Below are 72,089 nucleotides of genomic sequence, written 5' to 3'. Positions count from 1 at the left end.
CACCCTCTCTCCTGGTTGTATACCAAAAAAAAACCAAGAACAAATTAAACTAAAACAACCTGCCTTAAATCTTCCAGCAAATGTCAAACTAACATAATTCCAAACATTCTGCAATCTTGGACATTCCATGAACATATGGAAATCATCTGCAATTAGACCGCTACACCTTATGCATCTCGGGACACATGTACTAAAAATCCTTTTTGTATCTTCCTAATTACAAATCTTTGCAATTTGTGATTAGGAAGTTGCAAACAGCGCTGTACGAGGGACCACTGCTCTTAAAAATGTTTGCACCCACATTCACAAAGGGGAAGGGCATTTGCGAATGGGTTACACCCAACTTAGAGTTGGTGGCAAAATGCGAACATTTTGCTACAGCATTCTGGTCACAAAACATTCATACATCCCCCTGTGAGTCGCTATTAGGAAGGGATGCCCTTAGCACATCCCTTACTATTACTGAATCGCAAACCTATTTTGTGATTCAGTAATTGGTTGTTGAATGGCAAAATAGGGTTTGTACACCCCTAAATGGTTTTCAGCAGTCGCAAACGGCCCAATTCTGCAAATCAGACTGTTTGTGACTGCTAAAAACTTTTGTACATGTGACCTCGAGTCTTGTCTCCCCAAAAGCTTAGCCAGTTCATATGGAGTCTAATAAACCTAATAAACCCTGTGTAATGAAAACAAATGATTCCTTTTGAATTCACCTGGCTTCAAAGTTCCTTATAGCAAACCAAAGGGTGCCGGCCAAATTTCCTGCAGGTCTACAGCCTTCCTTTCCAAACTGAATAGGGTAGTGGGGTTTTCTCACCCTCTACTTGGCAAATTAGGTCATACTATTTAGCAATCTCTCTAGTTATCTTTTGTGGTTACAAAATAAACTCAATTTCTCGTGACTCTTCCAAGACTTATCTGTTTGCTGATACCCATTAACTTAATTGGAGGTACTTAAATTCAGATAGCTTGCAAGCTGTGGTCCTCCTTAACTCCAGGCAGGGTTTCAAAACTTTACCATCTAAAAAATTGCCCCATCTTTCAATCCCTGCAACCCACAGGGGAGAGGAAAGCCCATTCTTCAAACAGGTTGGACAGCCCAGGGAATCCCATATTGGGGAAAGTGTGGCATAGTAAGGTATTGCCCATCTTTTTAGCAAACTGCGCCATAAGCAAGATGAAAAAAGTTAGCACCTTTAGCCGTACTTTCTTTAAGTACATTGGATCCCCAAACTTGTGAACAAATCCATTTACAACCCCATGGGCATGTAACCGCTTTAAAGATTTGTATTTAGTCTGATTCTGTCCCTCCTAAGGGAAATTTATCAGAAACGTCAATGACTTAAACTGAAAAGCCATACAGTACATTTGGATGTCAGTGAGTTGCGAACCTCCCTTTGTTAACTTGCCTATCAGTTTCTTCCAGGATATTCTGGCCCCATTGGAAGCCCTTATAAAGTTATTAATGTCACCCTGAATTTTGTAAATAAGATTTGTGTTAAACCAAATACAATTAAAAAAGAAGGAGATTCTTGGTAAAATATTCATTGGTACTAAGTTGGCTCTACCATACGTAGTCAGGCATAGATTCTGCCACCTTTTATAGCTGATTTTGATCTCACTGTACACTTCTTTTTAAATATTATCTGGGCTTACCTCCAAATCTGTTTAAATTCTAATCCCCAAATACTTTATTTCTTTTTTAACCAATTCCCTTTGCACGACCTGGGTCCAAAGCATACTTCAGTTTTATCCTGATTATTAGTGTACCCAGAAAAGCTTCAGACTCCTTTGCTAATCTATCAAAGCTGCAAAGAGATTCCTTTGCGTTATCAATATACAGAATCACATAGTCAGCGTATAACATGAAAAAACCCTCCACACTAAAAGGTTTAATGTCTGATTCTTCACTTACCCTGTGTGCAAAAGGTTTAACATACAGGTAAAAAAGAACCAGGGATAACAGACACCTCTGCCTGGGACTCCTACTAATCTTAAAGCTTCCTGATAAGGCCCAACTGATTAGCACCCAAGCTGACGTATTTACTTGTAGATTTCTAATAAAGTGGTATTTCAGATAATCAGGGCATGTAAATTAAGCCCTACTAGTGGGCCTGCAGCATTGATTGTGCCACCTATTTAAGTGGTGTGTCAAACATGTCTCAGGCCTGTCATAGCAGGCTGTGTGAGCAGTTTAAAGGGCCATTTCAACCTAGCAAAATAAACATTTGCCAGGCCTAACCCTTTCTTTCTAAGATATGTAAATTACCCCTAAATAAGCTAAAGGGTAGGGTGAAATGTATTTAAAGGGTTGGAAATTTATTTTTTACATTTATATGTACTGGTACTAAAAAGCACTGAAATGTGTTTTTCACTATTGCAAGACTTATCTCTCCCATAGGATAACATTGGGTTAACTTATTACATTTATTAGGTGATAACCCTCAATTGGGAGCAGATAGGAATTAAATTGCACTTTAAACCCTCTTTAATGGCAAAGTCAGCTTTTTAGTCACAATTAAAATGCCTCTTTTAGAAAGTTGGAATTTTCTTGTCCTGACCACTTGGTTTCTGCAGCCTGTATTCTGGGTCGCATGACTAGGTGTAACTGGCAGTGGTCTTTGTGTATTGTTCCACGACAGTGAGCGAAAGGGAATAGGTGCTGGCAGGAAGGGCCATCTCTCACTTGATAAGACAGAGGAACTGTCACCTACCACACTTGCATATCACAAAGATACTATAGCTATAACTCTTGCCCTAAGATAACTATAATTTACCCCCCCCACCATGCACTGTGATATTATTAATGATGTCATAGAAGATTTCATGAGTGTAGTAATATGTGGGGTAATTATCAGTGCATGGGGAGGGTACAAGTTATAGTTACCTTAAGGCACCAGTTATAATTACTAGAAAAACTGGTACATTTCTTTGTTTTTTAGAGTTTAAAACATTACGGTGCAGGCACAGGGGGCACAACATGTGACCCCAGGCACATCGCCCAATGGGCAAAATTACCCTGGGGCCCTCTTTGGGGCCTGTTCCCTGCCTTTACCCTGAACTTTTCATAGTGTGGTCCCTATCATGAAAAGCCCTGCAGAAAGGCAGGTCATGATCAGCATGGCAGTACCAGCATTACCACTGCTGCAATTGATTATGGTTTTGCCAGCACTGCTGGATCCAGGATCCTGGTGGTTACGGCAGTCTTTTGACGGTTTATTGTTATTGTTACGGTCTTTCCTTTTGGGAAAACCGGAAAGCACATCAGGGCAACGATGTGCATTAGTGTATGAGCACAACTCAATAGCATATATACTTGGGAAAACTAGGGAATGTGCATTGATACTGTTGTTTAGTGTTGCCAAGTTTGTTTTTTCTTATAACTAATTGATCATTTACACTTCCCACCCCTTTTTTCATATTGGTTGTTACTGTAATTTCATCACACAAATATAGAAATTACGACTTTTGAAGATGATAGGGATAAGATTTTTCATGAAATGTTTTCACATAGTTCATGTGATAGGAGTAAATCCCATATAGGGGTTAATCAAGCTAATCGTCCAGAGGGTATGAGATTGAAATATGTACGTTTGGAAAAATTAAGAAAACAAGAATTATCTCGGTGGTGGGACGCAACCGTTTTGAAAAAATACATTGCAGACAAAAAAGTACCACGAGGTTTGAGAGTAGTTATATTTCCCTCCTTTGATGATCTCTCACCAAAAATATGTTAGATTGGGAGCAACTACTCTTTGAAGCATCCAAAGGAATGATGACCATTCTAATACAACATGCAGAGGAGAAGAGGGAAAGTTTTTTGAAGGAAATCAAAGTGCTTGAAACTGAGATCTTAGCCCTCAACCTACCAGAGGTGAAAGAAAAAAATGATAAAATCCTAAAAGACATGTTGGACAAACATCAACTTTACATAAAAAACAAAAAGTTGTCCAAAATAGAGAGGGACGACAGTGATTATGAAAATGATAGAGTCTATACTTTTGCTAAACGTTTTGACGATTTTGCTAATAAAGTACATGCTACTAATATACAGGGGCAGGCAGTACCAACAACCAATGGCTCAGATTGTTCTATTACATCGGAGGAATTTGATACAACGAGTATATCAAGTGATAATTCAAGTAGAGTATATAATGAAGAACGGGTGGCTTCCACTAGTTTTTTACGGGAAGCAAAAAGATACAGATTAGGCAACAAAAGGAACTTTCACAATCAGCCACGTACCAATCAAAGAAAAGAACCCGTAGAGGAAAAAGGAGAGGGAGACAACAAGGGACAAACAGGTTTGGGTGTGCAAACCAGAGCAGCCAGGAGCAAAATCAAAAACAATTGACTTTGACAAGTTTGTCGACAGCAACTGACATTCATGATTGCAATGACATCTTTATTGTGAATCTATCTGACTGTATATTGACTGATGAACAAATAAAAGTATTACGTAAAGGATTAGGTTTCTGTGTGTCTAGTTTTTGTAATATGACACAAATACATATAGATTTGTTTAAATTTTTACGACAACTTAAACTTAAACAATACTTTGCGGACAAGACTGACATACAGACCATGGACACATCTAAAACTGCTGTCAGTTCTTATTCCATAAGAGACATTACGGATATTGAACTTCTATTAACTTTGGACACCATAAATCAGGATAATTTCAATAGAAAGAAATTATTAGAAGAGCTTAAAATTGCACAAGATCTGACACTAAATAGTGGCCTTAAGCCAAATTCTTTGTTCATTCCCAGTCTACCAAGTAATAACGTGATAGACACCTTTGGCAAAATGGTCAAAGAGGATCTATATAGATTGGAAAATCAAATTAAGAAAGGACAATGTCACAAATCATATAATCTGACTCTCAAACAAAAATCAGCTCTAAAAGAACTTAGTGACAATCAAAACATAGTCATCAAAGAGGCTGATAAAGGAGGCAGTATCGTCATCCTAAATAGAACAGATTATGTTAAAGAAATAGACAGACAGCTTATGGATAGTGTTGCATATATTAAACTGCAGACCAATCCCTTACAGAAGATTGTAATGAATTTGGAAAGATTGTTACGAATGTGGCAGGAAGAGGGTCTGATCTCTGATTCAGAATTCAAATATATATTTAACCCATACCCTACATCACCATGTATATATATTTTACCCAAACTACATAAAAGTAACATATCACCACCTGGTAGACCCATTATATCAGGGATAGGGGCACCTACCGAAAGACTATCGGAATTCATTGATAGTTATCTACAACCTGTTGTTAAAAATATACCCTCATATCTACAAGACACGAAAGATGTCCTTGCGAAATAAGAGGATATAGTGTGGACATCAGGAATGATCTGGGTTACTCTAGACGTGTCCTCACTATATACCTGTATACCTAAGGATAAAGGATTGCAAGCAGTACGTCATTTTCTATCCGGAAAACCAGCATCATATTATGAACACACAGAAATGCTAATACATATGATAGAATTTACTCTAGATAATAATGTATTTATACATGAAGGTCGGGGTTCAAACAAGCGCAAGGAGTTGCTATAGGATCAAGATTCTCCCCATCTTATGCAAACTTATATATGGGTTGGTTTGAAGAAATCCATATTTGGAAGAACGGTCCCCCACATTTGACAGAAAACATCTTTTTTTGGGGGAGGTATATTGATGTTATCATGAATTGGACTGGATCGGAACAACGACTAGTGGAATTTTGTAATCATATAAATTTAAATATATACAATATACAAATGGCCTATGTATATAGTGAGGAAAACATCTGTTTCCTGGATTTGAATATATTCATTAAAGATAACATGATTCACACTAAAATTTATCGTAAACCAACAGCCTGCAATGCAATACTGCATGCGGAGAGTGCTCATCCTAAAAATCAGATCTCAGCAATTCCTCTTGGGGAAATGACTAGACTCAAGAGAAATTGTAGTGAACCAAATACATGCAACATGGAATTTGACATCTTGGAAAAAAGATTTCTACAAAGGGGGTATTCCAAGCAAACTATTGATGTAGCAAGAAATAAGATCAATCGGACATGTAGGACAAACCTGTTGAATAGGCATAGTACATCTTCAAAAAGGTCTCAGGGCACAATGGTGAGTTTCTGTACAGAGCACAGTCAGAATAGCCAAAATATACATCGTATTTTACAAAAACATTGGAACATATTGCAAACTGACAACACACTAGTAAAAATACTACCTAAAAGACCGAGAATGATTCATAAAAGGGGCAAAACAATTAGAAATTTAATATGCAAAAGTTATTTGCCCCCCTTAAGGAAAGGAACATCGACATAGTTACCAGGCAAAATCAATGTTTTTCACAAATGTGGTCATTGCAATATGTGTGATTTTGCAATACATAAAACTTTTGAATTTAAGTATAATGGAAGTGGAACATACAAAAGTACCACTTTCATAAACTGTAATACCAAATTCATTGTGTACATTTTGGAATGCGAATGTGATGAGCTATATGTGGGCAGTACAATCAGGCCCCTGAAGGAACGCATTTAGGAACACATTCGTGCCCTGAGAAATAATGATACAATGTCACCAGTAGTCCGACACATGAATATCAAACATCCAGGTAGAGAAATTCCATCTATCAAATAAATTGGAATCAGTCACACCACTGTTAATCCTAGAGAAGGAAATAGAACATTGGAGTTAAGAAAAAATGAGGCGAAATGGATAATCAGGTTAAGGACTATAGAAATGGGGATGAACATTGATGATGAACTATATCATTTTTTGCAATAATGTATATATGATTTGGTTTTACTAAATAATGCATATATGATTGTAGTTGATTTCTATTACTAACCCATCTTCTTACGGGCTGGCAATACATTGGGATCAGTGGCTTGCTGTACCTGTATGTTTATATGTTTCATACTCTCATATCATGGTGATGGTTGCCTTTTTTTGGGCTGTATTGACTATCCCTCTTTTTCTTATCTCCATTCATTATATATGTTTTTCTTGATGATTTCCATGTATTGGATAAGTATGGTAAGGTTCTCCTTTCTTATTTCCTTTTTCCTCTTATTTAGGTTGTCATTGGTTACATCATTTTGCCCACATCTTTAGGACGGTGCTACTACTCACATGGAGGAGTCACAGATTTAATTTTCATATATTAAGTTTAAATATTTCATCATTCGGTAATCGATTTACTCTTTGGCCCAATATATGTATACAGCACTTGTTAGATGACTGATAGGTACTAACTATGTCTTTGACAATAGGACAATAGACCTCGTCATTAAGAGGACGGGTGACTTTGAGATGGCCGCCATGCTCGCGATGTTGTAGTGGGCCTTTTCTTTTTTATTTATCTAGAGCATTTCGAATGTTGGCTTGAAATTGAGGGTCAGCATTGGTTGACATGCCGATGCCAATTAGCCCTAAGAAGGCGTCTTTGCTTTCGCAATACACAACCAGTTGTTATTACAACGGAAGAATACGCGATGCAAATTGATCACTCGGTAATAGATTTACTCTTTGGCCCAATATATGTATACAGCACTCGTTAGATGACTGATAGGTACTAGATATGTCTTTGCAATAGAACAATAGTCCTCGTTATTAAGAGGACGGGTGACTTTAAGATGGCCGCCACGTTCGCGATGTTGTAGTGGGCCTTTTTTCTCTTTCTTTGATTTAGAGTATTTTGAATGTTGGCTTAAAATCGAGGGTCGGCATTGGTTGACATGCCGACGTCAATTAGCCTTAAGAAGGCGTCTTTGCTTCCACAATACACAACCAGTTGTCAACACAACGGGAGAATACGCGATGCAGATTGTTAGCTTGCAGATGCCACGACGGTGCAGGTTAGTCTTAAAGGTAGAACGACTGATTTTTGATAACGCGTATACCTTAAGTATTTCTGGGTGTGCTTTTCTGTTCTTGAAATATTTACTTGACATAGAGCTAATGTTGAACATTCTTTTTTATATCGCCTTGTATAATGTTTATATTTTAAAGAATATTTGGATGTGTTTCTTTGATTTTGAAACATCCCCTTGATATTGGGTGAATATTGAACATTTTCTTTTATGTCGCTGATTCCATTCAATATCGGCGATAATCTTCATTACATGATAATTATTTATGGCTTTATTTTTTCATGGCCAATTACTTTGGATAACATACATGTGTAGTTTTTCGCGTAATGTGACTTATCTATAGGGATTCAAATGCATTTTGTGGGGAATTAGGTCCCATGTTGTTATAATGGTGTAAAAATTCTGCTCAGATTGGGTTACGCGTTATAGACGAGTAGGGCATGGAATATAGAGGCCTCTATCAGTTGCTAATATGTGTGCACATGTTCTCTTTATCTATTCGTAGGATCAATTGAAAGCTGGTGAACTAAAATGATATTATCAATACAAATGGAAATCGTTTGCGGTTTTCTTGTACAATGAATAAGCTTTGTGCGGACAATACCAAGGTCAGTGTGGGACCAGATCTATAATATAGGTAACATATACACATATGTCTTATATTTTGGTAGTTTATGATTTGGCTCTTCTCCTGTTTTTTGGTACTTAGAGATTTGGATATCATTTGGTGATTCAAGTGGCAAATGGAAAGATTAAGGTATTCTCCCTCTAACTAATTTTGGGGGATATGAAGGTTTCTTTATTATACTTAAAAATTGTATTTCACCATCACACTTACATTGAATATTATCCCTATCATCTATACTCACTATATTACTTCTGTATCAATCTCAAATACTGATATGGGATGTAGGTTCTCTTTGGCACGCTTTCTGTGTAGTTTTCAACACAATTCTGGTGAAAGTTGACTAACTTTGGGTTTTTGTCTTAGCTTTTTCTTTAGTTTTTGGAAATATTATTACATTTTAGATTTTGTAATTTGTAATTATTAATTCAATGTTTTAAATTGTGATTTATCAGCCTTGAAGAAGTCCAATGTGTGGACGAAACACGTGTCGGCTGATGTTACATGTGGATTCAACAAATACCATCCGGTCTTATTGACTCAAAGTTAACTTCTGTGTTAGCTGTTTGACAATGGACTTTCATTGTATTAATTTACATTATGGGCCTGATTCTAACTTTGGAGGACGGTGTTAAACCGTCCCAAAAGTGGCGGATATACCACCTACCGTATTACGAGTCCATTATATCCTATGGAACTCGTAATACGGTAGGTGGTATATCCGCCACTTTTGGGACGGTTTAACACCGTCCTCCAAAGTTAGAATCAGGCCCTATGTCTTTTACTATTTTTGGATTTCTATTGTAGTGGTTTAGTATTGTATGTTATTTATCATTGTCAATAATTTTGAATTAAACATTTTCGTTATATATAATTAGGAGAACCTACATTGTTTGAGGTTAATAACAATACATGAGTTTTTATGAATTGTGGATAGCTTATTACAGCTTAGTAATTACAGAGTTACTTTTGACCTTTGACTATCAACATTTTAGATAAAAACTGTTGTGCTCCGCTAGTAATTCTTTGTTTGGCTCTTTTGACGGTTTAACTGCCCTTTTTGTAATCAGGTGGTCAGACCGCCGAGGGGGCAGCGGTCAGACTGCCACCGCAGGTTCGGCGGTCCCAGGTCCGATGTACTTGTAATCAGGTCCTAAGTCAATATCAAACATGAATGATGGCTGGAACTTTCAAAATATGCCCTAAACCATTCACTCAGAAATACACGATACATGGTGAATATCAAAACACAAATATGTCAGCCATAGATGCTCTACTTACTAATAATAATCATAGTAGCACTTACTGAGAACTTCTAAACCACATTAAAATTCAAACTACTGCCCACATTAACCAATAACAGATTTTGAACAAGTCATGATTCAAACCATTTTAAAACTTTACCAAAACACAGCCATACAAGCCTGTTACTACCATTTAAATCAAAGCATATGGAGACACCTCCAATGTGCACTGAGTGTAGAATATGCAACAGTCAATATGCCTTTCAAATAACAAACAATGATTGCACTGGCCTATGTCCCTGTCACTGAGAGCCAGATTTTGATCTTGGCGGTGTTACGGTCAAGCCGCGTCGACGGCGGACCCGAGAACACCAACTGTGTTCCACCTGCCATACTTAAATGTTACAGCTCTACAAGCGGAGGACTGGCAAAGGATTGCTGACGGAGTGAGACGGCGGCAGGACCCAATGGACATTGTACAATGGCAGGGGCAATGGAATAGAGGTAAGTCACACACACACACAGTCCCTTAGCCATAGGCATCCCCCTGCACTACATAACAGACTGCATATGCACCATCATCCATTACAATTCCAACACAACACAACCTGTGCATGCCGAAAACACACCCCGACATGCATCTATGACACAACGTACACACACATTTGACACTTCACCCACACACAACACAATCACCAACACAACTACACACTCAGCTACAAGAATACACTCACACACAAGCACAACTACATACAACATGACGTCTGCCACACAACACTCACCTGAATGTGTCACATAGCATTACAACATACACAGTTTTGATCTCACATGCAAGTGACACACATACAGATACAACCACATCACCTACTCCCCCTCACCCCACCTCAACTAACCAATCCACAAATACATATGCTGACTCACATACACAACAGATAGTACAAACCTACTAGTACAGATCCCCGTGCAATGCGCACACATGGACACAGCTGTGTACCACCTTTGTGGTGCCAGCATTCATCTAGTAATGAATGACACCACAATGAGATTTGATCATATATGGGATATGCATGTTGTGCCAGTGTGTCCCTAGCCATGTGTGACCACTGTGTACTCCACATATGCATGTCACAGTGATTTTAAAATATGCTTGCAGTGGTCCCGGTCACCGGTGCAGTGCCAATCCAACAGACCCTGGCAATGCAGCATCCCTACCTTTGAGTCCAGAGAAAGGGGGGTCATATTTTCTCCGTGGGTCGGCGGCAGCAGTGACAGCAAGTGTTGTCCAGTCAAAGACGGGGAGAAAGGGGGAAGGAAAGGTGAGTTTTCACCCCACTTTTTTCTTGGTGGTAAGGCACATCCAAATCTGCATGGTGGGTAGTGTGGATGGGGTCCAGTTGGCATCCACTTTTCCCTCTCCCACCATCGACAAGGTGGTGCTTCTTGGAGATGCAGCGGTTCCAACGAGGGCTTTCGTCTATGGGACCGCCAAAACATAAATATGGTGGTTGAACCGTCACGACGGCAGATGGGTTTTCAGACAAAAAGTCCACAGCGGGACCGTTACCACCAACATCTAAATCAGGCCCTGAGTTATCTAACCACTACAATTTATTTATAGAAAGTTTTTTCTACCACGAAAACAATCACAAGCTTAGCCCTCTAATGGATTATTTTGAAGACACCTGGGTTGAAGGACTGCTGTGCTATGGACACAGGCACCAACCCAAATTTGAAATACCACGGTGCTATGCCTATGACAGCATTATGGCTCAAGAAGACAAAACCAACAATGTAGTTGAAGGATGACACAATGCCTTCCAATCCACACTAGGCAGAACCCAACCTACACTCTATAAATTTATAGAAGCCCTACAAAAATAACTAAGGTACCGACAACTACAAATGGAACAATCAGTAAACCAAATTAAACCTAAAGTTACTAAACATACCAATAGAATGAACAACATGGTACAATGTAAAGTTCAACTGTTTATTAACAACAAAGGATTACACTATTTAGCTTCAATAGACAAAACCCTACTCAAAATAAATAATAATCTACATAAGATCCAATAAATCAAAAGCATAATCCAAAAATATTTTTTCAAATGAACATATTTGTATACATCAGCCAAAAAATATATAAGACTAAAATTTCAGATAAGACTGATGTATATAAATATTACGTATATTAATTATATAAAAAGTTAGAGCACAATTATAAGTATGGCGGTCCTAGGACCGTCAGAGTCATTGTGGAGGTCGGACCGCCACAGCTGTGGCAGTCCAACTGCCACATTACGAGGCTGGCGGGCACACTCGCCAACCTACCACCATCCCCGCCAGGATTCTAGATCCCGATGAGCTGACGGCGGTGCAGGTTCTAATCAGCCAGGGCGGTGCCAAATTCAGCTCTGCCCTGCAGATTACAACCTTGTTCTCCGCCAGCCTTTACATGGCGCTTCCACCACCATTAAAAGGCTGGCAAAGAACAAGTGCAGGGGGACACAGAGGGGCCCCTGTACTGCCCATGCCCTTGGCATGGGCTGTGCAGGAGTCCCCCTGATCAGCACCCTTGAAATGCGCACTGTCTGCTGTGCGAATTTCGTGGGTGCTGGTGCCCCCTGCGTGCAGCAGCCTTGCCACAGGCTCTATTATGAGTCAGTGGCAATGCTGCAGTACCATTCCCACTGGGCGGACTGTCGGAAATCTTGGTTTCCGTCGGTCAACCCAGTGTGAAAGTTCTAATGGGGCTGGCGGGGAGGTCACCAGTACCGCTGTGACCTCCTCATCTGGACTTTGGCCAACAGATGTTTCCGTTGGCCAAATTCAGAATCAGCCCCTTAATCTCTCAGCCACAAATCTGAAATCACATTTAATATTATTTTAAAAAAATAATTTCAACACATAAATTATAATTTAATAAATAATAATCACATAAAGTTCATATAAATCATAAAATATATTATTTCACACCTAGAACAAAAAACTTGAATGTAATTACTGTTCTGTAGCTGCAGATCCTTCTCCTTATTTATGTACTAGAAAATACACCAAAAATGGAAAAACAAATTCCAAAAAGCCCAAATAATGCAGAAATAAAACAAGTCCAATAGAGATCCATCAAAGCAATTCAAAGTCTTCAAGAACCATAAAAAACCTGAAAAAGTGTTCCAAATAAGGGACACTCCCGAACCCCCCCCCCCCCCTCAAAAAAGAAAGGAAATCAAAATAAAAAATATAGGCTTACTAAAATTAAAAACTGATTCCCTGGTGGGATTCGTGGTCAGCCACATCGATGCCCATGGCAGCACCGCTGTGCTGATTACGAATACTCTTTCTTCCAGCCTTTTCATGGCGGGGTCCCTGCCATGAAAAGGCTGGCGGAAAGCAAGTGCTGGGTGGGACACCAGCACTGCCATTGCCCATGGCAGTATGTTTTAACTTTTCTGTAATGTTTTCCCTCTGGTACATTTATTTCTAAACATTAGCACAGTACATTTTTGAAAATAATTTTCACATAACCTTTTCAGTATATTTTTTATAGTATTATTTCATTCATACGTTACAGTATTTAGCATTTTTACAACACTTTTGTACATGCTTTAAATTATTAATACACTTTTACCTTTTTTTTATAAATTAAAAAATATATTTTTACATGAAATTCCTATTGTTTTCTATGCGGAAATAGTATTTATTTGTAGTTTCATTTTGCAGCCATTGTTTTACTGCTAACTTCAATGTATGCATAGCAGACAGTGTACATTTCGAAGGTGTTGGTCCGGGAGACTCCTGCAGTGCCCATGCCAAGGGCATGAGCAGAGAAGGGGCTCCCCTAGAGCCCCCTGCACCTGTTCTCTTGCAGAGAACAAGGTTGTAATTAGCAGGGCAGTAGTGTTCAGCGCAGCCCTGGCTGATTACAATTTGCACCCGCCGTCAGCCCTTTGGGATCGAAGATCCTGGTGGGGATGGCAGTAGGTTGGCGGGTCTGCCTGCCAACCTCATAATGTGGCTTTCGGACCAGGCAACCACAGTGGTCCAAACACCACCACGGCATTGGCGGTCCTTGGATCGCCAATGTCGTAATCGGGCCCTAAGATTGCCTGCATTCACCTGAGAAAAGTGAATTTAAGAGAAAATGAAGCTGTAAAAAAATCGACCTCACTGTGGTTTGGTAAAGCAATCTGCCCCTTTTAGAAAATGCTTTTCATTCCCTTCCTCGTCAGTGGATATCTCGTACCTTGGTCCAGTGCAGTTCCTGATCTCTCAGGGAGAGTAATGTGAAATCTTTGCTAATTCTGTCGGTGCCATGACATTCCTATAACCTGTTTTACCTGCTTCTTCCAACTTTTTTTTTAAAAGTTTGGTCTTAAAGGGATGTCTTTTAAAGTTCCTTCTAAATTGGAGAGGCGGCAAACTGACGTGCACGGAGACACCCCCCCAATACCAAATATCAATCTGCGCAAGGACGACAGCTCCCAGGATTATTAATTTGTAATCAGTTCTTTCAGTACTGAAAAGTGAAAATATCCAGTTTTCAGGCCGTCATTCCGCCCACAAGGAAGACTAGTTAAGAAATGAACTAATTCTAAGTGTAAGCAAGATTATAAATATATATTCACTGGTCGCCTTCAGATTATTACACGTGTATCCTCCTTGTAGCCTTGTGTCTGATAACTTTATCCTTATTTGTAGGTTCATTTTGGTAGATTCTATATACAACTGCTTCAGGGTGAAATTCCCAAATGAAGGGCTTGTCCTATTTTCTTCTAATTAAGGGCTTCATTACAAGGCTGGCGGTCTTAAGACTGCCACCCTCACGGTGCCGGTCAGGACGGTCCGACCACCAAATTATGACCCTGGCGGTCAGACCACCAGGTACCGCCGTCTCTGCCAGGATCGGTGATCCCGATGGGTTGACATCAGGTGGAGGTCACAATCCACCAAGGCAGGCCAGCATGCAGCACCGCCCTGCTGATTACGACCTCATTCTATGCCAGCCTTTTCATGGCAATTTTACCACTATGAAAAGGCTGGCGGAGAACAGGTGAAGGGAACCCCAGGGAGACCCCTGCACTGCCCATGCTCTTGGCATGGGCAGTGCAGGGGTCCTCCTGCCCAGCACGCTCGCAATGTTCACTGTCTGCTGTGCAGTCAACATTACGAGGGTGCTGGTGCACCCTGCAGGCAACAGCATTGCCGGCGGCTCAATTATGAGCTGGAGACAATGCTGCTGCTTGTTTCGTGCTAGGCTGACTGGCATAAACCTTGATTTCCACCTGTCAGCCTAGCTGGAAACTCCTAATAGGTCCGGCGGGATGGTCGCCACTGCGGCAGCAGTCACCCTTTTGGGAGTTTGCCAGAAGGGTTATCCAGTCATTCAAACTCATAATTAGGCCCTAAGCTTTGTATGCACACACTGCCCATTGTGATACTGTAATAAAAATGTATTTATTGCTGGTGTTTTCTTTTTTTCTTATAAATGTTCTTACCCATCTAGTCCAGTAATAATCTACCACTGTGTTTTGGGAATATTCCTTGTATATTTCTGTTGAAATGAAAATCCTATCTTCTGCTTACTTTGTTTTGCCTTTGCTTTTCATTTTTATCTTGAATACTTATTCTTTTATTGTTTAAACGTTCCAAATAGTTATTCACAGTTCTGACCTAACAGCAGTGTGTAGCAAGGCTTTTTTTTCCACTGCAGTGAATGTACTTGTTTTTCCCCAGCCAACATATTACTCTTGTCTCCCCTCCCTCATAACCTATTTCCCATTTTCTTCTTCTCCAGCGCCGCAAGGTCATATGAATGGCAGTAGCGCTATGCAAATATCACTCCACTGCATACAAAAAAACACAAGTAAAAAGAAATGCTATTTGCAACGCTAAGAGCTCTAACTTTCACAAATGCAGGGGCGATTCCATTGTAAATGCTTGTTTTTGGATGCATTCAACAAGAAGAAGAGCTAAATGGCTTTGCTCTTCAATTGCTGAGAATATATTGGGATTATAAGGCACATATTCCAAACAAATAAATAGTTGAAAGATTTTTTTGTATAGATGTGAGGTAGTTTTTATGACCAGTTTAACGTCTATACACACTTATTACGTTACTCTGTAGGATGATTATTGCTTTGGGCAACTGATTAAAGTCTGTGCTGTATGAAAAACATTCTTCCCTTCAATGATTAAGGCTTAGAACGCAGAGGAAACAAGGATTTGCAAGGTCTCGCGTTGGCTTCAGTTAGAACTATTGGCACTGTAAATTCTATATCAGGACCGGAGGCTCGGATTATGCTTTCTCTTTCTTTACTGGAAAATTCACAGCAGCCAATTAAAACACGTTTAAACAAAAAACAACATTTCCCAAGGTGCTCTAGTGTATAAGTCACATGCACCAATCAACCATAGTGACCTTAGTCCATAAAGTCCATAACCTCGAACGTCATATCCTCTTTCTTTGCTGCTTCGCAGCAGATAAGTAACTTTTCACTTTATCTTAAATCTATTATCACTTGTACAAATGTATTGAAGCTTAATATTGTTAAATATTACAGGCGCCGCGAGTCCGCGCGCCTCAGTGATCACTTTAATCCCTAGGTTTCGGCTTCTCGCTGAGTTCATTGTGTTTATTGATTTTTACTTTATGAGCGGCTCGCGTTTATCTCTGCATTAGGCTTCCCGCCGAGTTAAGTGCTATTATTGATTTTCCCTCGTGGAGGGAATTTCTCTTGGTTATTGATTTTTTCTTTTAAAAATGCCGAGCGCGCTGCGCTTTTCTGTTTAGCTTCCCGCCGAGTGAGTTGTTTAATTGAATTTCCCTCGTGAAGGGAACCCGGGAGAGGGCTGCGCGTTAGACGTGCAGTCTTTTTTCTCTGGCAACCGGTGTTGCCAAACGCGCGCGTCATTTGCGAACCGATCTCATTCCCCTTTGACTTTACATGAGATCGGTTCATTTATTGACAGCACGTGAGGCATCGGAGCTTGCCTGAAGCAACTGCTCACATCCTCCCGATGCCCAGTTAAGGAGAACTCTTACTGGGTTGTAAAATATTTATACAAAGGCTGGGCCTAGAGTGAAATAATTATTTGCTGCAGGCATCCTTCTCAGTGAATTTTCATTGATGTATATGTATATACTTATCTCTCATTAGGTGTGGTTTTAAGTATATATATATTTAATTTTGACCTGCTAGTGCACCTGCGGGTTTTTTTTCACTCCCCCTGTTATTATTATTGTCTTCTGGTCATATATTTTTTACTCACTATGCCTCAATGGAGCGACCAGGATGCAGGGTTCTACCCTGATGATACTGACAACCAACTAGAGATAAATTTGGTTGAAGCACTAGATTCAAGAGTGCAACAGTCGGTTAATGATGCTCTGGATAGAGCTCTTGGCCCCTTTTCAGGCCAATTATTAGAATATGCCCAAACGCAGGGCTGGATGACCGGGGACACCACCCCCTCCTCCGAAGACACTGCTACACCTGTTCCTACAAAATCAAAATCAAAATCTAAGAATATCTCACAGGAGGACTCTGTTGGAGAGTTACACGCCGACATGTTTGATAAATTGCGCAAGAAAAGAAGCGCAGAGCACAATTATAGCTCCCAACGTAATTCCTCTTCATCGGGAGACTCCGATGATCCAGATTCCGACGACATTACCACCCTAAACCTTAGTAAAAAATCGAAAACTACCTCCACTACACCTCAAATTTTAGATTTTAACCCATCAGAGATTATACACCCTAGATCTTCGAGTTGGCTCCCAACTCCTGAGGTAGCACTTTACGTTCACGCAAACTTAAGGAAAGGTTTCGATAAAGAGGTGCGTTCCAGGCTCAAGGCGGAATGCCCCAGACCGGAGTTAGATAATAATGTAGCGGAAACTCCCGAAATTGACCCCACATTGATTACCTTCATGAAGAAATACGCGAAAGATCCCAAAAAGGGTCTAGACAGATCCTGGCCTTTGCCAGGACAAATTACTAGACATGGCAGGCCCATTGACAAAAATTTTAGATCTGGCTACCACATCCAAGGAATCAGGCACCCCAGTGAACACTGATGTTTTATTGGGATGGGACAAGAGAGAAGTTTGCCTTTTAGGCAATACAAACTGTGCTATCTCCACTGAACGCAGGAAATCTATACTGGTGCGGATGGATCCTAAACTAGTAGACTTGGCTTCCTCCGAAGCGGGACCAGCAGCTGAGGGTCTCCTCTTTGGCTCATCCTTCATTAAGGAACTGGCCAAATTTTGCTCTACTTTTTCGACTTTGGACAAGGCTCAACTGTTCCTTAAAAAGGTTTTTCGAAGGGGCCTTTTTGTCAGGGCCGGGTGTTACGGCGGACGAATGCCCGGCCGAGGTAACTTTGTCAGTCCCCAAAATTACTACCCGAGGGGTAGAGGTAACTGGTCTGGATATCAAGCAGACACCACTTTCTACCCTTCACGGCCCCGTGGAGGAATACCCAGGTTCCGCAGAGGGTACCGTAGAGGCCAGCAAGGAGCTATACAAGACGCCTCCTTTACCAGTAAGAATTATTCTACATTCACAGGTTATTCTTGGGGGAAGAGTCAGACTGTTTTTCACAAATGGAGAGAGATTTCAGGAGATCCCTGGGTTATTCAGACAGTGTCAGGCTTTCACCTAGAGTTCCTCAGCACTCCGTTTCAGCATGCTCCTCCGATAAACATGTGTTTTTCCCAATCAAATCAGAATTTTATAGATCTAGAGGTGCAAGCATTGTGGGACAAAGGTGCAGTAACTTTTTCAACTCCACACCCTACCGGCTTCTGCAATCCTATTTTTGTGGTAGACAAAAAAGGAGGCGGTCACCGGTTAGTATTAAATCTGAAAGACTTAAATTCTTGGATTGTTTACAGACACTTCAAGATGGAGGGAATTCACATGTTGCGAGACATTCTGTTGGAAGGGGATTGGATGGTTCGTTTAGATCTAAAAGATGCGTACCTCTCAATCCCGATTTTCGCCCCCCACAGGAAGTATCTTCAGTTCCAGTGAAATGGGCGTTGCCTAGTGTTGCTTGGCCTCTCATTATTCTAAATGAGACTACTGGATTTCTAGGTAGCAGGATCTATAACTGTGTGGGGGACTGAGTCTGACCCACGTGTAAAGAACTCTGTCACCCTAAATCCATTTTTTGCTCCGGCTAACTAGCAGTGCCTCATTTCTCCCATGTGGAAGGAATGATTCGGCAGCCGAGCGCATGACATCTTTGGAACTTCTCAGGGAAGTCGTGGTTACTCAGATCCAAACCAACTCTCTTATTTCCAATATGATCTCATATACAAATGACAAAGACAGTATAAGTTTTATATAATGTTTTTTAATAAAACGACTGTATTTTAGATATTAAGGCGTGAGCCGCAATAACCAGAACGATACAACACAGTAGGATTGTAATAGTTACCAGGAGAGTAAAACATAAGAACAAAGCTATCATATTGTCAAACAGTTTCTACTCTCCCTCTGCTTGTTCTATCTAGAGCACAGCATGTTAAGCTTCTAGCTTGCCTATTAGAATCACTGTGGAGACATCAGCCCTCATACCTGAGCGAAGACCTGTGATCTTGGTTCAGCATCTGCAACAAGGCAGTCAGCGTCTAGTTGTGGTTCCCTGGTCGGAATCTCCCTCTTGCGTGTATTGGGACAAGGAAGTGATTTTATAACTAACATGTCATCGTGATCACAAAATGTCCCTACGCAGGAATGCCAAGTCTAAACTCCTACCACGTCTATCGGCAATGTACCAGACTGTATCCTTGACTGAAGCACAGAGTAAATATGTTATGGAGAACTCCAGTGCTGAAGTAGGCAAAACAGTGTGATATGAATAAAAAACAACACCGTAGAACTGGCTATTTGAAAAATAACAGTACGAAGCCTAATAAAAAGCATGTAGAGCAAAGTGCACAGAGGCTCTAAGCTGTCAGCAAATGAATAAAATATATTCAGGGCAAAGTGCACAAAGGCCTAAAGCCTGAAGCTAAAGCGCAATGAATACGTAAAACTAACCACACTACACCCTCCCCTTGTCGGTAGCAAGTGGTTCCAATAATATAAAAGGATGCCCTAAATATAAACAATACCTAAAACAATTATTTCGACAAGGTGAGAAGACAACAAAGTCATAAATTTAGGCAACATGTGATCATAAAACCAAATTCAATATAGTGTCAATTTCGTAAAAATCCAATTGTCAGATAGAAGCAATAGAACGCAGGAGTTCCTCCACTTCGATATATGTCAATATCGGAAGATCCACGCCACAAAGTACCATGGAGCAGGTGTGATCCAAAGCCCCAAAACCATTCAGGGCGGCATCCCGTGCAGGGCCTATGAAAGAGACAATACCATCTTCCTCCAGGAAGGGAATCTCATAAACTGCCTCACGAAGCAAGCGCAACCGTAGTGCACAAGTCTGGGAATGAGCCCTAATCTGGAACATCAACAGATCAGTATCGACCATTGGAGGGCGCTGCAATGAGAGACAGAGAGCCAGTGCATGTTCAAACGAGCACCAAAGGCATCGAAACACGGGTTGCACACAATCCAAAACTGGTCTGAATGACAGAGACCAGTCACACTCCAAATGTCCCAGGAGTGTCGCTCCAAAATGCTGCATCATGCGTTCACGACACAGCTGCGCTGACGGGAGCAGCAATACAGGATCTCATCATGACGGGACAGCCATTGCGAAAAAATAGCAACAACAGCAAGACTCCAGCCAATAAAGCCAAAGTAATCGGGAAACCCCCAAAAATGCTTCAGAAAATAGAATGTATAGCCGAAGGTATTAAACCGAATATGGAAGGGAAGGTATGAGCAAAACCAACACCAACGACTTTGAAAAAATGTGCAATACCAGCAGTGCTGGATGCATTAAATATACGTCCCACAAGTTCACCGAAGTGATTCGGAAAGTTAGTATTCAAAAGGGACTGTATCTCCGCCGATGACCTTGCCACCTGAAGTGCGTAGGTCTCGCTAGCAGATGTAAGGGCCACATGCTTTTGAAACAATAAAGCTTTTAGCCGACTCAACTTGTCGAAATCAACCTTGGAAGTAGCAATATGAGGCCAGATGTCCGCTACCTCCCTAAATTGAGTGGGGGGAACCAACACATTCCCGCAGCACGTAACGGCCTTGTTGACAACGACGATGTAAACTATTCCGGCACGCATGCCACAGCAGCGTTCGCTGTTAAGAACAATATAACTGCCGTTAGAAAGCACCTGGAAAGTGTTTTTAATAACCGGGACTGGAACTCCCTTCAGATAACAAGCTAAGTTAGCAATCGAAGCGTTACACGCCCCGTGCAAGGACAGCTGTTTACAAACCATTGAATGGCTGACAGAAGCTTCGCATTCGCTGCCGCTAAGACAAACCTCCTTCAAACCATTAACACATCTGTACTGAAAGGAAAGGTCCCACACCTCGTGTATGTAACTGTCTCCCAATAGTTCATATCTACCCACCGGAATGTGCTTCAAACACGAAGTAAATTGCAAAGTAGAGATAGGCAAATTAATAACCCCATGAATCAACCATTCAGCTGACGGAATCTCAGCTACCGTGAAAGGCAGTTTCTCTAATTTCTCAATATTTAACATAACATATGTCGCTTCCTTTTTAGCCATCAGTTGTTGTTGACGAGTCAAATTAAAAGAGATAAAGATCTCTCTGGCACGAACGTGCTGCCATGGAATGCGACCCGCCTTCAAGGTCTGAAGAGTCCAACCCAGCTGCATGATGGACCGCGTCTGACTCTGCCCATGATATAAAGATGACATGTCCGATTTAATAATGTCAATGGCAGAGGAAACAATGCTGTCAATCGTGTAAACACGGTCAGAAAGGGTATGCATGCCATTATCAACAACAGACAAAGTCTGCATCAGATTTTCCTGATCAATCTGCCTCAACCGGGCTGCAGCCTCTTGTTGTGAAAGCTTCCAAATCTCATTATAAACCTCGTATAAGAACCTTTTCTTCCGTGGTACTTTGGGACCTGACAAAAAATCTTGTAAGTCAGTATCATTAGACAGTAACGTGAGATGTGACTTAACTGCATCCAGCGTGGATGACTTCAACCATTGCTGACAAAGCTTCCCCACACTGTATGTAGTTATAATATCAGCATGTTCTGGTGATACGTAACGAGGGTCTGCCCTACTAGTCCTGAACCCCCCTGAAGAGGTGACAAAACGTTGATGACACACATTAGTGTCTACAGGCCATAATAACCACCTGCCTGGATGTAACGATGAAGTGTTAAGCGTACCATTCTGGACCCAATGTGTAAAGTCACTAAAAGTAGCATTCACATAGTGCTGCCAATTTGTTAATTTAGAAGGGACAGGTATACTAGGCAAAGTCAACTCCCTAATTGTCGCTAAGCCCAAACAGCTAGTCTGTTGTACTGTGTCATTGAGGAAAATCATTTGGACCGGGATAATACATGCTTTAAATAACGTGTCCCTGCCCCGCATATGCCAATTTTTCTAACCCCAAACACTTTTCAAGTCAACAGTTTTGAACCAGTATTCATATCCCTCGACCGAAAGTTTAGATACAAACAAATTGGAATACAGTAATTTAGTATCGGTCAATAACATTTGCTTATTAGAATACGGTGCAACTTTAAAATAGTAGGACTTAGCATTACGTTGATCATGCCCAGAAAAATATGCAAATTTATCATAATACGTTTTTGAACTTCCTTGTGGAGGAGTCGAGCATTGTTCCCATTGCACATAATTAAACATGGGCTTAGGGCTACTAGCTTTATGAATAAAGTGGTGTCCATAATAGTTGTAACAAAACATGTCACCATGATTATCTCTAAACTGGTAAGCATCATCATCTTCATAGACAGTATAATATTGCAAATCCGTTAGCATAGAATCTACTGTCTTCACATCCCAATCATCAGAAACAATGCCAGGTATAACAATATCATTCATTGATAATTTGAGAACATATGGTATTTGAATCAATTCAGTGGGACCATATATATCACACATTACTTTATCCCACACAATTCCATCCGGAACTGGTATCGCAGAAATGTTAACAGTGGACAAATCTCTTCGAACCATATGAGACGAAAAATGCGGTTTTAAAACAGTCTCTACGTGCTCAATGTCAGATCGATCAGGAAGAAAATTACCATGTATTATCAGAAAAAAAGTAACCACAAATCCCAACCATAATAAAATAGTCATCACGGCCAAAAACAGCCAAAAATAGTTCCAAGGAAAAACAAAATATGTTTGTTTAAGCCATCCCAGCAGCCGTAGTGGACCGTGGACAGAAGACATCGAGGACGAGGAGCTGGACCCATCATTATCAGCGTCGTTGAAGCAGCCAGAAGCAGTTCTAGCAAAAGGTGCAACTGTGAACGAAGAAGCAGATGGAGGCTCTCGCCGTGGCACGCTATAAACCACATGTTCAGAAACATCAGTAGAACGTACAGCAATTTGATCAAAAGATTCCATATTAATCGCCGTAGGTGGAACAATCGCAAGATCATCATCCACCCTTCCCAAGCTCGGAGAGGAAACAGTGTCGGTGAAAATCACCTGCAGCGGGACTTCTTCCCCAGTAGTGAGAGGGATTCCGGAACTACTGGGTGTCCCTCTTGGTCTGCTGTGCAGAATCGGCCACATGTTGTAACTTGACATTATCAATGGAAACAAAGCGATTTCCTTTGGCCCCTCGCAGCGGCGGTAAAATCACAGTTCTCGTGCCGCTCACCCCCAACACAGGGACAGGTTCTCGATAAGAAGGACCATATTCTTTTTTAACTGCGACCTTTTCACGCACTAGATCCCCAATCCTGGGTATCCAACCAGTAGGTGTTACTGGCTCATCTTTAATTCCTGAGGAGGCAGCACTGGCAGAAGAGTTATCTTCACGGAATTGTTGTAAATCCTGCAAAACAGTGACACGATCATTTATGTCAAAGGGCGTATCTACCGCCTCCACACCAGGACCATCTAGATCAGGAACATACATTCGTGTTCCAACCAGGCACTCATATGAAGTACGACCCCCTAGTGACCTTCTAGGCAAGTTATTAAGTGCTCTCTGTACTCCATATAGGTGGGCTAGCCAACCACGACCCGTACCTACAACTCTGGCCGTTAAGGACTGCTTTAAATCACGATTTAAACGCTCCACGACAGAATTTCCCTCGGGATGAAATGGAGACGAGAATCGGAGTTGGACCCCCAACGAAGCCATGGTGTCCCTGAATGCCTTAGAGGCAAAAGCAGGGCCCTGGTCCGAATGAAAAGCCGCAACTGCAAATATATCGACAAAGATGCGCAAATCTTTAATAACAGTTCGAGCGTCAGCCGAGCGTTGTGGCCATACCCACACAAATCTGGAGCACGAATCTACAGCAACCAATATATATTTGTATGCACTATCTGGTGTCAGCGGACCACAATGATCCAAGTACACACACTGTAATGGTTTATTTGAAATCAGAAGGGGCGTCTGCTGTGGGCGTCTAGCCGACAACGCTTTAATTTGTTGACAAACGTCACAACAAAGGACATATTGCTTCGTCTCTTTATAGAGACCAGGCCACCAGTAACGAGACTGTAAAAGTGAAATCGTGGCAGCCACCCCCTCATGTGCTGCAGAAATTAATCGAGGTCTCTCAATTTTATTGGGAATTTCACGTACACCAATGCCTGGAATTGTAACAGTAGCATTCAGCGCACCATTGAAGCAGTAACTATATTTAGAAGGAAATCCTTTAGGAAAGGGCGTGCCATCAGCTGTAGCCTTTATGGCAGCCGATATTTCTGTGTCTGGTTTGGAACTCGAACGAGTCACTGCGGCTACAGTGGCGACAGCTACTGCCGATTTTGCGGCTTCATCAGCCAAAGTATTCCCAGCAACGTGTATCCCAACGCGCTGGTGTCCAAGTGTATGCACAACATGGACTTTAGGAAGCGTTTCCTTCAGATCCGCAACCTTACCCCACAACATTTTATGTTTAATGGTGTTGCCTTTAGACTCTCTGAACCCATTCATCTTCCAATAGTGTAGATATTCGTTGAAAGACTGCACACAGTAGTAGGAGTCACAGACCAGCAAGGTTAAAAGCGCCGGATCCGCGTGCTCCAACGCTAACAATAGAGCTTTGAGCTCAGCCAGCTGTGCTGTGCAATCTCCCAAGGTTTTAGTATAAGTATGTCGGGGGCAGAACACTTCCCCCTCCATAATGCCGCTCACCACCGCACATGCAGCAGAATACTGTTGTTTAGTACCAACCGCTGGTTGCGCAGAGCCATCGGTATACATGACCACTTGATATTGGTCAATAGGCAACGTACCAGCAGGAACAGGGTATTCCATTTCATATTGAAGAAATTCTTGAGTCTGCAGTTTAGGGTCAAATACATAATCTACATCAGTGGCTGTCAAAGACGTAGCCCATTGTATCCATCGCGGGTGTAAAGCTTTCGAATTAGGAACACTCGCTTTTGTAACAGCCTCTAAGGCCGGAATTGGGGAAACGACAACAATGCGTTGACCCTGGGCCAACGGTCTTTCTTTAATAACAGCCATCTGTACTGCAGTGAGAATTTTCTCAGTTTGTGCAAAACGTTGCTCTGCAGCAGAATACAAGTGAGACTTGTATGCAATCGGGACTGTCTCCCCTTCATTAAAGGTGACATAAGTAAACCCAACAGCCCCAGGTATCACCCTGATGACTAAATGTGTCTTATTGTCCCGTGTGTGTAAGTGTTTAACTGCTAAGAGATCACTCTGTAACTCTCGCAGTATGTGTGTATGTTCAATCGTCCAAAATCTACTCGAAAAATTCGGGCGAATCAACTCGTATAAGGGTTTTATACGCGTCGCATATTCAGGAATGTAAGTTCTGCCAAAATTCAGAAACCCCAACAATGACTGGAGCTTCCGAACCGTATTAGGAGGCTGCAATAAAGCACATTTCTCCAAAAAATGTGGCGCTAGGCTCTTGCCCTCACTCGACAACTCATATCCCAGGAAAATGACGCTGAGGAAGGCAATCTTTGATTTCTTAAAATTAAACTTATAGCCAATTTCAGCAAACCCCACAACAATGCGCGATACACGCCTTAGATGTTGCAGAATCTCATCATCTGTCAGATATATGTCATCAACATATGATAACGCTTCAGGGTCGAACTCATGCAGCATTTCAGTTACACGAGCCGAAAACAGTCCTGGGCTATTCTTATACCCCTGAGGCAAACGACAAAAAAAATTCTGAGAGCCAAACACACTGAAACAGGTATAGTCCCGACTCTCGGGCGCTATATTCTGGCAGAAAAATCCATTCGAGATATCCAATGTTGTCTTGTATTTTTTACGCACTATATTATTCATAAGCGCTGCGCTGTGTGAATTCTGTATTGCATATGTGCGTGTATGACTATTCAAATGTCTATAATCCACCACTATCCTATATGAATGGTCCGGTTTAGCAACCGGAAACAAGGGATTATTCATCGGCGAGACACAGGGCTCAATTACACCCTGATACTCCAATTGTGTAAGAATTTTTCTAACCGATGCCCTTGCTTCAAATTTGATAGGATACTGCGGTTGTGGCTGAGGTTCGCCCTTTATCGGAATTACATGATAAGGTGATTGTCTGTCCCACCCCACGTTATTTCTATACAAGGCGGGAGCCTGTGCTAGAGCCCATGATTTACTATAGGACTCCGCTAGTTCTCTCGGAACAAGTGGTGAGAAGGAAGGTGTAATAACCTCCTCCCCAACTGGACAGTCGCGAACAAAGTCAGGTGGCCAATCTTGTTCGGCCAGCAGAACATCATAGGATTTTACCACATGGTCCCAAAAAATGGCATTTACAATACGGTCAATGTCCCCTTCCAATCGTAGAGTCACTTCATATACTCTATCAGGATCAGAGACTCGCATATCCGCCGTCTTGACTTGTATGAAGTCATCAGTTGCTTTCACCTCCAGATGCTCTAGAAGACTCCGGCGAACTATTGTGACCTCTGCCGTGCTGTCTAACAGTGCTAACGCCCACGTCTTGTTCATCAAGAGAACTCTCTTCTTGAGCGGCATGTCTAACTGAGACTGCTGCCACTTTCTTCTTTTTAAATTGCTGTTTTTGTTGCAGCGGTTTCTCTTCTTGTTTAATAGAAACCTCCGCTGAGCGTTGTGAATCCTGTCTCGGTTTCACGTACTCCGTCCTCCGCTGTGACCGCCCACCTCTCTCACTTCTCTTTTCCGAGGAGTCCTGAAAGGAATGAGATTGGCGTGTATCAGTATATTGATATCTATCAGGCGTCTTCAAAGTATCCCTATTCCTGAGATTATACTTATTCTGTGGGGTCTCCGGTTGCGGAGACTGCCCACCATCTTTCTTAGGTGTTTGCTGTTTCTTTTCCCAGCGCTTTTTCGAACCCTCAGGTTGTTGCTGTTTAGCATTTTCTTTATTACTTTTACCCTGTAACTGGGGTTTTTGCGGTCTAGCCCCTAGGCTATCACGACCAATACTAGAATATGTTTCCGCTATTATTCTCGGAAGCTCCCGCTCCTGATTAAGCAGCGGAACATCCCGAAGACGCATTCGCACTGCTAGTGCTACTGCCTCTCCTTTGAGATTACTCAAAATATTAGAAGAAACTGTGGCAAAATTGCCCAGTAACTGCATGCCCAAATCTAAGGCAGGGGCAGCCCCATATTCATCTTGAATCTGTTTAAGCACGTCCGGTAAATTAGCTAATGTCGGTGTACCATGTGCCGTAGTGTAGAGCGCGGCAAACACCGTGCCCCAGGTATTACAAAGGTCCACCGGAGGAACCATCCCATACGGCAAGCACATCGTCAAAATCCTATGTTTATCCTGAGGTCCCGTATGGGGAAATACTGCTTCCAGCGTATTAATTTTTTGCGCCAGCCAAAATGGAGTCTCCTCTCGTTTAGCCGGTACTTTACCCATAACTGAGTGTACAGTGGCCGGATTAATACCCGGAACCACTGCCTGTGGGTGCGCTGGAGCAGCACGTGCTGCATTCGTATTTAATGTCTGCATTACAAACTGAACTAATCGTCTATATGTAGCCGTTAATTCTGTATATAAACAACGAACTTCAACCACTGCCAATTGAGCAACCGCAGGATGAGGAGTATATGTAGCCAATAAAGGCCAGGTAGGACCATCATTACTCAGCGGACCTAACCTAACTTGTGCTACTGTGTGTGGGAGGGCGCCATCAAGCCAATTATGGTGTTCTTGATAAGACAGAGGTATTTCTAAATAAGCGTAAGCCCTGTATTGTCCAGGGACATTCGCAACAGTGTATTCGTGAAAAGTATTTGTTCCCCCATCCACTGCTGGAAATCCGACCCAAGAATAAAAAAGTTCCGTTCTATAGGCTGCATGGGCGTCCACCACAAAAGTGACTGGACCCCCCTGGACTGCCAGTCCATGTGTCAACAGATGTCCCGTGAGCGGATGACGCATATTAAGTGCTATATTCACTACATTAGGATTCGCCATTTTTTATAAAAAATAGCTCCAGGTCAGAGAAGGCACACCAATATCGGGGTTTTTCCTTTCAAAGTTCAAGCTTGAACAACCAACCACTAAGCAATAGGAAGCACCTATGCCGTGGCGGCGGAAACCCTCAGCCCCACGGACGTCTCCGTATACGGAACCGAGGAGTCAAAATATATATGAGACCAAGAGAGTCAGTCGGACCTAATCATTAGAGCCTGACCAAACGTTGGCGGCGCCATGTCGCGGGGGCTCTCATTATTCTAAATGAGACTACTGGATTTCTAGGTAGCAGGATCTATAACGGTGTGGGGGACTGAGTCTGACCCACGTGTAAAGAACTCTGTCACCCTAAATCCGGTTTTTGCTCCGGCTAACTAGCAGTGCCTCATTTCTCCCATGTGGAAGGAATGATTCGGCAGCCGAGCGCATGACATCTTTGGAACTTCTCAGGGAAGTCGTGGTTACTCAGATCCAAACCAACTCTCTTATTTCCAATATGACCTCATATACAAATGACAAAGACAGTATAAGTTTTATATAATGTTTTTTAATAAAACAACTGTATTTTAGATATTAAGGCGTGAGCCGCAATAACCAGAACGATACAACACAGTAGGATTGTAATAGTTACCAGGAGAGTAAAACATAAGAACAAAGCTATCATATTGTCAAACAGTTTCTACTCTCCCTCTGCTTGTTCTATCTAGAGCACAGCATGTTAAGCTTCTAGCTTGCCTATTAGAATCACTGTGGAGACATCAGCCCTCATACCTGAGCAAAGACCTGTGATCTTGGTTCAGCATCTGCAACGAGGCAGTCAGCGTCTAGTTGTGGTTCCCTGGTCGGAATCTCCCTCTTGCTTGTATTGGGACAAGGAAGTGATTTTATAACTAACATGTCATCGTGATCACAAAATGTCCCTACGCAGGAATGCCAAGTCTAAACTCCTACCACGTCTATCGGCAATGTACCAGACTGTATCCTTGACTGAAGCACAGAGTAAATATGTTATGGAGAACTCCAGTGCTAAAGTAGGCAAAACAGTGTGATATGAATAAAAAACAACACCGTAGAACTGGCTATTTGAAAAATAACAGTACGAAGCCTAATAAAAAGCATGTAGAGCAAAGTGCACAGAGGCTCTAAGCTGTCAGCAAATGAATAAAATATATTCAGGGTAAAGTGCACAAAGGCCTAAAGCCTGAAGCTAAAGCGCAATGAATACGTAAAACTAACCACACTACACTAGAATTCATGGCTCTCCCATTCGGCCTATCCTCGGCCCCCTGGTGCTTCACAAAGCTCTTGAGACCGGTAGTGGAATGGTTGAGAACCAAGGGAGTTCGTCTTATCATATATCTGGACGACATCTTACTGATGGCGCAGGATGCTACGACGCTACTGACACATCTGAATTGGACAGTCCCGTTACTGCAGGAATAAGGTTTCCTTATCAATGCGCAGAAGTCATTGTTGAAACCATCCCAAACGATAGAGTTTTTGGGTTTCAGGATAGATTCCATTCTCTCCCTATTGATGCTTCCAGCTGCAAAAATTTGCAATATCAAACGAGAATTGAGAGCAGCATTGCTCAACCCGAATATTTCCCTAAGGAGCATTGCTCGTCTAGTGGGGATGTTAGCCTCATCCATTCAAGCAATTTTTCCTGCCCCCTTACACTATCGGGCCCTCCAGAGATTGAAGATTCAATATTTGAGGCAAGGTCTGAGTTACTTAGCCCAGGTTCCTCTGACTTCGGAGGTCAAGGAAGAGATTCAGTGGTGGCTTCACCACATGGAAGCGTGGAATGGCAGGGCCATTTTCGGATCTCACCCAGAAGTTGTCATAGAATCGGACGCCAGCCAGTGGGGCTGGGGAGCTCGTTGTGGCTCAATGACGACAGGGGGTCGTTGGTCATCAACAGAGAAAGATTTGCACATAAATTGCTTGGAGCTTTTGGCGGGGTCTTTCGCAATAAAGAGTTTATCCCCGATCAGGACAGATTGTTGCATTCTTCTGAGAATGGACAATATATCAGCGGTACTATATGTGAACAAACTGGGGGGAACGCGATCCAGAATTCTGGCGGAAATTGCCAAGGAATTTTGGCATTATTGCCTGAGACACAGACTAGTGGTGTTGGCGGAGTATCTTCCGGGAGATCAGAACTTAGTGGCAGACTGGAACTCCAGATATCTGACGGATCCCAGCGATTGGAAGCTGGATCCACAGATATTTCAACAGATTATCCAGGCTTGGGGTTTCTGCGAGATAGACCTTTTTGCGTCTCGCCTCAACAATCAGGTTCCGAAATTTTTCAGTTGGAGACCGGATCCTCAGGCCTCGGCAACGGATGCTTTTCTATAGAATTGGAACTCGTTCCAGTGTTATGCATTCCCGCCGTTCCTATTGATACCCAGGGGCATATTTATACTCCGTTTGCGCCGAATTTGCTTCGTTTTTTTTTACGCAAATTCGATGCAAAACTAACTCCATATTTATACTTTGGCGTTAGACGCGTCTAGCGCCAAAGTTCATGGAGTTAGCGTCATTTTTTTGCGTGAACACCTTCCTTGCGTTAATGATATGCAAGGTAGGCGTTCCCGTCTTAAAAAATGACTGCGATGTATATGCGTCGTATTTATACTCCCGGGCAAAAATGACGCCCGGGAGTGGGCGGGACTAAAAAACCTGCATTGGCGCCGGATTTTAGTGCCTGGGTCAGGGCAGGCGTTAAGGGACCTGTGGGCTCAGAATGAGTCCGAGGTGCCCTCCCCTGCCCCCAGGGACACCCCCTGCCACCCTTGCCCACCCCAGGAGGACACCCAAGGATGGAGGGACCCACCCCAGGGACATTAAGATAAGTCCAAGTAAGTATTTATTTTATTTTTTTTGTGGCATAGGTGGGCCTGATTTGTGCCCCCCTACATGCCACTATGCCCAATGACCATGCCCAGGGGACAGAAGTCCCCTGGGCATGGCCATTGGGCAAGGGGGCATGACTCCTGTCTTTGCTAAGACAGGAGTCATTTCAATGGGGGATGGGCGTCGTAAAAAAATGGCGCAAATCGGGTTGTGGCGATTTTTTTGCCTCAGCCTGACTTGCACCATTTCTGGACGCCCATACGCCATTTTCCCCCTACGCCGGCGCTGCCTGGTGTACGTCGTTTTTTTTAACGCACACCAGACAGCGCCGGCGGCTAACGCCGGCTAACGTCATTCAATAAATACGGCGCCCGCATGGCGCTTCAGAATGGCGTTAGCCTGCGCAATTTTTTTGCTCAAAACTGCGTTGGCGCAGTTTTGCGTCAAAAAGTATAAATATGGGCCCCAGAGTCTTGGCTCAAGTGAGGAGGCAGAAGGCAGAACTGATTTTAGTGACCCCGTTGTGGAGATCTCAGCCGTGGTTCCCTATTGCTCTTCAATTAGCATGTGCTCCTCCACTGCTAATTCCTCCTCATCTGGACCTCTTGCTCAGTCCAGAGGGCCATCAACATCCCTTAATTGTATTGGGGACTCTAACTCTGATGGCTTGGAAGGTTTCAGGGCAAGATGGAAAGCCCCGGGAATTTCGCAACAGGCTGAAGGCTTTATCAAGCGAGCATGGGCAAAGAGTACCCACAAGAGATATGCATCGGCATGGCGTAAATGGGTTAGTTGGTGCAATGGAAGAGATCTTAATCCCATGGGGTCAGGTATTGATATGATTATTAATTTTCTGGCTGAGTTAGCCTCTTCAGGTTTGGCCTATAGAACAATCAATAATTTTAGATCGGCAATTTCTTCAGGTCATCCACCTATTGAAGGCAAGCAGGTAGGTGAACATCCGCTAGTATGTAAACTGTTGAGGGGTATCAGATTTTCGAATCCTCCTCAGCCTAAGTACTCTGTACTTTGGGATGTGAATATTGTATTAAGATTCTTGGATTCTTGGCCCTGTAACAAATACTTGTCCCGGAAACAACTGTCAGCTAAATTAACTATGTTATTATGTTTAGTCTCATGCAAGAGAGTCTCAGACGTGAGAGCCCTAGATCTATCAGGGAGACTTTATTCTCCGGAGGGAGTAACCTTTATTATTTCCAGAAGAACCAAGAGCAATTGCAGGTCAGTAACGTACCCTTGGTTTCCAGATAATCCAAAATTATGTGTGGTACAGTGTCTTAAAGATTATGAAATGTCTACTGAAGAACATAGACAGGACATGAATGGGCAAGTATTAATTGCACTTCAGAAACCTTTTAAACCAGTTGCTTCGGCCACTCTTGCGAGATGGTTAAGATGGCTTATGAATGAAGCAGGCATTGATACTAGTAATTTTGGAGCTCATTCAGTAAGGGGAGCAATGGCTTCTAAGTCTTTTACGTTAGGTTCCAGTTTAACGGATATTATGAAATCTGCAGACTGGTCGTCTGAAAGTACTTTTCGTAAGTTTGACTTTAAGCCTGTTTTGGATGTGCCCTCTGTTGTTATGGGTCAGCTTTGAACTAGCATAATCCGAGCCTCCGGTCCTGATATAGAATTAAAAAAATTCTAGCTTACGCGCTAAGAATTTTCAATTCTATTAAGGACACGGAGGCGAGGATTATCCCACCCGTTCATGAATTTTGATAATTTTATTGCTCTTAAAATTTTGTAATTCATTGTTACCCTCCCACTGTTTATATCGTATAATAAGACGTGAAAGATATTAAATGGTTTTTACCATTATTTTGAAGATATTACCGGCTGGTTTTTTTATTATTATTTCTTAGGAACTGATCAGAAGAATTCCTGAAGTTCTTTCCATCCAGAAGTCTACGTTCTTGGAAAGCCGACTTGATGTTCAGTCTGGTCTTCTTCGTTGGTTTCTTCCTTCCTAGATGAGAGTTGGTATCATCTAAAGACTTTGAGGTCGTGAGAAAGAATTTACAGTTTTTGGTTGAAGCAAAGAAAGAGGATATGACGTTCGAGGTTATGGACTTTATGGACTAAGGTCACTATGGTTGATTGGTGCATGTGACTTATACACTAGAGCACCTTGGGAAATGTTTTTTTTTTGTTTAAACGTGTTTTAATTGGCTGCTGTGAATGTTCCAGTAAAGAAAGAGAAAGCATAATCCTTGCCTCCTTGTCCTTAACAGAATTGAAAATTCTTAGGCTTAAGCTAGAATTTTTTTTATTCATAACTAGGCTTTTTTCTGCTACACAAAAGGCTCAGCACCAGGGGGCGTAAAACCCTAGCAGTCGAGAGGCTAACGTGCATTCAAACTCGATATCCAGTCAAGCGAACACATTTTTCGGCCGCCATACTTTGAGTACGATGTTTCGCAGACATTTATTGAAGGCGTCATGTTCTCAAAATGGAAACAACACCGACATTCAGTATCGATACAAGGAGAGGTCGATTATTTCAAAGAGCGACAAGTATTTGAAATAGCAGTCACGAAGGACTCGAGCAATGGATGAAGGTGCGGCTGCCTCAAAGATAGACGAAAGGAGCGGCCATGCTGCAGTGTGATTTTTACAATTAGAAGTGCCAATAAAACAGCATATTCTTATCTGATTTAAAACGTCTAAAACAAAACCTAAAATCGTTTTTTTCAGCAATCCCTAACAAAGTTCAGACGTTTTCATATAAACTAAAAACTGCTAACAAATACAATTTTGGACAAGGTGCATGACTGCAGCACATCATTTAGATAGCATAAAGGGTTCCTCCTAGTTTTTATTTCGCGTTTTAGGTATCTCTGAATATTTTGTGTGATATACTTTCAATACCAATATGGCTGTTAATTTGTATGGAAACATTCAAGACCGCAAATGGTTTTACAACTCTAGTCTGCTTCTTCTTTCAAATGCGCTGGTGTTTTGTTATGATCATTCTATTCTACTTTGTCAATAAGTCAAAACAAGTTTCTCGCATCCTAGTGTACATAGCTTTTTCTTGCATGCGCTCTGAAGGTCTTTGTGACTCACTGCTTGCGTTTCCGCTAATCCTAAATCCGTAGATATGAACACAATTTATAGACTGTTCTCGATCCTGGGCTGGAGCTGAATGGCATTAGGATGTTCACGTGCCCTTTACTATTGAACCAGAATTTCACAGCTCTTACATTCTGTAATCAAGTCATTAAAGTGTTGTCAGTTAGCAAAACCTCTATTTACTTGCTATAAATAACATGAGCATGAAAGTGCAGTACTGAGGACAACTTTGACATCACACTAGGATTAATTTATGTTTTACATACTCAAAATTGGACACGTTTTAGTCACTACAACCTTGAAGAATTGACTCCAACGTGAGATATTTATGCAGCGTCTTCTATTCCAGACATGCGACCAGTTTAGTAGAAATTCTGACAGTCTTTCTTATTTTTGAGACCACTGCCATTTGAGGAGCAATGGACTAACCTTATTCGTAGTCTAAACAATTGGCAGCGTTTGCATACAAGGTTCCACACAAACTCTGGCTATGAAAAAAACTTAAAACTATTCATTTGACTGGAAACAAGTGCTGGTTAAGTTTTATTTGTTCCTTTAATGCAGTACTTAAATTCCAAAAGGTATCCAAGCACTTAGGCTTACCTGAATGAAAATAATGTGTATGTCTGCCAATAAGGTCATAGAGGCACTGGAAATTATTTTGGTTTCTAAATGTAAACTGTTTGGCACAAGCAACAAGAAGGGAAGGCAGCATTCTGCAATATTTTGCGAAGCATTGGCATTGCCCCACAGAAGCACTACTGTTATGACGTTGAGCATACTATATGAATCTAATACATTGAAATTACAATTTGCGTGAGTTTTGTAAAATGGAGATTTTCTTAACTTTAGTGAAAGAAAGTCTTGATTCTATTAAAGACACAGAGGTGAATATTATGCTATCTTCTCTTGCTTTAATTCAAATAGCAGCCAGGAAAAAACCCACAACTCCCAGCATTCCTAGCTGGGAAGACTACAGAATATGTCACAAAGAAGTAACCAATCAGGATAACAGGTAGGTATAAACGTCTTGACTGGGAGCAACAAGTCCTCTTTTCTTGCAGAGCAGTTAATCAACTCTGAATAAAGGAAAAATAAAAAATAAAATAATACAGGCCAATAAAAAGGATAAAAAAGCTTCCAAGCGATGGATGACACAGAAAGTATTTTCGTCGAAGTCCGGATGAAGCATGGAATGCTGGAAGCCTTGAAAGAAGGAACACTTGTGTACATCTGTAAGTAGACCAGGAGCAGCGTCACCTTGTGGACGAAGAAGCCTTCTAGGACGTCTGGTTAGTAGAGGCAATTGAACCTGATCAAAACAAAGGGAGGGTTAAAGAAGTGGCGGGATAATACTCGCCTCCGTGTCTTTAATAAAATCAAGACTTTCTTTCACTAAAGTTAAGAGAAGCTCCATTTTATTACAAAACACGGAGGCTCCTATTATGCTAGTTCAAAGCATAGAAATTAATGAACTGGCCACATGAGAGATCGGTTTACAATAAAACATTCTGGAAGTTGAAACATTTGACCAATCTGCCGATTTGAGAATGTCAACTAAACTCAATCCTGCCCAAAAAGCCTTGGATGCCATAGCTCCTCTAGTGTAATGAGCCCCAAAGACAGAAATATCAATACCTGCAAGGTTCATAATCCATTTTACCCAATGGGCTAAAGTAGTGGACGAGACGGGATTATGAGGGGACCTAAAGGAGACGAGGAGTTGAGTTTCAGAAGGCCTTCTCAAATCGTTAATTCGTGATATATACTCTCCCAGACAACTTCCCACACATAATTCAGCATGATCAGGAAAATACGGGTAAAATACTGACATTAAATTTGTTTTTGTTCTTCTTCGTACCTGAAAGAAAACACCTGCAGCAGTATACTGTACAGAGGTCACATCTAAAGCTCTAACATCAGAAATACGTTTTAAAGAAACTAAACAGAGAAGAATAGTAAGTTTAGCAGAAAGGAATTTGAGAGATAAGAGAAAATTAGGTTGTTGAGATAATAAAAATTGCAAAATGACATTAACATCCCACATAGCGTTATACTTAGGTAACAGAGGTTTAGCTATACGTACTCCCTTTAGAATGCGGCATATTAGAGGAAGTTCACCGACTGGTTTATTGTTAATTCGAACATGTTCAGCGGAAATCGCAGACCTATACATATTGACCGTCTTATACACTCTACCCCGAACTGCCAGGGAGGCTAAGAAATTAACGATGAGAACTACATCTGCTGAAAAGGGATTGGCAACCCTGACCAGACACCAACTATGCCAAGCTGACCAGGCTGACTTATAGGCCTTGGTTGTTCCGGGAGCCCAGGCCTGGCGGATGAAGCTAGCAGCTTCCTGCGAAATTCCTGGGGTTCTCCAGGAAGACCCAAAACCATCCATGCCACCAGTTGAAGGGAATGATTGATTAATAACTCGTGAGGTTGTCCCATTGGGTTCAACAGAAGAGAGGGGAAGAGAGGGAGGAGGATTTGGAAGTCCATTAACAATTCCAGAGCTGAAGGGAGCCAAGGTTGGCCTTGCCAAAAGGGAGTGATTAAAAAAATTCTGGTGGATTGGCGACGAATATCCACCAAGCCTTTGGAGATCATAATGAAAGGAGGAAAAGCGTAATTCGTTTGATTGGACCATTCCTGCTGAAAAGTGTTAGTACCCAACACCTGAGGATCCGGTCACCAACTGTAGAAGCGAGGGAGGTGAGAATTCAAACAAGAGGCAAAGAGGTCGACCGAGAAAGGACCGAATCTGGAAAAAAGGTTTTTGAAAACTGAAGGATGAAGCTGCCAATCGCTGGAGTCCTGAAGATATCTGGAACACCAATCTGCGATCGTATTCATGTTTCCCGGAAGATATTCCGCTTGCAGAGAAATCTGATTTTGGAGACAAAATTCCCACAGACTTTTTGCAAGCTCAACCAGAGGTTTTGACCAAGTACCTCCTAGATGATTTATATATCGGACCGCAGAGAGATTGTCCATCCGGAGGAGAATAGAACAATTTACCTTGTCTTTGGCAAATGTTTGGATCGCAAAGGAACCTGCAAGAATCTCTAAACAGTTAATATGCAGTGACAACTCCTCTTTTGACCAAAGACCTCCAGTCGAGAACTGAGCACATCTTGCGCCCCAATCAGTCCGACTTGCATCGGATTCTAAGACAAGATCTGAAGCTGTAGAGAAAATTGCTCAGCCATTCCAGGCATCTAGATGATCGAGCCAACATTGGAGCTCGACGCGAGAATCGTGGTCTAGCGAGACTAAATCCTCGTACGCGAAACCTTCGCAAAGAAGTCGAATTTTCAATCTCTGGAGCACCCGATAATGAAGGGGACCTTGAAAAATAGCCTGGATAGACGAGGCAAGAAGACCGATTATACGAGCTAGACCCTTGATTGTAAGTTGAGACCTGTTCAGAACTGAAATCATTTTTTTTTTATATGGGAGATCTTTTGGGTTGGAAGATGAAGGGTAGCCTTGACGGAATCTATGAGGAAACCTAGAAGTTCCATCTGACGAGACAGAATAAGATTGGACTTTTCTCTGTTGATGAGAAAACCTAGACTTTGGAGGAGAGAAACAAATTTCTCCAAATGCTCCCTGTCAGTATGGATCTGTCCTAGTGTAAAATGAGAAAATCGTCTACATAAAACATGATCCTGACACCTTGAGCTCTCATGTGTGTCACCACAGGCTTTAACCCTCGGCAGAACACCATGGAGCTGAAGAAAGACCGAAGGGGAGGCATTTGAACTGGAAAAATTGGTCCTTCCATTGAAATTGAAGCAATTTCTTGAAGGACTGATGAATAGGGTTGGAGAGATACGCATCCTGGAGGTCTAAACGAACCATCCAATCGTTTTCTTATAACGAGTCCCGAAGATGGAGAATAGTTTCCATCTTGAAATGATGGTGCACTACAAACTTGTTGAACAACTTTAAATTTATGACCGGACAACATTTTTTTTTCTTTTTTTTTAACCAGAAAAAGAGTGCTGACAAAACCTGAAGGATGAGGGGAACATACTTCTATAGCTTGTTTGAGATTGAGTGAGTGGATCTCTTGAGAGAGCAGTTCCTCTTGCTCTTTGGAAAAAACAAAGGTTTTGGACGATAATGTTGGACTGGAGTGGAACAGAGCTCTATACAATAACCTGAAACAGTTTGCAAGACCCATGAATCTGTTGTCAACATATGCCAATTCGCTAGGAACAAAGCTGTCCGTCCTCCCACCAACAACGGGCCAGAAATGCGATCTCTTACCTGAATTTTGGAAACCTCTGGATCTGTAGCCACGTCTGAAGGAGCAATTCCTCTGTGGATAAAACTGTGCCTTGAACTTTTGTTGAAGTGGAGCCTCTGGTCTGATTGACCACACCCCTGTGGGTGAATCGGCTGGCAAAGCAACTCCTGCCTTTGCCGGCCCTGCCAAAAACATGAGAGTGAAAAATCTTCTGTATGGAGGACTGCACCTTGTCTATAGATGTAAAGGTGGCTACGTATTTACTGAGCTCCTTAATAAAGGAGTCCCCGAAAGTAGCCCATTAGCTTCTAGCACCATCTCTTTGGTAGCAAGATTGCTTAATTTGGAGTCTATTTTTAATAAAAGACTCTCGTCTTTCCTGTGCCATGGAAGCATTTGTGTTGCCTAGGAGGCAAATCGCCATTTGGGCCCAATTTGACAGAATAATCGGGTCAACTTTCTTGCCCTCCATCCTGGCCTCCTCTGCGAAATCTAAAATTCTTGTTAATGTACCGGAAAGAGCCAACAATCTGTCTTGGCAATTAGTCCAAGCCCTGTCCACCCCTTTTTTGGGATCTTTGCCAAATTTTGTGAAGAACATAAGCATGGTTGAATCAATCAGTGGAGTGGCTGTAACATTGTGAGAAAGGGAAGGTCTGGGACATTCGGATTTCAATCTGTTACACGCCAGTTTATCTAAAGGCTGATGCCACGTGTTCACAGGGAGTCCACTCAGTGGAGTTTGGAAAATGGATAAGAGCAGGATCAAACATCGGTTGACCTGAGAAATCAAGCAAGGAATCATTAGAGTTATTTGATTTTGAAAACTCTCCCAGTAAATTAAGAGAAGTTTTACGCCTCTTCTCCACAGGCCCTGACCAGCTCATTATGTCTGGGTCATCCTTATCCGTATCTGATTCACCCATATCATCATCTATATCTCCCAACTGAGAAACTTGAATGGTAAAGGTGATATTAGTGGAAGTACCTGGTTCACAAGGGGGATTTTTTGAAGGAGTCGGAATTAGGGGCATCATTATCTGCCCTTTGTTTTTTAGCCTTCTTGGCGCCAGAAGAGGAAACATCAGAGGTCAATACAGTAGTTTCTTGACCAATGCTTCAAAGGACTTAGAAAAATCCGAAATAGAGCTTGAGACAGCATTCTGGACTGAGTCCTTAATAAAAGACTCCAAATTATCTTTAAAATTTTGAGCCTCTTCATCCTCTGAAAATTTTTCCTTTTTAAAATAATATATATATAGCAGAAGTTCAGCAAAAATTAGTAGTTTAGGTTAAAATTCGCCAATTGCAGAAAAAAGGGCTAACAAAGGGTTAAAAACCTGAAGGGGCAGAACCAAGAAGTAAAGGTCCGTGAAGGAAAAAACAGCTGAGAGGAGTAAGAGGTGTGGTTTGGCACTCCGATGTCACTGAGCGTCGAAAACACGTGTAGCAGGAGCAGAAAGAAGGATTCCCCAGAGCCAAGCCGATAAACAGCTGACGTGCGGAAGCGGAAGCCGAAAAGGAATTCCCTAGAGTGAAGCCGAACAGCTGCTGACTGGAGCGCTGAGCCGAGGAAATGCTGATAGGAACGTTACGGTCAGAAAAAAACTGTTAGCGCGCGCTGAAGACGCTCTGAATAGAATGTTGGGAATCATGAGACATGAATGAGACATCACAGACCTTGCTTAAATCTCGAATGGAAAAGAAGATAAGGTGATAAGGTATTTAGGAACTGATACCTCCAACTTGGGAGAAGGGGTTGTGGATTCCTGCCCATCAAGCAAACCAACTTACTGTACTTAAAGTTTTGACTGAAAGCAAAATAACCTGTAGCCCTTGTTTCCACACTAATGTGTCACTATGTGGGATGAGCTGACTTGAAGACCTGTACTGGCTCGAAAATTCGGAGATGGTCTGTCCTTTACCACTTTGCTGGCACTCAGCGAGTTGGCATCTTGTACTTCTGGAGGATCTCATCTATTCTAGGAATTAACAAGTTCTTCACAATAAAATGGTGATCCTTGACTTTCTCTCGGGCTTTAGGTTTCAAGCATGATGACTTTAGCCACTAGTGCCATTGCATGGCCAGACTGGTGTTCATGATCTGGCAGCTATGTCTATGGGATTCCTGGATATCGGCAGCTCCGCGGCTCACTTACCCACGTTTCGGATAATCCAGGTTCTCGTCCTGGGTACAGCTTGAGAGCAAAGAAGTAAAGCTGTTAACTATGTGCACATTGTGCTAATGCATGCAAAAATGAGTATGTGCAAATGCACATAAATTATTTGCACAGTACTGCTGTGCAACTTGTATTCTTCTGCACCCTCTATGCCCGTCAGATGCTCTAAGATATTAGGTGCTATAGGAGTGGGTTTTTTAAAGTCGTGGTAGTTCTAGTCTAGCCCTGCTTTTTATTTCCAGCTTTCCCTGCAGCCAATCCTGACACTACTCAAAGCAGCATCACGTCTGGCTGGCAGCGCCCAGCCACGGCGCTCCCAGGCAGACTAGGAGCCTGTGCAGGCTCTCTCCAGCCCAGCAACTATCCTTTTATTGTTAAAGGGGCGGGCCAATGGGGATAACAGGGGCAAAGGCAGTGCACTGTGCATTCCCCTCAGTGCGTATGTGTGTTTGTCAGCCTTCTCGGGCTGGCCAAACACACATGCGAACTGTGCTCTCTCCAGCCAGGCACTGTGATGCCAGGCTGGAGAGAAAATGCACAGGCTCCTAGTCTGCCTGAGAGCGCCCTGGCTGGGTGCTCCAGCCAATCCTAACGCTGCTCTGAGCAGCAACAGGATTGGCCGCAGGGCAAGCTGGGAGGCAGGGAGGAGCGCCAGCGCAGCGCACAGGTAAATTTATTTATTTTTACTATCTTTTTGCGCACGCCTCCCCGCCCGTTGTAACCCTTGCGAGCCACGACTGGTGATAATCGGGCACAGCCACTATTGTGTCACACGGGGGAAAGGGTCTGGGTGTTGGTTGTGGAGGAAAGTTCAGTTCCCAAAATCTGAAAAAGGTATACCACAAGGAATCTGTTTCAAGACAAGCATTGTCAAAGCCAATAGGTCTCATCTATGCAAGGGCTATTATTGCCTTTGTCAATGGGTTTTAGCAATGTTGTATACGAGCTGGCTACTGTTCAGCATGATTAAAAGTCAGTGGCCAAGAGGAGCGTGGCATGTCATAGAGTGGAGTGGCGTGGAGTGTCATGGAGTGGTGTAGGCTGTTGTAGAGTGGCATAGTGTGTTGTGGTGTGGTGTGGCGTAGTGTCATGAAGTGGCGTAGAGTGGAGTAGAACAGAGAGTCATGGAGTGGTAGTGTCATGGAGTTGCATAGAGTGGAGTATCATGGAGTGGCATAGAGTGAAGTGGCATAGGGTGTCATGGAGTTTCATGGCAGGAGTAGACTGGAGTAGAGTGGAAGGGCATAGAGTGGTTGGGCATAGAGTGAAGAAGGGTAGAGTGGAGTTGAGTGTCGTAAATTAGAGCGCAGAGTGGAGTAAAGTGGCATGGGGTGGCACAGAGGGAGTTGCGTAGAGTGGAGAAGAGTGCTGTGGCAGTGAGTGGAGAACAGGGTGTCGTGGACTTCCATAGAGGGGGTGGGCTGGAGTAGAGTCGAAGGGCATAGAGTGGAGGCGCGTAGAGTGGAGTTGAGTGTCGTAAATTAGAGTGGAGTGGCGTAGAGTGGAGTAAAGTGGCATGGGGTGGCACAGAGGGAGTTGCGTAGAGTGGAGAAGAGTGTTGTGGCAGTGAGTGGAGAACAGGGTGTCGTGGACTTCCATAGAGGGGGTGGGCTGGAGTAGAGTCGAAGGGCATAGAGTGGAGGCGCGTAGAGTGGAGTTGAGTGTCGTAAATTAGAGTGGAGTGGCGTAGAGTGGAATAAAGTGGTGTGGGGTGGCACAGAGGGAGTTGCGTACAGTGGAGTAGAGTGTTGCAGCATTCAGTAGAGAAGATTGACATAGAGTCAAGTGGCATAGAGTTTCATTGAGCGGTGCAGAGTGGAGTGTCATAGAGTGTCATACAGGGGAGTGGCGTAGAGTGAAGTAGAGTGGAGTGCTGTAGAGTGTCATTGGGGTGGAGTGGAGTAAGGTGTCAGAGTGAAGTAGAGTGTGGCATGGAGGGGCATAGAGGGAGGTGCATACAGTGGAATAGAGGGTTGTTTCATAGAGTTGAGTAGATTGTTGTAGAGTGGAGTGGCAGAATGGAGTACAGTGTCACAGTGGCATAGAGTGTTGTGTGGGAGTAGAGTGTTGTAGAGTGGAGGGGTATAGAGTGGAGCAGATTGATATGGAGTGGCACAGAGTGTAAGAGAGGAGTGGCGTAGAGTGTAGTGGAGTGAAGTAGGGTAATGGGAGGGAGTAGAAAGGAGTAGAGTGGAAGGGTGTAGAGTTTGGGTGTAGCGTGTCAGAGTGTCATACAATCGAGTGGTGTGTAGTGGAGTAGAGTGGCATAAAGTGGAGTGGCATAGAATATAATATTGTAGAGTGGCATGGAGTACAGTGTCGTAGATTAGAGTGAAGTGGCCCACAGTGGAGTAAAGTGGCATAGAAGGAGCTGTGTACAGTGGAGTAGAGTGTTGTCACGTAGAGTGGAGTAGATTGTCGTAGAGTGGAGTGGCGTAGAGTAAAGTATCCTAGAATGGAATGGCATTGAGTGTCATGGGGGGAGTGCCATAGAGTGTGGTGGAGGGAGTAGAGTTGAGTAGAGTGGGGGGGCATAGAGGGAGTACAGTGTGGTACAGTGGAGTGGCATAGAGTGGAGTACAGTGTCACAGAGTGGAGTAGCATAGCGTGTCGTAGTGGTAAGTGGCGTACAGTATCTTAGTGTGAAGTGGTGTAGAGTGTTGCACGGTAGAGTAGAGTAAAGTGGCGTGGAGTGGAAAAGTGGGAGTTGTGAACAGTGGATTAGAGTGTTGTGGTGTAGACTGGAGTAGATTACTGCAGAGTGGAGGGGGATAGAGTGTCAGACTGGAGTGGCATAGTGTCACGGAGTGTCTTGGAGGGAGTAGGGTGTCAAAATGGAGGGGCATAGAGTGGAGTAGACTGTCAGTGTAGAGTGGAGTCACGTACAGTGGCATTGAAGGACTTGCATAGGATGGAGTAGAGTATTGTAGAGTAGATTTGCGTAGAGTGTCGTAGACTGGAGTGGCACAGAGTGGAGTGGAGTGGAGTGCCAGAGTGGAGGGTAGTAGAGTAGAGTGGAGTGGAGTGTTGTTATGTAGAGTGAAGTAGAGTGGAGTGTCATAGAGCAGAATAGGGTGGTGTGGCATACGGTGGAGTAAAGTGTAGAGTGGAGTGGCATAGGGTGTGATGGCATAGGTAGCGTAGAGTGGAGTGGTATGGAGTGGTGTACTGGAGTAGAGTGGAATAGTCTGTCAGAGTAGAGAGGAGTAAAGTGGTATGGAATGGCATAGAGGAAGTTGCTTAGAGGTTCGCACAGTGTAGTGGAGTGGCACAGAGTGAAGTAGAGTACTGTGGAGTGGAGTAGAGTTGAGTAGAGTGGAGGGGCGTTGAGTGTCCTAGACATTTGTAGAATGGAGTGAAGTAGAGTGGTGTAGCAGTGATTGGAATGGAGTTTAGTAGAGTGTCATTAAATATTGTGGAGTGGCACAGAGTGGATAGACGTAGAGCAGAATGGAGTGTTGCAAAGCAGCATGGTGTAGAGTGGAGTGTGCGTGGTGTGGTAGCACACTGGCATTACAGACAACACATATTCAAATAAAATGAACATTATATTTGTATATGTAGTTTTACTGATAAAGAGCTCATAAACAATAAGTGGAAATGTCATTACCTAGTGCAATGGTTCTTAACCTGGGGTCTGAAGACTTCTGGGGTTCACGTGAGGCTTACCCAGGGGGCCCGTGACTGTTTTACAAAATTAAATAATATGGAAATTAATCAATGAAACATTCTAAAGCAGATACAAATAAAGAAGAAAAACTGAACATTTGAAAATGTTTCTATATTTTATTGTGAGTTACACAAATTATGTCATTATTAGAGCATCTTATTTGGTGTATACTTGTTCTTGTATTGTTGTGTATTGTTTTGAGGTCCAAATCATAAAAATTGCTTAGACCGGGGGTTCACGGCTTCCAATAATGACTCAGAAGGGGTCCCAAACTCCCATTATGACTCAATGGGGGTCCGCAGAAGTGAAAAGGTTAAGAACCATTTACCTAGTATTTGGATTTGTTTTGATTGTAATAAAATGTTTCCATCACACTTCGAAATTACAACAAAAGATGCTCCATCTGTGCTTTCCTAATTCTGATATATTCTGAAATATTCATACAGTTCATTTACAGACATTTAAATGCTGTTGTGCGCTAGAAACAAAGGCATTCCCTTTGCAGCAAGATTGTCACATAAATCCTCCAACTTCAAAGGAAGCTTCACCTGATTCAAAATACAGCTGTCTGTTTTATATTAGACCTTCCCCGCTCTGCATCAGCTAGCAGTAGTCTGAAACAATTGCATTGGCTACCTGTCATAAAGTGCATTACTTTTAAAACTCTATGTTTGACTCATAATTCTTTACATAGACGCAGATCTCAATATTTGCCCTCAAGGCTGTGTTGGTATACACCGAGCCATCAACTCAGATCAACAGGAGCCCATCTGGTTCATATTCCTTGAACTCACAAGGCTAGATAGCAGGATACAGCAGTCATTGCGGCAGCTGCCAAGATTTGGAATTCGCTCCCCCTGATTATTAGGAAGGAACAACATTTTATGACCTTCAGGAGGCTAGTAAAAACTTGGCTCTTTCCCCAGTAGCTTCTTCTCTTTTTCTATTTTCTGACTCTTTCTCTTTTCATAGCTAGCGCTTCGATGCTACGACCGGAATGCGATTTATAAATACTAAATACAAATACAAAGTCAGAGAAAAAAAGTAAACACCAAGCTCCCTCAGAAGACGGTGCCTGGCATTTGACCTTTGTCTTTGAATGCACATCAAATGTGACAAGATAGGCCCAAGATTTAAAGGTCTGTTTACAGAAAGTGAGCACTTATGGAAGAATACAGTAAATAGGTTATGCTCCATAGGAGTGATGACCTCAAGCTAGACAGCCTAAAACAAATAATGCCAGAAAAGTGAAAGCAAGCAAATGTCAGTTATAAAACACAAAGCCAATGGTAAACAATGGGTAAAAAGTATTCCCAGGGAAACTTTCAGACTGCCCTCAGGAAGTCATTAGAAAACCAGACAGGTGTGCTGTTGTTAGGCTTTGACTTAAAAACCTACAATACCCACAGATCAATCTTCCAGCACAAAGGCTGGAAAAGACTGGTAAAAGAGCTTGGGTAAGAAGTACTTCATGATGGCCCGCAAGAAGTAACCCAGGCAACCGAGGCAGACTCAGATCAAGAGTTGTAACTCTCCATCTGTGATACTGGTGCTACACTACTGCCTTTCTTTTTCCATGACTTGCTCAACTTCTTACAACCATCATACCTCGTCTGGATTTGTACAAAATTTTGGTTTGCCTCGTTACCAAACAGTTCAGTGCGCATTTCCTTCAGTTTTCTCTCAGAGCTCAGTTCATTCATGAGGGGCACTAGAATTTAGGGGGGAGTGTGCAGCACTCAGTAACATGGCTACATAAGAACAGAGCTCTGACAATGGGAGAATGCTACAGATCCTTTCCATCTGAATCCCAGAATGGATCTTTACAGCAGCGAAAGCTAAATGTATTGGATCATGCCCTGACCTCAGCAGCAGTCCATCCGATAATTTTCGTAGCCCAGTAATGCTGTGATGAGTAGATATAGCGCCTGGCATCCTAAAGCTCTTACGCCGCCATCTTACAGCTGATGCAGGCAGGTGGCGCTCATGGATTTCTCCTTAGTGCAGCATACCACAACCTTTGGTGCACCACATGAGGGACAAAACACAGTAATCCCTGCTTCAAACTTGACAAATTCAAAAGGTTTTCTTCTTTTTTCTATGGGCTTCAGGACGAATTAGGCAGTCTGACCGCCAGACCGCCATGTTGGCAGTCTTGCAGACCACCCTATTAAGAGTCAAACAGGCAGGACCGCTGACCGCCAACCAAAAAAGGCACATGGGCAGTGGTGTGGAGGCCTGGAAATAGGCTGACAGCACCGCGGCCAACCAATGAGCATATTTCAAGCCCAAAGTCGCAGTGGCGGACACCCATGGCGGTTAGCCAATGACAGTCTGAACCACTGAGGTTTGCGGTCAGGAAAGTAATACACAATGGCAAATTGGATGGATTTGAAAACAACACAGCTGACACTCATTGCCACACATGACACACCTGCAAAGGACACCATAAAACACACCCCTTCACACACCACAATTCTTTGCATTTACACTGCAACACACTGAGGCCAGAGCAAATTATTTACCATGCAGCACAGATACTAGGCACCACTTTTTTCTCATTATCTCTTTTCACACCCAGCACACATTTTTGTCCAGTCACACCCTTTGTACCTTCCCGCTTGAGTCACTGTCACTTTTTTTTCTATTCCACCATGTCACTTTCTAAAAATCCACTTTGTCTGAGGATGGGTTGAGAGTTATGGTGGATGAAATCATAACAGTAGAGCCACAATTGTTTGGAGCACAAGTCCAGCACACTCTTCTCAGTAGGAAAATGGAAACATGGGGCAAGATAGTCGACAGAGTCAATGCTATAGGCACTACCCTGCGCACAAAGGAGGACACCCCAGGGGAAAGGTCTGTGCCCTGGTCTGCAGGCACCAGCTGCAGGCCAAGAAGACTGGTGGTGGCCACCCCAGTGCCCCATCACATCTTTTTTTCTGGGAGGAGAAGGTCTTGGCCATCCTGCATCCTGAGGACTTGAAAGGAATAACTGGGGGAGTGGAGACTAGTAAGTCACACCATGGGAAACGTCACCAAAATGCAATGCCCTGCATGCCCATAGATCACCTTTTGCCACTTTTACTGTCACTCCACTCACCATCCCAGTGTTCACCTGTCCAAAGACCCCTGTTTAGCAACTCACAATTGAAGAGTACTTATCTGGGGGGGGTGGGGGCGGAGGTAACATTTATATAGGGTGTGTAGTACAGGGAGTTACATGACTACAACTCCCAGGAGGCACTGTTACTGTTACCCAAATCACCAGCCCAGTGTTTCCTTCACCAAATACCCTTATTTGTTAACTCCCAATTGAAGTGTACTCACCTGGGAGGATAACATTTGTCAAGTGTGTGTAATAAAGGGACTCATGTAACTACAACTCCCAGGAGCCACTGTTATAATGACTACAACCACCAGCACAGTGTCCTCTTCTCCAAATATTCCTATTTGCGAACTCCCAACTGAAGTGTACTCACATGGGAGGATACCATGGGCTAACTGTCGGAAAGTAGGGGGAGTGACATGACTGTAAAGCCCAATAGCCCGGTTTTACAAAACCAAACACCAGCCCAGTGTTCACTTGTCCAAATACACCTGTTAGTGAACTCTCTAATGAAGTTTACTCACCTGGGAGGATACTATTTCTCAAATGTGTGTAGTAGAGAGAGTGACATGACTGCAAAGCCCAATAGGCACTGTTTCTGTAACTCCCAACACCAGCAAAGTGTTCATTTGCCATATACCCTTGTTTGTCAACTCACAAATGAAGTGTACTCACTTGGGGGGACAACAGATTTATGGTGTGTGAAATAAAGGGACTGACAGGAATGCAAATTCCAGGAGGCTCTGATACTCTTACTCCAACCACCAGCACAGTGTCTTCCTCTCAAAATGCCCTTGTTTGGTAACTCCCAAATTAAGTTTGCTCACCTGGGAGGATGAGATATGTACAGTGTGTGTAGTAGAGGGGCAGACATGACAGAAAATCCCAGCAGACACTGTTTCCATAACCCCAAACACCAGTTTAGTGTTCCCTTGTCCAAATACCCTGTTTTTCAACTCTCAAATGAAGTTCCCTCACCTGGGGGGATGACATATGTATATTGTGTGCCGTAGAGGGAGTGGCATGACTACACTTCTAGGAGGCACTGTTTCCATAACCCCAAACAACAGCATAACATTCCCTTGTCCAAATACCCCCGTTCTCAACTCCCAAATGAAGTTTCCTCACCTGGGGGATGACATATGTATAGTGTGTGTAGCAAAGAGACTGACATGACTGTAAATCCCATGAGGCACTGTTTCCATAACTCCAAACACCAGCATAGTTTTCCCTTGTTGAGATACCCCTGTTTCTCAACTCCCAAATTAAGTTTACCCACCTGGGGGTGTGACATTGGTCAAGTGTGTGAAGTAGATAGGATAGAATAGCCTGACTGCAACTCACAGGAGGCACTGTTTCTCTGACTCCAAAACCAGAACACTGTACAATAGATCAAAGAGCCCAGTTTGGCAAATCATGATGTAAGTTTAATCAGATTTGAGGATACCATTTGTAAAGTGTGTGTAGTGGAGGGAGTGACCTGACTGCTAAGGCCAGGAGGCTCTTTATCCCTCACTCCAGACCCATGCATAGGGACCATATGCCTTAATAGCCATGTTTGTGAAATCCCAATTGAAGTTCACTCCCCTGGGAGGATACCACATGGAAAATGGTGGGAAGTAGAGGGGCTGACCAGAATGCAAATCTCTATTGGGCCAGTTTAACTAACTCCAACAACAAAACTTGTCTCACTTGCCCAAGTCCATCTAGTAGAGAACTCCCAAATGAACACCACACCCCTGGGAGAATGAAAATTGTCTAGTGTGTGCAGTAGAGACAGTGATGTGACTGTAACTCCGAACTTCCCCGACTCAAAACACCACATCATTGGTCACTTGATCAAATACCCGGCTGCTAAGTCAGATTTGAGGTTTACTCATCTGGGAGAGACCAGAATACATATCATGCCCAACTCTGAGATGTCTCTGGCTACCTAGCTCCATCTTGACCTGCTAACCCAAAATGAAACTATTAAGAACAGAAAGGACACCTTACCAAGTGTGCAAAACAATGATTCCAAAGACCTCAAGATGCATCACCGGAATGGTATTGGCAGTAGACACATTAGCACTGCAGTAACCACATGATGACTCTTGACACCTATACAGCAAACTCCTGGGTCTGCCTGCATCACATTCAACTAGGTCTCAAAATAGACCAAAAACCTAGCTTGTCTTACCACTGTTATCCTGCACTGGTGGCAGGCTGACATTCCCAGGCCATTCCCCCAAGGGACAATGTTTTGCTCATCTCAGCAGCTGTTTTGGGCAAGGAGATCTGGCAGGTTCCACAAATCTCATGTCAATACAACCAATACCATTTGTACCTGCCACAATAGGATTACCAGCAAATTAAATATGTACAAGGTCTTGGTAGATGTCACAACACAACCAGTAACATTGTGTCTTTCACATCAACAGGCTGAGCTACCACTGGCCACACAGAGGCCAATGAAGAGACTGTCACTATCCCTGTGGATGAAGCCCTCAGTGATGAAGACACTCCTGGACATCTGGACGTGGAGAATGGTTCTGGCCCATCTGGGCAACCTGGCCAGACACTAGCAGTGAGCCTCACTATGGCGACATCAATACCTCCCAGCCCGTTTGCCTCTACATCACGAGCAACTATGCACCCCCCCAACCTGTGTCTCTAGCACAGTATTAACCATCGAGTACCACACAGTCATGGATCCTGAGTCACAACACAACACCTCTGACAATGATGGTCCAGGGACCAATGGGAGAGGGCACCCTGTGGTAAGTGGACAGACCCGTAGTTGTAGGGCGCGTGGGAGGTATGCTATGGGCCAGCAGAGTGAGGCCACTGGGGCTGTTATTGGCCAGGACACCATCAGACACATCTTGGGGGCCAGGTACATTCTGAATTCCGGGAAATGAAGCAACTGCAGAGGGACTTCCATCTGGAAATGCAAGAACAGTGGGAGGCTCACAATACCAACATGGCCTCCCTAAAGGGGTTCTGAGAGCCATTAAAACCACCCTGAGCAAGGACTGACAACAATACTCTACCCCTTCCCTTAGTGCATCTACACCAGGCCCTTCATCGGTGGGTGGTGAATCACTGGAAGGGAGATCCTGTCAGGGGAAGAACCTGCCCCAGACACCCCTGCCTCTGTAACAACATATCCCCACCCCAACGCAAGCGGGGACATCAAGCTAAGAACCCAGGAGGTGCGGATGGCAAGACACCCACCACTGCCAGCAAGTGACCCCTTCCAAAATGACCTTCTTCGTGTGCCACATATTCACTCTGTTGACTGTTCTTAACCCGACAGGTGAGGGCGCTGCTCACTGGCCGACACTCGCACTACCTCCCTGGTGCGAGTCACGACCAGTGGCTGACACCAGGGGGGGTTTGAAAAATCCTCCGGTGCATCGCACTGGAGGATTTTTTAAAATATAAAACCCCATCAGGAGACACGGAAGAGCTTCTGTGTCTCCCCCTGCTCCCCTACCCGGCCCTTTGTGACATCAGCACGCCGCGAGGAGCGCAGTCGTCACACTTGTTTTCCCCATCGGAGCAGGAAGCAGCAGGTATGGCCGCTTTCTCCTCTGGTGGGGAAAACGGGCCCGCACGGCACCCCCCACCATTCAGTAAGGCATCGTTTGAAAGGGGAGATTCTCCCCTTTCAAACGTGGCCTTCCTAAAATGGTTTCTGGCCCTGGATCGCAGCCGTGCTGTGATCCAGGACCAGGAAACCCCACTAGACACAAGGGATTTTACATGGGGGGGATTGGCACCCTCAGAAAACGTGTCAGCCCTGATCCCAGGGGGCATATTTTATTAATAAAAAACGTTTGTTTACCCCTGGGGTGGGGGGGGGGGGGTGCAATTGTGCCCCCCAGAGGTTAAAAAATAAAACTATAAAAAATGTAAATGAAATAGACAGGGGGTCGCCCGTGAGCAAGGCTGACCTCCTGTGGGGACAATTTTTTTTAAATAGCTGTAAAACCATACAGCTATTAAAAAATATATAGAGATATGTGTTATCTATATATAGGTATGTATATCTATATATAGATGTATATAAATATACATATATATGGAGAGACAGAGAGATCATTTTTGTCAATGCATGTGTGGTTTCCCTGGGAGCTGCCATCGCCCCCCAGGAAAACCACACCCACATATAATAGTGATCTCTTTACATATATACATATATATATATATATATATATATATATACACATATATATATATATATATATGTATATATATATATATATATATGTATATATATGTTCGCCAAAATTTCTCTTGAGTTGACACTTTTGCTGGGTGGTAGTGAGGGAATCTGAGGAGGAGGTCATGGGAGTGGGAACACCCATAATGTTTGTTGGACTGGACGCTAGAGGCGCTAAAGACTGTGACGATTGGTATGTGATAAGGTGAAGTAATAGTGTGTCTTTTTTGTTTTTTTGAGTGCCTTCAGAGAACGAGCTGATTGAGGGAAGAAGCAAAGGTAAGGTGAATGACCTTTACTGTTGCATGCATCACACACACACCCACCAGCGATTTTGTGACTGTCTACGTGGCTAGTGTCTTAGAGCATGAGTTTAGCCAGTAGCAGAGATGGCATCTCATTGGAGGACTGCTGCTCAAGCCCTAACTCAGGTTATAGAGGACAGCTCTGACGTAGGATCAGAGACTGAGATAGCCGATACTGAGACAGCACCTGAGGGATAGGACAATGGTGCAGACTCTGGGAGTGATTTTTCAGTCGTCGGAGTCCCATCTGATAACTCCTCTTCCAGTGATTCTGAGGGAGGAAATGAGGACAGTCCTGCTGTCCCTTTGCAAGCACGGTCCGTGCAGCGGGACAATAGCAGGTTAACCCAACCCAGAGAGCAGGTGCATGCAGCGGCAAGCACAAAGAGAGTGTTCTCTTGGGGGCTCCCCAATTTAGTTCAGCCCCAAATTCCACTGCCCAAAGCGTATTGTGGAGACATCAAAATTATCTATCACAAAACAACCTAGTTTTTGGTCCTGCACTCGGCGGCCATATAGGGAAACCTACCAAACCCAGACTTTTCTGGAAACTAGACACCCGGTGGAGTCCACAGAGGTGTGGCTTGTGTGGATTCCCCAAAATGTTCTTACCCAGAATACCCTGTAAAGGTGAAACATTGAATAAAAACTCAATTTTTTCTTGCATTTGTGTCACACAAACTACAGGAATATGCTGGGATCCACAAAATTCCTATCACCCAGTGTTTCCCCACCTGTCCTTATAAAAACTTTAGTCCACTTAAGTGCCTGTACCTAATGCCTGCGTCAGGAATGGATCACCCCAGGATCAACAGTTGCCCTCATTTAAGGACTAACATTGACCGTTTTGTGATCTATTCCTGACACGGGCACTAGGCACACCCACACAAGTGAGGTACCATTTTTATCAGGAGACTTGGGGAAATGCTTGGTGGAAGGAAGTTTGTGGCTCCTCTCAGATTTCAGAACTTTCTATCACCGAAATGAGAGGAAAAAATGTTTTTTTGAGCCAAATTTTGAGGTCTGCAAAGGATTTTGGGTAACAGAACCTGGTAAGAGTGCCAGAAGTTACCCCATCCTGGGTTCCCGTAGGTGTCTAGGTTTCAGAAATGTCGAGGTTTGCTAGGTTTCCTAGGTGCCGGCTGAGCTACAGGCTAAAATCCACAGCTAGGCACTTTCCAAAAAACAAGTCAGTTTTCTTTGGGAAAATGTGATGTGTCCATGTTGTGTTTTGGGGCATTTCCTGTTGCGGGCATTAGGCTTACCCGCACAAGTGAGGAACCATTTTCATCAGGAGACTTGGGGGAATGCTGGGTGGAAGGAAATTTGTGGCTCCCCTCAGATTCCAGAACATTCTATCATCAAAATGTGAGGAAAAAGTGTTTTTTTGGCCACATTTTGAGGTTTGCAAAAGATCCTGGGTAACACAGCCTGGTGATAGTGTCACAGGTTACCCCATCCTGGGTCCCCCTAGGTGGCTAGTTTTAAAAAATGTATAGGTTTGGTAGGTTTCCCTAGGTTCTGGCTGAGCTAGAGGCCAAAATCCACAGCTAGTCACTTTCCCAAAAACACGTCAGATTTCAATGTAAAAATGTGATGTGTCCATGTTGGGTTTCCTGTCGCGGGCACTAGGTCTACCCACACAAGTGAGGTACCATTTGTATCGGAAGACTTGGGGGAACACAGAATAAAAGAACACATCTTATTACCCCTTGTCTTTCTCTACAGTTTTTCCTTCCAAATGTAAGGCAGTGGGTAAAAAAGAAGTTGATTTGAGAAATGCCCTGTAATTCACATGCTAGTATGGGGACCCCGGAATTCAGAGATGTGCAAATAACCACTGCTTCTCAAGACCTTATCTTGTGCCTATTTTGGAAATACAAAGGTTTGCTTGTTACCTATTTTTCACCTTTTATATTTCACCAATTGAATTGATGTATACCCGGTATACTATGAAAACCCCTTGCAAGGTGTAGCTCATTTATTGGCTATGGGTACCTAGGGTTCTTGATGAACCTACAAGCCTATATATCCCCACAACCAGACAAGTCCAGCAGATGTAACTGTATATTGCTTTCAAAAATCTGCCATAGGTGGAAAAGGTTATAGAAGAAAACATGGAAGGGAATTTCTCTGTTTTCACCTCAATTTCAATTTTTTTTTTTAGTTTAGCTGTTACTTTCTGTAGAAAACCTTGAAGGATCCACACAAATTACCTCTTTCTAAATTCAGAAGTTTGTCTACTTTTCAGAAATGTTTATGTTTCGCTGTCTGGGATCAAGCATTGGTTTCACACCCATTTCTGTCACTAACTGGAAGGAGGCTGAAAGCACAAAAAATAGTAATAATGGGGTATGTCCCAGAAAAATGCCAAAATTGTGTTGAATAATGTGGTTTTCTTACTGCCTGTTCCTGAAAGCTGGGAAGATGGTGATTTTAGCACCCAATCCCTTTGTTGGTGCCATTTTCGGGGAAAAACCCACATGCTTTCTTCTGCAGCCTTTTTTTCCAATTTTCCTGAAAAAAAAAACACGAAAGTTTAGCTGTATTTTGGCTAAGTTCTTGGTCTCCCCCAGGGGAACCCACAACCCCTGGGTACCTTTAGAGCCCATAGGATGGTGGGAAAAAGGATGCAAATTTGGCATAGATAGCTTATGTGGACAAAATGTTATGAAGGCCTAAGTGCAAACTACCCCAAATACCTAGAAAAGGGTCCAGCACTGTGGAGGGGAGGCCCAGCAGCTAAGGGGTTAAACCACCTTCCATTTCCAAAGAGAGGAGTACACTTTGAACTCCCAGTGGCGTGGCGTCTACTACAATGATGTTAACCACCATGACTGACCCCTTCGCTTTTCTATTCCATCATGCCTTAATTTATATTCTGCACAAATTTCCAATAGATTCACCTATCACAAAGTCATTGTCTGCTTGCTTCTGTTCCGAATTTTGCTATGTCGAGATGTAAGACCATATGACGAAATTGAGGGAGACACAAGATACTAATGCATGCAAGGAGGGATATGTTGCAGGTACAGTGTCCTACTAAGGATTACTACCAACACACACAAACACATTGCAACAAGTCTCTGGTCACGCCAAACATTTAGTTCCACTATACAGCACATAGGCTGTTGAAATATCTGGACTGTCATAGCCAAGAATGGCTGGTTCATATTGAGTCAAGGTACACACACCAAAGTACAGCCCCCCAGACCACAGAAGGAAGGGCCCTGTCAGACACTGTCCTGCAGAATAGGCAAACAGAAAAGTGGATGGTGTCAATAGCTTGAGCCTTATCACATACCACACCAGAGTAATCCACCATCACATAAATAAAGGAACAGACAGTGGCCATTACCACATTCCCTGACCACAGGTCCATCATTATCCAATGACCATGCATCTGGTGGTATGACACTATAGGGAATCCATATTAGCTTTTATTGGGATTCAGGAGGTTAGCTTAGCCATTTGGCTTGCAGGCCTGTGCCCCCATCACCTAGTGGCTTTTAACCTACTTAACTTGCTCAGTCTTAGCCCATTTATTTTATTATTTCTTTTAAGATGGCTGCCATTGTTACGGTTATAAAAATATTTTGATTTATGTTATCAGTACCACTCTGTGAGGATGTCACTATCAGCGTCAAAATCAAGTGATGTAAGTAGGTCCATATTATGTCCCTTTCCCACTCACGTGTGACAGGAACATAATGTACTTTTGGTGCAAATGGTTTACATAGTTGCCGCCACAAGCCTGCCCCCTTATCTATTATTTGGGAACATACCTGTGCCATGGGTCCTACAAGATTTGTATAAATACATCTCACACAGACAAGGTTATCAGAGGGATTCCTTCCAGATGCCATTGACACCATCTATACTGCACGTCACCTTGAAGTAGAAATCAGCTAGGTGTCACCAGAGTCTGACCTAGACCTCATTCCAAGGTAACAAGAGTTGGGGGGTGCTTCTCATGGACATGGTACTGGCAGATTAGGTTTAACACACCTAGCTCTCATTAGATTAGGGATTAGGTTCTCTATGCTAGGGTTTCACATCTCATGTTTATTGTAAGATGGTGGGGGTCTTTGTATTCACGACTCATCTTCACAATCATGTTTTTTTAATTGTTTGTTACCCTAATAATTGCACCTCGTGCATTTTGCAGTAGATTGCAGTCTTTTCAATACACTTATTGAAAACTCTCCTGCATCTCCATCACTGCCTGTGTGTGACTGAGACTTATTGCTAACATGAGAAAAGGGTGACTTCTGTTCCACCACGACTCCCCCGAGATGTCACGATCCAGAATCCATGCATAAGGCTGCCAGAAATCACCTTTTACTATTTGGGTTTTTGGTGAGGTACTGCTTGTGAGCCGGGAGGGTTGGGCCGACAGTTGCGACTTGTTGTAGGAATGGCTTAGTCGCTTACAAACAAAAATGCTGTCATCCCTAAACCCGCAGTCTCCCCTAGGAGTGAGAGTCCAACTATGACAACACAAACATATGTCAGTGTTGTGGCACAGGCACTGTGGCCTGCAATGAAGAAACACATCTACATGTACATACAGGTCATACAAGGTAAGTGTTTAGCCAATGTGAAGGGCGAATTACTTGCTCACAATTAATGACTACAGATTTCATGCCCACATGATGGCATACGTGATGCAATTGGCCCAACACAGCACATTAAACAAGTACAATGTGCACTTCAGATCTTCCACACAAACACTGTTCAAGCTGCCTTGGCTCAGGTCGCATACACCCCAAATCTGTGACCTACATTATATGGGACAATCCATGACCACTTCCGATGTCAGAACAGCATCAGATACCTGCCAATGTCACAACTCTGAAATACCCACATGAGAATGTCATGGTGAAGGTACCTGTACAAAGACAAAACAAGGAGTATGGACTTGAAAACATGCCTATTAAACAAATCACTTAGCAAGCATCTGGAAATGGAATAACATTGCAATGAGACTGTCATAAACAAAGCAGCATCATCAAAGTTGGGCTATGTCAAAGGCTAACTAAACTAGCACCCTTTGGCTGAATTTTGCAGAATATCAGCTCACTGGTTGTTGCGAAAACACTCAACTCCACACATTCTCTGACCTACAGTACACTGTACAGTCACAGTTAAGACATCACATGACATACTCATGAAAAGTAGCTGTTTATAAAATCTTCCCGCAAATCAGCTCCTTCTTCTTCACCACAGTCATCATCACTTGGCATTTCAGGATTCTTAGCTGGTGGCACTGCAGGCTTCCCCTTCTTTGGGATATATGGGATATTCGTCCGCAGGGCGATGTTGTGGAGCATGCAGCATGAAACAGTGATCTGAAACACCTTTCCGAGTGAGTAGAGGAGGACTCACCAAAACCTGCCTCGTTTTTGCATGGGCCTTATTGAAGCAGACTTCCCCAGACGTATTTGGATTCCTTTTTGGCGTCAACAACCAAGGACGATTTGGCTATGCGGAGTCTCCTGTTAAGGCATGGGACATATGTGCAACAAGTTACTCACTTCATGACTGTAGCACCAGAAATTGAATGCACACAATCAGGACAGATATGATTTGCCAACCAATCAGGCCCTCTTTGGGTACAGTTGTGACATCAGCTGGGGTATGGTGCTGTTCTGCATTATGAAGGAATCATGGACTGGACCTGGATAACGGGCACCGACTTGTGAAATGTAAAGATCCGCCAAACATACAACTTGCACATTGATGGAACAGGTGTTCTTTCTGTTGCGGTATACTTGTTCATTGGCCTGTGGTGGGACAAAGCTACCATGTGTGCCATCAATGGCCCCCACATGTGGGATGCATGCAAAACCATAAAAGGCAGCCTTCACATGGGCTAAATGCTCACGTCAGGGAAACTGAATGTAGATGTCCAGGTGTTTCAACATTGCTGAGAGGACATCCTTCAACACCAAACTGATAACCATATGTTGGAAGGACCCTGTGGCCAGTAAGTGCAATACTGACATGACTTGTACAATGGGTGATATGCTGGTTGGATAACTAATAGCTGGCATCAGATCTGGCTCCAATGGACTACATAACTCCACGATTGTTTGCCAATTCAGATTGTAAAGAAGGATAATATGGTGTTTCTCTATGGTCTGCAGGTCTGGCAGTGGACATTAGACAAGAGGTTGTCGCATCCTCCCTCTCCCTGTCACCTATGTATGACAAGACATGATTTCTAACATTAGTCAGAGTATCCACAGCAACATACATTATTCATGTCAATGATATCATGTGACAAGGCATTTCTGGATGGACAGACATGGTAACCTGCACACATTACAGCTGCAAACAACACAAGGATGACATGTGCCCCTCATAGTTTTCCACATATGTGTCCACAACATGTATATGAACCAAACTCAAAGATGTGCAACATAATTGCCCCTCGAAATGTCACTTGATATCCCTACCGCTAAAAAATGACTGTCGGCGGTGGTGGAATGTGCTCCACTGTTAAATGCAATCTGTGCCCTGCAACATACTACAATGGTGTTTGAGTAGTAGGACCTATATGAGAAGACAGGATAAGCATGTCTGCCTGTTCTGAAATATATTTTTGGAGGTGTGACAAAGTTTCTAAAGCCCAGTACAGCATTTCAGGCAACCAAAATGGCAGCTGCCTGACCTACTCCACTGGACATTAGGAATCGCCTGCGACCGCCAGCAGAAGTCGTCATAGCGGTAGGTGGTTACAACCACTGCAGACACAGCAATAGGGTAATGTTGTTGCCAGTGGAGGTTGCGGGCCAATGGCTGTGTCCGCCAGCAGTGACGACCGCATACATGGCGGATGTGACTGCGATGTTCTGCAGTCATTCACTTGACTCCTACCACTGCTGCCAGCAAGACTTCCACGACCTATGTAACGCCTCTGGGAGCTATCATGCCATATCCATCAGGTGATAAAACCCCTGCCTTCTCCCAGAGGAGCTGGAGAGGCTAGTTAATGAGGTCCTTTCCCTCTATGGACAGCTCTATGGTTCACCAGAGGAGCAGGTAAGTACCTTATGTGCACAATTTTCTCTGTACTTAACCATCCTTTCCCTCCTCACAGGCTTTAATGTGGCCATGTGTGCAAGTTTGACCACTCATGTGCCTGTTGTTGCAGTCTGTGTGGCATCAATGGAAGGGACAATGTGCAGGTAGTGGTGGCCAGTGCCACATGTTAAGTTCAGTCACATTGTGTTGTGTGATGCTTTTGGGCTTCTAGATCCTCCTTGTGTTGGATGCACATAACTAGGGGAGGTGACATTACTGTCAATCACTGACATCGCTTTCCTTGTGATTGTTGTAAATGTCTGACAACATGTATGTGCATGACAGCATGAGCTGTGTATGCATGTTGTGTGAGTCATTTGAGAGTAATGTGAGCAATGCATTTAGTGTCTCAGATTTCTGAACACATCTGTCCTTGCTAAACTGTTGCGTGGAAGGCACATCATGACTCACTCTGCTCTTCAGGTTGCCACACACACAACATGCCAAACTGCTGTTGGCTTCATGATGTAGTGTCATGCTGGAAGTGCTGCAAATGGAGGGTCATGTAAGTTCTGTACGCTCATCCTGCAAAGACCAAGACCTGTCACATGTATCTCCCATTATGGGACCTAGTCTATGCTGGGTTAGAATCACTGTGGCTATGCAACTGTGACACTGTGCCCACTCCCTGTACCCCAACATATCCTGTCATGCAGCAGATATGAGGCTCTGGTGGCAAATCCTGCCCAGAATAACTGTCAACACCAGGGCAGTGCGTGCTCTATTGGCGACTAGAATGCAAAAAACCAGCACTCTCAAAACAACGTAATTTATGCATTGTGCTGATATTTTGTTGTTTAACCTTTTGCATTGCAGAGTTTAATCCTGAAGACTTATTTTTAATGTGTTTACAAATACTGTTAATTTGCAATGTATTGCTGAAGGCTTTCAGAGTGTATTAGGGTGTGGTCCCTTTCCAGGGCCTTCCAGAGACTTTCCCTGCAGCATGCCTGTATGTGGTTGTGGGCTGGGCCAAGACTCTATAAAAGGGAGCCAGCCCAGCTACAAGTGATCACTATTCAGAGGTCCCGGTGCAGAGCAGCAGCTACTTCCTGAGTTCCTGTCCCAGTGGCCTATTTGATCTTCCAGGCCTCTGCCCTTCATTCTTCATTGGTGATCCTTGTTCTGGGCGGTAAGACAGTGGTTGGGCTGACCTCCCGACGCCTTTATCGAGAACTTTCATATTCTTGGCCTAATTCTTTAATGGTTAACAGATTACTTTGCGCGCTACCATTTCTTGACATTTGTATGGTGGCTTGCGAATCGGCAAGACGCGTGATTCGTTTCATGCTGATTTGATCTCGTTATTCATTGCGCGCTACCATTTCTTGACATTTGTATGGTGGCTTGCGAATCGGCAAGATGCTCGATTCGTTTCATGATGATTTGACTTTGTTATTCATTGCGCGCTACCATTTCTTGACATTTGCATGGTGGCTTGCGAATCGGCAAGACGCGTGATTAGTTTCATGCTGATTTGATCTCGTTATTCATTGCGCGCTACCATTTCTTGACATTTGTATGGTGGCTTGCGAATCGGCAAGATGCTCGATTCGTTTCATGATGATTTGACTTTGTTATTCATTGCGCGCTACCATTTCTTGACATTTGCATGGTGGCTTAGGAATCGCCAAGACGTGCAATTCGTTTCCTCTTGAACTCTCTTAGTTCAGTGGTGGACGTGTTGGGAACGTGCATAGACCCCGAGGATCTGGTGACTCTGACAGAATAGTGAGCCCACTAATTATTATCCTCCTGGTTTGTGGATGTTCTCAGCATGGCCACACTGGACGAGTTAGTCAAGGCTATCACCCAGCTCCAGGCAGAGGTGGTATCCTCCAAAGAATTGACAACTAGCCTAGCTGAGTGAGTGAGTCAGTTACAAGATAAGGTAGAGAAGAAGGAACAAAGTCCCACAGGTGCGTCTTGGCCAGGTACCTCTTCTCAAACTTCTGGAAGTAATCCGACAAGCATTTCCCTCAATGTCCCTTCCGCAATTCCTTTAGCTCCCCCAGAACGTTTTTCAGGTGACCCTTTGAAAGCGCAATCTTTCTTGGTTCAAGTGGAACTACACTTCACCTGTAGACCACATACTTTCCCAGATGCCCAGTCCAAAGTAGCTTTCTTGTTATCATATTTGTCTGGGGATGCAGCTACCTGGGCAATACCTCTTGTGCGTAAAGATAGTCCCTTGTTGTACAACTGGAGAAATTTTGTTCGTGAGTTTGAGAGAGTTTTTGATCGTAGAACTGTAACACAGTCAGCAGATCGTGAATTATTAGATTTACGGCAAGGGAATCAGGACCTAGTGTAGTATCTAGCCAACTTTAACCGGTTGGTTGCCGAGACATCCTGCCCTGAAGGAAAACAAGCGGTCTTGTTTTACAAGGGGCTGTTTTACAAAGAACTAAAAGATATCTTAGCGCAAATCGACCCACAACCTACAGTCAAGAATTAATAAACCTTGTCTTGAGGCTTGATCATCGTTTATCAGAACATAAAGGAATGCGCAAAAAGACTGAAAAATATTCATGGTGTGTTCAAGATAACAGAGACTCAAGAACTCCGAAAGAAAGAACGCCGGAACCGATGGAAATTGGAGCCATCAATAGACCTTTGACCAAAGATGAAAAGGACCTACGCAGAAAAAATTGACAATGTCTTTATTGTGGGCGGAAGGGTCATTTTGCCAAAGATTGCCCAATCAAACCAAAGAGCAAGCAAGGTCCAGTTCAGAAGGTCGCAGCCAATGCACCAGTCGAGTTGGAAAACTAAAACCCCTGAGATGCAGAGAAGGGTTGCTCTTGGGTGTCACCGTGGACCCTTCACAATCTAGACATCTTAAACTGGAAATAAGTTCAGGTGAAGAAAAAGATCTATTTAAAAAAAGCTCTAGTCAATTCTGGGGCTACTGGGAACTTTGTTGATGCCCAATTGGTTCGTGCATGGGGGGATCCCATGTATTGAAAAGAAGACCCCAGAAATCATCCAGGCAGTCGATGGAAAACTCTTGACTGGAGGTCCAGTAACTCTTCAGACTATTCCCTTATCGATGATTTGTGAAGATAAGAATCAAAGAAAGAAACATAAAGAGAAAATCATCCTTGACGTGATCCATGCTTCCCAATATGGGATTATCCTGGGCTTGCCATGGTTAACTCATCACAATCCAGAGATCAATTGGGCAGAACGAAAAATCATGTTCTCATCTGTGCTATGTAAAGAACAATGTCTCCAAAAGATTCAAGTACCAAAAGTCTGCAACTCTTACATAGCTACTGCTGCGGAGAAAGCAATTCAGCTGCCCAAACAGTATTCATCTTACAAAGATGTATTTGATGAGGAAGGAGCACAGACCCTACCTCCTCATAGATCTTATGACTGTCAAATTGATCTAGCCCCAGGTGCAATACTTCCCAACTGTCGTGTGTATGCCCTGTCAGAACATGAAAATCAACATTTCCGAAAATACCTAGATACATTTTTGGAGAATGGTTTCATTCACCCCTCTAAGTCTCCTGCAGCTTCGCCTTTGTTTTTTGTTCCAAAAGATAATGGAGAACTTCAAACTTGTATTAACTATAGGGGATTGAACAAAGTCACCATCAAGAATAAATATCCTTTACCCCTAACTACGGTCTTATTGGAACAAGTAAATAGAGCAAAAATCTACACGAAGCTTGACCTTCGAGGTGCTTATCATTTGGTCAGAATGAGAGAGGGTGACGAATGGAAAACAGCGTTCAAGACAAGATATGGCCTTTTTGAATACACGGTCATGCCTTTTGGTCTGTGTAATGCTCCAGCAGCATTTCAATTTTTCTTGAATGACGTTCTCAGAGAGTACCTCGACATATTTGCCATACTATACATCGATGACATTTTGATCTACTCAATGAAAACTAACATGTCCAACATGTCAAGAAAATTCTTGCAGCCCTTCGAAAACACCATTTATATTGCAAACTAACCAAGTGTGAGTTTCATGTTACCACAGTTGAGTTTTTAGGGGTTATTCTTACCCCTCAAGGTATGGTGATGGCAGAAAAGAAAGTAAAAGCCGTATCTGATAGGCCCACCCCAAAGACTGTTCGTGGTGTACAATGTTTCCTGGGGTTTGCAAATTTTTACCGGAGGTTCATAAATCATTTCTCCCAGACAGTGGCTCCAATCACTAAGCTATTAAGAAACAAAGAAAAGTTTGTATGGTCCCCAGAAGCTGACCAAGCCTTCTCTACTTTGAAGGAAGCTTTCTCCACTGCCCCAGTCTTGACTCATCCTGATGCGAATCGACCTTTCATAGTGGAAGCTGATGCTTCAGATGTAGCAATAGGAGCCATCATATCACAACGAAATAAAGACACTGGTCAACTCCATCCTGTAGCTTATATGTCTCGGAAGTTGAACGAAGCCGAACAGAACTATGTCATTGCTGAAAAAGAGCTTCTGGCGATTTGTGACACCTTTAAAGAATGGAGACATCATTTGTTGGGTGGCAAATACACTGTCACAGTATATACTGATCAGCGTAATCTTCAATTCATGAGTTCCGCCAGACTTTTGACTCCTCAGCAATTACGCTGTATGCTGTTTTTTGCCGAATTTGATTTTGTAGTAACCTTCCGGCCTGGTAAAGATAATCGCAAAGCTGACGCCTTGTCCCACCAAGAGTCTACCACGCTGTCTGCATTTCAAGCCTCCAGAGCTATCATTGCTCCTGACAAGGTTCTATGTATCATAAAAACTGAAGATTTCTTGAAGAAATCCGCAACTCTTTCACTGTTGAGAAATGGCAAACATGGGCCCAAGCAGACCCCAAAAGGCCAATCAAGCAAGGACTACCCTTTCACGACGCTCGTTTGTTCGTACCCACTACCAAACTTCACAAGATAGTGTTTCATTGGTTGCATGTTATACCTACGGCAGGTCACCCAGGTACTCCTAAAATTCTTGAACTGATCCAACGCTATTTTTGGTGGCCTACCCCTAACAAAAGATGTAAAAGCAATGGTAAACAACTGCGAAGTCTGTGCTCGCACTAAAACAAGTCATTCAGAACCAAAAGGGTTGTTACATCCACTTCCAACCCCAAGTCATCCATGGGAACACATTTCTTTAGACTTTATTACCGGTCTACCAGTGGTTCAACAGCATTCAGTAATTCTGGTGGTAGTAGATAGTCTCATGAAATATGGACATTTCATTGCCTGTAAGAAATTGCCCACTTCTAGTGAATTGGCAACTATTTTACTGAACAGAATGGTTCGTTATCATGGACTGCCAAAAGTTATCCTCTCCGATCGGGGGTCGCAATTTGCCTCCAATTTCTGAAAAACATGGTGTAAAACACTCCAAGTGACATCTACACTATCTAATAGTCACCATCCTCAAACAGATGGTCAAACGGAGAGACTAAATCAGACTTTGAAACAATACCTAAGTGCCTATGCTGAAAAGGCACTTCATTCTTGGACATCTATGCTCTGGTTAGCTGAGTTAGCCTACAATAACTCATTCCACACTTCTATTGGCGTTACACCCTTTTTTGGTTTATTTGGCTATCATCCTGACACCTTGCCCATCACAATTCCTCAAGAAAGTTCTCTTACTCCAGCTGTGTCAGAAACCATTCAGCATTTGCATCAAACCCAGAAACTGATTCAACAGCACTTAGAAAAAGCCAAACAAAAATACAAAAGGCATTATGACAAGAAACATTGTGAGGGACCGCAATATCAACCAGGTGACAAAGTGTGGCTTTCCACAAAACATATAGATTTCAAGAAGAAGCACATGTTTAACCCCAAATTCATAGGTCCTTACACTGTCCTCCAGCAAATCAATCCGGTGACCTATAAACTACAATTGCCCAGATCCTTACGGATTCATCCAGTGTTCCACACTTCCCTCTTAAAGAAGGCAGTCCAAACGGTCCACCCTCAATCAGCTCCTGTCCTAGTACAAGGAGAAGAAGAATACGAAGTTAAGAAAGTGTTGGATTCTAAACTGAGAGGGCGTAATCTATGGTACTTAATCTCATGGAAAGGTTATGGTCCTGAAAGTAACTCATTGGTTTCGGCATCTGATGTTCATGCTCCTGTACTTGTGAGATGCTTTCATCGTCTTAATCCAGGCAAACGACGCCCTAGAGCGCGCCTGGGAGAGGGGAGTACTGTCAACACCAGGGCAGTGCATACTCTATTGGCGACTAGAATGCAAAAACCCAGCACTCTCAAAACAACGTAATTTATGCATTGTGCTGATATGTTGTTGTTTAACCTTTTGCATTGCAGAGTTTAATCCTGAAGACTTATTTTTAATGTGTTTACAAATACTGTTAATTTGCAATGTATTGCTGCAGGCTTTCAGAGTGTGTTAGGGTGGGGTCCCTTTCCAGGGACTTCCAGAGACTTTCCCTGCAGCATGCCTGGGTGTGGTTGTGGGCTGGGCCAAGACTCTATAAAAGGGAGCCAGCCCAGCTCCAAGTGCTCACTATTCAGAGGTCCCGGTGCAGAGCAGCAGCTACTTCCTGAGTTCCTGTCCTGGTGCCCTATTTGATCTTCCAGGCCTCTGCCCTTCATTCTTCATTGGTGATCCTCGTTCTGGGCGGTAAGACGGTGGTTGGGCTGACCTCCTGACGCCGTTATCGAGAACTTTCATATTCTTGGCCTAATTCTTTAATGGTTAACAGATTACTTTGCGCGCTACCATTTCTTGACATTTGTATGGTGGCTTGCGAATCGGCAAGACGCGCGATTCATTTCATGATGATTTGATTTTGTTATTCATTGCGCGCTACCATTTCTTGACATTTGCATGGTGGCTTGCGAATCGGCAAGACGCGTGATTCGTTTCATGCTGATTTGATCTTGTTATTCATTGCGCGCTACCATTTTTTGACATTTGTATGGTGGCTTGCGAATCGGCAAGACGTGCGATTCGTTTCATGATGATTTGACTTTGTTATTCATTGCACGCTACCATTTCTTGACATTTGCATGGTGGCTTCAGAATCGGCAAAAGACGCGCAATTCGTTTCATGGTGCTTTAATCTTGTTATTTATTGTGCGCTGTTATTTTTTGGCATTTACATCGTGGCTTACGAATCGGCAAGACGCACAATTCGTTTAATGGTGATTTAACCTTGATATTCATTGCGTGCTACCATTTCTTGACATTTTACATGGTGGCACTAGAATCGGCAAGACACACGATTCTCTCTTCGAGCTTAATTCATGTTGTTCATTATATGCCATTTGTTCTAAGACATTTATTAGGTAACATTCGAATTGACAAGTTGTGTGATTTGTTTCCTGAATCCATATTGTGTTATTAATGGTGCACAATCCTTTTATGGTGTTTACTATATATATGAAAATCTGCAATGTGCGCAATTCGGGTTGAAACATTTCAAGAGAACACAGAAGACCAGAGTTTCTAGATGCAATATTGCATGGTCCTAGTAAGCATTCTCAAAAAAGGATTCATATGACTGGTTTAGAACTTATTCAGAATGTTTTCCTGATTCTCATGTAAAGGAAAGTACTTGAATTTGAAAGTTTCATTTAATCCATCTTGATTCCCTTACAGGTATCCGGCCATCTTGACACTTAGTCATTTTAAGCCTAATTCTTAGGTTGTTCATGTTTTCAGAATGACTAGGCTTAGAGTCAAAGTCTAGTATTGATTTCATGAGATGTAATTTTCATATTGTGTGTTTTAACCTTTTTCTTACTACAGGTCTCCTTCCCAGCTGTTCCCTTCCTAATCCCCTCTTCCCCTCTTGAACTCTCTTAGCCTCTGTGATTTATCTATTAGAGTCTTGGAGCTGTTCAGTGGTGGACGTGTTGGGAACGTGCACAGACCCCGAGGATCTGGTGACTCTGACAATTCCTTTGAGTAGATTAGGAATAGGTACAGAGGTAAGTCATTACTCTAAGACATATGTGCACTTAGCATCAATGTCAATGTATGTGTTTGACTCATGACAGGTCCCTTTCTTCCCACAGCTCTGTTGTCATCTTCCCACAGGTAATATTTGCATTGTACAGGCTTATTGCACAAATCACAGTCCCACAGTGCAGACAGTGGCCATCATTAGGAGGCTGGTGGTCTTCAGACCGCCACACTCACGGTGTGCCGGCGGTGTAGACCGCTTTATTACGAGTGTGCCACTTTCCCGTTCTACCGGCTGGCTGGAGATAAGCATCTCTGATCCGGGGGTCCACCTATGACCGCCGGCGGTATTACGAGTCCCCTTTCCGTCAGGGTTTTCGTGGCGGTAGCACTGCTGCGAAAACCCTGGCAGAAAGGCTACCAGCGAATGGAATTTGCATTTCTGTCGCCGGTAGACGACTCCCCCACCCCCCTCCCAACATCCAAGAGTCCATACCCCCCTCCCCTTACAACATTCTCACCCCACCACCCTAGTAGCCCCCCTGCACCCAGTACTTACCACCCACCCTCATGCATCCAAATGCACAATTCCACACACCGACACACACGCACCCACATACACCCTGATATTCACTCACAACACCCTTACACTTGAGCATGCACACACACACAACACCCTCCCTTACCCCCCCTTTCGGATGGTCACCTTATCTGGTCGTCAAAGTGGTCGTCTTGGAGGGAACGGGTCCTAGCACTAGCACCACCGCCTGCCAACAGAACACCACCACACCGTTTTTTGAATTGAAATACGGCAGGTGGTGTTATGTTTGCATGGCGATGTCAGCAGTGCAACGGCCACTAGACTGTCAACCGCCAGTATGACTGCTAGTGGTTTTTCACATGGAAAATGGCAGAAAGCCACCAGCCACACTGCCAAGTCAATGAGTTAGATTCTGACAGCTCCCCCTGACAATTAGAGATGAGCCATGTGTCACACAGTAGATGAGTGACTGTTTGTGTAGACATTTCATGTGGTGCATACTGATGTGCCTTGCCAATTGGCCCAGGACACAACTGTGTACAATCCACAAACCATTCACTCTCCAGGGACGACATATGGCTGGGTACATTGATCAACCAACTACTGTTTGTTGTGTGTGTAATTTCTATGCAACAGACCTCTACTCCTCAATGTTACAGGCCAAAGGTAAGTAAGTGATGGATCACTATCCTCAGTCATGTGTCTGGGTAAATGAGTATATCGGCATCTGCCACACAGAGGCCACTCGTCTTCTGCATATGACAGGTGCTGGTGCCTCACTACAGTCTGTAAGGTGAATATGGCCAACATACATGTGACAGAGTTTACATTGTGTTTTTGGGTCAGCTATAGATCAATGGTTTCCCTTAGTAAGTGGGGAATGTCCATTGACATGATTTATGTGTCATCACTGTTTCCAACATTCCTTGTAAGACTACATGTCAACATGTGCCCCTTTCTCATTTTAGAAACATTTGTAAGTTGCTGTTTCATGCATGGTCTATCTATGTTTATGGTATGATGACTGTATTACACCACATATATGCACATGACAAACTGTGTGTGGAATAAGACATTTACAATGGGGGTACATTTCATGTTGTGCTACAAACAGCAGTGTGTCACCATTGTTTATTGACTGAAACAGTCCCTCATGCATCATAGCATGTCATTTGGCATGTACAAATGCAACACCAATGAGGGACATGACAGGTAGGCCTAGAGTTTTACGCCACAATGTGACAATCTATACCCTTGATGTGGCATCATGTGGAAAAGTGCTCTGCACATGTAATGGGTAAGGTTTGTGGCCTGACTGTTGGCCAGCATCATGGAGTGACTTGAAGTTATGTTAGAATCACATGTGTTTGGGTACTAGCATTCATCCACAGTCGGACATCTGGGTCTGCATCACCATAATGGAGACAATGATGTAGCTTCCAATTGGACAACATGTTGATGGCCTTGTACAAGTACTTGCAAATCTCTGGGTCTCCCCAACATCCAAAGGACCTATGGGGTTTACTGATGCACTCAGAGTATGTCATTGTAAGGGGTGCCAGACATTAGTGGTGATTAGTCTGAGCCTTGCTGATTCATTGTGTTGTGGATTTTGGGGACATCTCTCCCTGACATATTGCCATGATGTCTACAGTGTCCATTACCCTGTCACATGTGTGGCCTATCAGAGCAACATTAACACTACCTCTATTGGGACAAATATCACTGAGGAAGTGTACATAGTGGAACTGCATCCAATGTGACATGAGGATGTCCATGTCACCTTCTCCAGGCTATTATACTTTTGTCAGCAACATGGCAGGAGTTTGGAGCATCACTTCTTATTGTTTGTCATTATGTATGTGACAAATAGATATGTGGATGACCTTGTGTGAGATCTGCGGGAATGCATTTGACATCGGCCTACTATTGTATGACAACAGGAAACTGAGGTCTGCTCCATGGGGCAAAGCTTTGAGGGAAATGTGGTCTCCTACTTGTTGAATGGTTATTGTGATTGCACAATTTCACCCATACTATTGTAGTTGTCTAAGATCCTGATTTTCTTGTGGGCAAATGTTGACAATTTAAATGCCATGCATGCATATGGTATGGCACTTGTATGGGCCACTTAGGTGGAGTTTGTTGCAGGGGCCTACTTGATATAATGGTAATGTTTGCAAATCTGAGCTGTTGTTCAAGTGTGATCATGGGCATGTGATCACCCTATTTCTCTTTGTATTTTCAGGATCAGTACCGGCAAGCAAAGGAGACTGGTCACAGCCGAGTGGGGAGTGGGGAAGCATTTGGCCACGGGACTTCAGGTCAAGACACCACCAACACAGAGGGACCCAGAGGCCTGGACGTGAGGGGAGTGCCATAGGGGAGACCAGCACAACCTCTTCATCATTGGATTCTTCCTCCAGTTTACACTTTCTAGTGGTGGCAAACCCATCGGGGCATTCCCCTCTACCATCTTTGTCCACCACCCCGGTTCTATCACCGCCCTCCCTGTTGCGCCCCACCCAGTTGGCCATGCCCGCTCACCCAAGAGGGTTGGCATCTCCTTTGCAGCAGGCACCTCCACCCCCAGCCATTGTGAATGCCATCCAGGGATTGGCAACCCAACACCAACAAACAAATGCATGCCTGGAAGGCATTCATGGTGCAATAGCTGGCCTACAGAGATCTTTTCATGCTCTGGCCTCCTCCCTGATGGCAGCCAGTCACCCCCCCCAACTTTACATCCCCACTCCACCACCCTCTTCCAAACCCAAATCCCCCCTTCCCCTACCTACCTAAAGCACAGAGACAGATCCAAACGGATCCACCTCAACACACAAGAGCAGCACACAGACACAAGCACCACAAAACACATCAGCACGAAAGCAAACAACAGACACGCACAGACACAACAGTCACCATTTCCCCAGACACCTCCACCACCCTCAGCATGACACACATCTAGCATACCCACAGGCACAACCACAACAGTTAGTGAAACACCCACCACACTCAGCACACCTGCAGACACCACACCAACAGACACCCAGACATCCACCGCAAGCACCATACCCGCAGACACCACCCCAACAGAGACACCAATCCATCCTCCAGCACCTCCACCTCCCAGACCCCAAAGGCACACAAACGCATTCACCCACCCAACAGACACCAACCAAACACAAGCATACCTCCCAGAAGCATGCACTCACAACATCCACACCTACACAGCAGACAATCACTCCCTCGAACTCCGAATACCCACCTCCTTCTTCTGACCACCCCTGTGTCCCTAAGAAAGTTTTTTTCTTTGACCTTAACCTTCCCCTATTCCCTCAATTCCCCAAGGATGATCACTGAGGTGCCTGCCTGCCCACTTGACGCCCCTTCCTGTGAAGTTTCCCTGGCAGTTAGGAGTCAAGTGACAGAACAATGATGTGCGTGGACAATGCCAAATGGACAGGCCAATGGCCTTGGACTTTTCAAATCAGTTTGAAAATAAACCCTAACAGGCGTTTTTTGGGTATACATTTGTCCTGCAATTTATTTTCTACATTTATGTTGTTCCAGATTGACTTGTTTTGTCTGCCTACAGTTGTGTATGTTACAGCCTGCTTGCTGATCCATTTGCTGTTGTTTGCAGTATCTGACTTTGTGGGCAATGCTGGTGTCCCCCAAGACAAGGGTATATGTTTAGTGTATGGATATGGGGGTTTGGCTGCATTGGTGGTGTCATGGTATTGTGTATTGTTTGTTACAGTATTTCATCTTGTGTTGTCCAATGTGAGCATTTATGGTGTTATACTTGTCCCCCTGATATGGATTATGTATTCATCTAATGTGTGTCAGCTTGAGTTTGGTTTGTGCGGACATAGTGTGCTCATTTGTGCTACCTTTGTTTGCATTCACCTGTGCTTGTGTCTATTTAGCTGTGTGTACCATGCAGTTAGTTCATGTAGAGGTATATCCCATGCAGTTGGAATTGTATGTGCTTTGTTGACTTGCACCTCACATTGTGCAGATAGGCATGTCATTTGGGTATAGTATTGTTGTCCCAGAGATACCTGAAGGGACAGTTCCTGTGCAATAGTTGTTTTATGGGCAGTTGCAAGGTGATGTGTCCCAGGGCAGCCTCCTTCCCTGAGTGTTCCTGCTGGCCCCTTACCTGTTGTGCAGGTATTGTTTGCATAGTGAGGTTTGTATATTTGTTTAATTGTGCATCCCACTGTCCTTCTATTGTGTTGCAATGTGTGTGTCCATTGCAGGGCTGTTTACTGGTAATGGTGTTTGTTTTCTAAGCAACATCCATATATAAGTGTGCTAAATGCGGCGAGAAACATGTGAGGAATGTGAGTGTGCGAGCTGCATTTGTAGATGTGATGTTGGTGTGTTGTTGGTGTTGTGTGGGACAATGTTGTGTGGACTCCACTGTCCCTGTGCCTGAGATGGGCAGACGTGTTTTTGTGTAATGTTGCAGTGAAGTGCGAGTGACTTGCCCAAGGAG

At 43.4% G+C, this 72,089-nt stretch overlaps 1 long non-coding RNA gene across 1 annotated transcript; it reads right to left on the bottom strand.

Annotated features, from left to right (window-relative positions):
- Nucleotides 1–35,183: 35,183 nt before the first annotated feature.
- On the bottom strand, nucleotides 35,184–54,574 carry LOC138247276 (uncharacterized). The gene is made up of 3 exons (XR_011194401.1): nucleotides 54,460–54,574; nucleotides 44,376–44,449; nucleotides 35,184–35,633 (listed from the first exon to the last, which is right to left on the bottom strand). It is a non-coding gene; the product is annotated as an uncharacterized lncRNA (long non-coding RNA).
- Nucleotides 54,575–72,089: the final 17,515 nt, after the last annotated feature.

This window comes from Pleurodeles waltl, chromosome 7, assembly GCF_031143425.1.
Source record: "Pleurodeles waltl isolate 20211129_DDA chromosome 7, aPleWal1.hap1.20221129, whole genome shotgun sequence".
Lineage (NCBI taxonomy): Eukaryota > Metazoa > Chordata > Amphibia > Caudata > Salamandridae > Pleurodeles > Pleurodeles waltl.
This window is presented reverse-complemented; position numbering and strand designations above follow the sequence as displayed.